At 36.7% G+C, this 64,346-nt stretch overlaps 3 protein-coding genes and 1 pseudogene across 3 annotated transcripts; all 4 read left to right on the plus strand.

The window, feature by feature from the left end:
- Positions 1-25,370: 25,370 nt before the first annotated feature.
- LOC148200185 (glucan endo-1,3-beta-D-glucosidase-like) lies at positions 25,371-27,588 on the plus strand (annotated as a pseudogene).
- Positions 27,589-40,411: 12,823 nt separating this feature from the next.
- Positions 40,412-41,851, plus strand: LOC148200186 (glucan endo-1,3-beta-D-glucosidase-like). The gene has a single exon (XM_088112862.1). It carries the CDS (start codon positions 40,412-40,414, stop codon positions 41,849-41,851), a length of 1,440 nt encoding a protein of 479 aa, XP_087968988.1.
- Positions 41,852-49,347: 7,496 nt separating this feature from the next.
- LOC148200187 (glucan endo-1,3-beta-D-glucosidase-like) lies at positions 49,348-50,097 on the plus strand. Its single transcript, XM_088112863.1, has 2 exons — positions 49,348-49,357; positions 49,505-50,097. Exons 1-2 carry the CDS (start codon positions 49,348-49,350, stop codon positions 50,095-50,097), a joined length of 603 nt encoding a protein of 200 aa, XP_087968989.1.
- A 6,960-nt stretch (positions 50,098-57,057) lies between these two features.
- Positions 57,058-58,962, plus strand: LOC148200188 (uncharacterized). The gene is made up of 4 exons (XM_088111398.1): positions 57,058-57,600; positions 57,684-57,907; positions 58,007-58,264; positions 58,359-58,962. Exons 1-4 carry the CDS (start codon positions 57,073-57,075, stop codon positions 58,960-58,962), a joined length of 1,614 nt encoding a protein of 537 aa, XP_087967524.1. The 5' UTR covers positions 57,058-57,072.
- Positions 58,963-64,346: the final 5,384 nt, after the last annotated feature.

Raw genomic sequence — 64,346 nt, forward strand, 5'->3', positions numbered from 1 at the left:
GAGTTAAACTTTTTAAAAATATTTTACTGTAATTTCATTATAGATTATGAAATCATGTTAAATTAAACGTTTTTTTCTTTTGATTATTGATTTAAATTTTTTTATTACTTATTCAAAATTTATTTTGATTAATTAATTTTTAATTTGATTAAATTAAAAGATTTAAGAATAATTATGATAAAACCCATTATAAATTAATTTTTTTTCATTTTTTTTCAATTTTAAAAAGTAATTTATTAAATATTTTCATTAAAAATTATATAAAGAGTATTTTTCAAAATACAATTTTAATTGTTTTATCTGTTTATTTGACGTAGTTCAAAAGAATTGTTGTAAAAAAAAGGGTTAAATATGTCTTTCGTCCCTTAAGTATCACACGATTTTGGGTTTAGTCCCTACTCAAAACTTTGATGGCTTTTAATCCTTATAGTTTTGAAACTATTATTATTAATCCTTAAAATTGGATGGCGTTAAATTGTCTTTGACGTGGTAAACGGCAAACCCACGTTTCATGCCACCTCCCGTGCCACGTTTAGTGCTTCTTGAGGATTCAAGGCAAGCCCAAGCTTGAACAGAAGATTCAAAAAACTGAAGCACCAAGTTCGTTTTTTTATTTGAGTGGAATGAATGTATAATATATGTATGATGTTGTTTATGGATGATTTTGGTTATGTATGATACGTTGTTTGTAAGCTGTAAAAATATGACTTGTTGGATGGCGGTGGAATGTTGTTTATGTATGATGGAGGTGGTTTGTTAATAGTATTTGTTGGATAAATTAAATGTGTGGTGATTGATACTATGGACATGAGAACATAAACATTCTTCCTTTGACGATACTGAAAATGTGTCTCCGAAGTGGGAAAAGTTATGGAATAGAGGACCTCCAAAAGTAATGTAATTTCACTTTTTCGTGGGTTGGAACACACACGAAGAAAAATGTGTGGGTGGGACTAACAACCCGGAAAACCCCTCTTTTTCGTCCACCGTACAGTCGACACTTCAGCGATGCTCCGGTGGCACTCCGGCAGTGAATGCAAAGGTCCGGCACAGGGAGGGAAGCAGGTGGGACGAATCGAGACTTAGAACGCGCCCCTAGTTCGCTGGGTCGGAGGGAAGACGATAGCGCCTTCGTTTCATTGGCCAACATCGGAGCTGCGACGGCCGTGAATCGGAACCGGCTGGAGGGGTTGAAGAGCTCCGACGACCTTCAACGTTGTCTGGCGGCACTCCGGCAAGCAATCCGTCGGACCTCTCTCTCTCGAACTCCCTTTCTCCAACTCTCTCGGCCTCTCTCTCTAGGTTAGACTCTCTCTCTCAACCTTCTCTTCTCTCTCTACAAATGTTCCAAAATGAAATTCAAATTTGAAACGCCAAACTTCAAACCCCTCATATTTCATTTCCAATTTATTTTTCCACGTGGACCACTACCATTTTGACACCTGTCCCGTGTCAAAATGTTGTCAAAAGTGGTTGATGTTATCATTTTATTTATGTGATTAAGTAGTAAAATTTAAAAGTATAAAACTATAATGATAATATTTTATAATATATTTTAAATAAATAATATGAACATGATTAATGTCTTATTATGAATGTATTATCCATTGAGTTGTAAGAAGTTTCATAATTAATTGTAAGAAGTGTTATCAAATTCTTTACAGATTTTGGGGCAGCAGGCAATGTAAAAGCAATTAAGCACTTCCAGTAAAGAATTTATGAAACAAAAGTTATAAACTAAACCCCATTGGCAATAGCCCAAAGATCTTTAAGTATTATTTTAGTGTTTAAACATGATATAAATAGCCGTGCCTCACCAATGGCCAGGCTTCCTCGCTCTCATTCACTGGCTAGTACAGATCGCCAAATTTCACTTCCACGTCTCTTCTTCTCCTAAACAGCACAACGCCATCAACCAATACACTGTGCATCCGCGGCGACGACGATGCCGTCGAGGAAGTTGACCGCAACATCCAGGAGAAGATCCAACACCAGGGTTTAGGAGAAGATCCAACTAAAAATACATGGCAGCTGAAAATACACACGGACACCCCCAAATCCTTTTATCCCCAATTTTTAATAAAATCCAATTTGAAAATGGGGAACCCTAACACCACGTAAGCACGCAAACAATTGCGTCTTGACACCTCACCAAAGACAACTGCCACATCATCAGCCCACTAACTCCGTTTCCTTCTATTTAACGGAAGAGACTCATTAGACTCAAATAATTACAAGTAAGGATCCATTGCGCTCACATTTTTATAAAGGGACTAACTTGAGATTTCCGAACCAAAGTGGGGACAAAATTGGGTATTAAACCTTATTTTTAGAAGTAAAAATTTATTTATATTTATATTTACATATTTAATAATTATTATTGGATCTTGACTAATAAAATAATTACATCAACCATAACAGTTAAATTTGCAATTTTTTTGTGAATTACTCTTAAAAATTGTGTTTCATCTTTAAATTTATATATATATATATATATATATATATATATATATATATCGCTTTGATATTTTAAATATTAAAATCTGTAAAACATTCTTTTAGCAAACGGCATTAACGTGTAAGATCTTAAAAATTCTTTTAATGAAATAGAACTTTTGTAAAATATATTTGATTATTTTATTATTAAAAGTTTTAATATAAATATAAATTAGTTAAATAGAGTTTATTTTTACAAAAGACATTGTTTTTTATAGAAAGAACCTCTTCACCCCTATTTTTTCTCTTAAATATTTAACTTTTTATCCATTTGTTTAAATATCGATTAGAAAATATTGTAGAACTCTTAAGGTTGAAATCTACCTTTTTATCCAATTGAATTATTGAACAAAATAAGTTTTTACTTCTCTTTCTAATATCAATTCGATTTTTGTATAAGTGTTCCGGTTTATTATTTTATTAATAATAATAATAACTTGATAATAATATTAATAATAAAAAAACATTGATAATAATAATAATAACTAAATAATAATAATATTAATAATACTAATAATTTAATTTTGTATTTGTATATGATTGAAAACATTCGACCTTATCATCTCTTAAGACAACTTATTGTATCAACCAAGTGTTAAATGTACTTATTAAATATTAAGTGTCACTTGTCGATGACTAAGTATTACCTACTAATTAATAAGTACATACTGAAGATTGAGAATTGCTCACCAAAGGTTAATATCTATTTGTCGAAGCATGAAAACTAACTATTGAAAGACTTGTGCTCTGTTCCAAAGATTAAGTGTTGCTTGCTGATGAGTGTGTGTCTCTTGTCGAGGGCCATGTTCTTACCCCTTAGAACTTATTGTCGCCTACCGGTACCTAACTGGCATTTTAGAAAGTCAATTATTAACATATACAATTATTTTTTCTTCGTTGCTATAATTTAATTTAATTTTTATTGTTTCTGTGCAAAGATTTAGATATTTTTTTTCATAACTTATTTTACTTATTTTTTAGGATGTTCAAAATTTTATAAATACCCATAATAAAAATATTATTCACAATAATAATTGATTTATAATAATTTTATTTTATTACAATATAATATTTAATTAAAATTATTTTCAAAAAGTCACATTAATTTTATTAACAATTTATTATAAGAATTACATTTCTAAAATTTAAAAATAATCATTAACTAAATACATTGTTTATATTATTTAATAATAAAGACAAAATTATAATTTTATATTTGAATTTATTAAAATTTTTTTTGTCACATCCATTAAATCATTCATAAACTTTTACAAATTTTACTTTCTAATTTTTCATTTTCATTTTCAAATTTCTTAAAAGAATAACAATACTTTATTTTTTATTATCTCCTAGATTTATCTAGTCACTCTTTCTCGAATTATCTTTCTAAAAAGAAAGACTATGAGAAATAAAAAAATTAAGTACACTTTTTATCTTTTTTTATTGATTTTGTTCAATATAAAACTCTTTTTTTGAGTTATTCAGTAGTTTTAATTTTGATAATTTATGTTTAATTTGATTCTTTTTCATGATATTGTCTAAATTGTTAACGATAAATTGTACACAATGGCAATTTTTGCTTGCATGCCCTATTCAACACAATGTGAGTTTGAATATGACAAATAGAAAGTCGCCATATGATATCTATCCATCACACACAAATCGGACCAATATGATGTTGTCACATCATCTTCAACTTTCCAACACATCACAAACCCTAACCACCACTATCAGTCATTGTGTCTCCAACAACTCACGCAACCTTCATCTCTTTTCACTAGAACCACCACAACATCTTGATGCTTTCAGTCACCATATTCGTCACCTGAATCACGCCTCCATCAACATCATGAGCAAGCCCTAAATCACAAATGATAAAATACTGTATGATAAACTTTCTTCGTTGTCCTTTTGTATTTCTTTTACACTTTTATTTTATACGTATTTTAGTTTTTATGGAGCATAAATTATTATAAATATCCATCTCCACCATTGTATTAATGATTTTTGAGATGAATGAAAATTAGATTTCGATAATTAATTCTCTCTTGAAAGTTAGCTAAAAAAACGTAGAGATCCGCTTGTAGAAACCTTCCAAGCAGACTCCTCCGTTCTCTCATTTTTTTCATTTTCTCCATAATGCTTCCATAGCTTTCTCTCTCCTCCAACTAAACCACTCCTCTACTGTCACATCTTCAGCTGCTCTGCGCCTCAGTAGTTGTCACATCTTCATTACCTAGCACGCGTCAGCTTTCCACGTCTTCACTTTTCACAACGCATTCTCAAACTTGTGAAGCTTCATTCACAGCTTCATGTGCTTTGTTTTCTCTCTCGCGCTTGAGAGAGCCTTCACTGCACTTGGATCCTTATCACAACTGTGTTTTCTGGTCTTGTTTTTTCTCTTTCAAGTGCTGCAATGGAGGTTGAACAACTTGCTATTAACCAAATTTCAACTTACATTGTGATGAACGGGCCACAAAAATAAAAACAAAAATCAAACTGTTGATTCAAATACTGCCAATATGTACAATGTGTCGTTAATAATTTATAAAATATTATAAAAAATAAACAAATTGAATATAAATTACTAAAATTAAGACCATATTGATATTCAAATTTAATGATTTTCACGGTGGATAAAGTCGACAAAAATAAAAACAAAAGAATTATTTAAACCTAAAAAAATATAAATGATTTGATAAATATAATATAAAAATATATATTTTAAAACTATAATAATATTATGTATAATAAATTATTTTATTTTATATTAAAATTTAAGTTAATTAATTTTTTTTATTTATTATTTTGATGTTTCTTTTAATTATTTATTTACAAAACTTAGTAGCTTTTAAAAAAATATTATTTTATACTTATATATTTAATTAATTAAGTTGTTGTATTTATTCACTATCCTCGCTTTACTTTGCAATTTAGAAGAGAAAGTTTTATCTACATACTTCATTCTTGATTTGAATGATTATTCTTTTTTATTTTTTTCAATATTTCTTTTTAAACAGTAAACCTTTTATTTTCTATCTACTAAAACAATCATAAGCTAAAAGTAAATCAATTGGTTCGTATGGGTTGACTTAATGCACACAGGACGATGTAGGGGACAATTAACTATTTTGTCTTTATTTTTAGGTTTAATACCCAACTTTGTCTTTATTTTGGTTCGGAAATCTCAAGTTAGTCCCTTTATAGAAATGTGAGTGCAATGGATCCTTACTTGTAATTATTTGAGTCTAATGAGTCCCTTCCGTTAAATAGAAGGAAACGGAGTTAGTGGGCTGATGATGTGGCAGTTGTCTTTGATGAGGTGTCAAGACGCAATTGTTTGCGTGCTTACGTGGTGTTAGGGTTCTCCATTTTTCAAATTGGGTTTTATTAAAAATTTGGGATAAAAGGATTTGGGGGTGATTTGTTGGAGATTGGGGGAGGATGAGACCTACCGCGCAACGCCAACCCAAGGACTCTTTCCTTCCTCCACCGCCACCCACTCCAGTCGACTTCCACCGCCGCTAGTACCCCTCCCGCGACTCCGACGTCAGCAGCCGCCCCTCATCCGTTGGCATCGGCGGACGCCCCACTCTCGATTTCTACAAAGACCGCAAGTTCCAGCAAACGGTAGTTTCCACCATCAACTCCTTCCTCTCCTCGCACAATTTCCCAATCACCTTCAAAACAACCTTCCCCTCTGCCAAAGACATCCTCGAAACCCTAAAATTCCTCCTCTCCCTCCTCGATTTCCCCTCCTCCAAACTAGAAGAGGATCTTCCTTTCCTCCTCAAACGCCTCAATTACCCTTTCAAAATCAACAAATCAATTCTCCGTTCCCCAGCCGCGCCTCACCAATGGCCAGGCTTCCTCGCTCTCATTCACTGGCTAGTACAGATCGCCAAATTTCACTTCCACGTCTCTTCTTCTCCCAAACAGCACAACGCCATCAACCAATACACTGTCAACAGTTACATGCACTACATCCGCGGCGACGACGATGCCGTCGAGGAAGTTGACCGCAACATCCAGGAGAAGATCCAACACCAGGGTTTAGGAGAAGATCCAACTGAAAATACATGGCAGCTGAAAATACACACGGACACCCCCAAATCCTTTTATCCCCAATTTTTAATAAAATCCAATTTGAAAATGGGGAACCCTAACACCACGTAAGCACGCAAACAATTGCGTCTTGACACCTCACCAAAGACAACTGCCACATCATCAGCCCACTAACTCCGTTTCCTTCTATTTAACGGAAGGGACTCATTAGACTCAAATAATTACAAGTAAGGATCCATTGCACTCACATTTTTATAAAGGGACTAACTTGAGATTTTCGAACCAAAATGGGGACAAAATTGGGTATTAAACCTTATTTTTAGAAGTAAAAATTTATTTATATTTATATTTACATATTTAATAATTATTATTGGATCTTGACTAATAAAATAATTACATCAACCATAACAGTTAAATTTGCAATTTTTTTTTGAATTACTCTTAAAAATTGTGTTTCATCTTTAAATTTATATATATATATATATATATATATATATATATATATAGATATATATATATATATATCGCTTTGATATTTTAAATATTAAAATCTGTAAAACATTCTTTTAGCAAACGGCATTAACGTGTAAGATCTTAAAAATTCTTTTAATGAAATAGAACTTTTGTAAAATATATTTGATTATTTTATTATTAAAAGTTTTAATATAAATATAAATTAGTTAAATAGAGTTTATTTTTACAAAAGACATTGTTTTTTTATAGAAAGAACCTCTTCACCTCTATTTTTTCTCTTAAATATTTAACTTTTTATCCATTTGTTTAAATATCGATTAGAAAATATTGTAGAACTCTTAAGGTTGAAATCTACCTTTTTATCCAATTGAATTATTGAACAAAATAAGTTTTTACTTCTCTTTCTAATATCAATTCGATTTTTGTATAAGTGTTCCGGTTTATTATTTTATTAATAATAATAATAACTTGATAATAATATTAATAATAAAAAAACATTGATAATAATAATAATAACTAAATAATAATAATATTAATAATACTAATAATTTAATTTTGTATTTGTATATGATTGAAAACATTCGACCTTATCATCTCTTAAGACAACTTATTGTATCAACCAAGTGTTAAATGTACTTATTAAATATTAAGTGTCACTTGTTGACGACTAAGTATTACCTACTAATTAATAAGTACATACTGAAGATTGAGAATTGCTCACCAAAGGTTAATATCTATTTGTCGAAGCATGAAAACTAACTATTGAAAGACTTGTGATCTGTTCCAAAGATTAAGTGTTGCTTGCTGATGAGTGTGTGTCTCTTGTCGAGGGCCATGTTCTTACCCCTTAGAACTTATTGTCGCCTACCGGTACCTAACTGGCATTTGTTAGGAGTTGCATGCTTCCTACCATTACTGTGTACCACCTGCCAAAGATAATGATGAACCACGTACATTATAACTTAGCCAAAATTGGCTACCATCACCTTAAATAAATGGGTTATTAGATCATAAGGCTCATACCCATGCCCGTTTAGACAAAGGGTCAAGTATTAAATCATAGTGCAGATGACTTTTTATGATAAGTAAAATGGACTTTTTATGACAGATGTTCTGACATCATAGTTACAAGAGTCAAACCTCTCATAATAAGTCCAACTCACTTGACATATTTTCGAATTATTTGTCATAGTAAATACAACTTACTATTAAATATTTTTTTATCATCTATCATGTGAACCAATTATGATAAATATTTAGAAATTTGTCATATTTTTACCAACAAATCAATTCATATATTACATTGTCTAACAATCTTTAAAACATTATGTTGCATATACATAAACGTACAATTTTTTCAAAAGTTACAAATACTTCCAAGATATGTAAAGTATTATAACTTAAAATATTTTTACAAGTTATCAAAATATTTTCATAGCAAATAAAACTAAAATAAAATGAGTTATTCAGAAGCAAGGAAACCATATTGATGGAATTTGCATTTTCACATTTAGGTATTAGGTTTCTGAACAATTTATAGTCTCTTTTGTTTTGGATTAGGATAGACTTGATTTTGAAGAGACTGATTTTAAAAGAATTGATTTGTGTTTGGAAATATGTTCATAGAAAAATCTGTTATCAAATTCTTTACAGTTTGGGGCAGCAGGCAATGTAAAAGCAATTAAGCACTTCCAGTAAAGAATTTATGAAACAGAAGTTATAAACTAAACCCCAATGGCAATAGCCCAAAGATCTTTAAGTATTATTTTAGTATTTAAACATGATATAAATAGCCGTTAAAACATCTCATCACATTCTTTTGGCTAGTGTAGTAAAACTCATTTTGATGGCTCTACTATCAATTATGCAAGGTTGGAAATTGGAAGGAAAAATTTTACAGGGATCACAAAATGATAAAGCATACATAAAATAAAGGAATATTAGCTAGAAATATTTATTTGGAGTTAGAAGAAAAATACAGCTTTTATATTATCTCAGTTAAGCCTTCATCTTAACAAGGTATATAAATCAATCCTTTCTAGAATGGCCTCTAAAATTTGCTTTTATATTTAAACGTCTTTCTCAATAACATGTAGAGTATTTCAATCTTATAATTGAAGATCTACTAAAGTACTTCACTAATATGTAAATTACTAACCATGGAGCACCCATTAGGCAGTTCCTGGATCAAGCATCCAGAGGGATGTTTCCAAGACTGAAAAATAGAGGGTTTTTGCTGGAAGGAATCAAATGATACATCTGCTATCACCAGGCCTTCTTCAATTTGTTGACAGAAACGAAGGAATTGAAATTCACGAGGCCCTTTGAAATGTTTGGTCCTTGGGAACATTTTTTGATAGTTTTCAAGCAGTAGACAGAGCTTGCCATCTTGAGATGAAGACTTAATCCAAAAGGGCTCATTAATCCGAAGAGGCCTAACTAGCTCATCCATTGCCGTAGCAGCAACCTTAGCCATAAGGTTTTTTCCTATGCCTTCATTTGCAAATAAGTTATGGCCACCATCCATCATATGCAAAGCAAGATTTGGATCATGACTTCAACTTCCACCAATCACTTGGTTCAGTGGATTTCCAAGTGCTGCAGCAGTTGAACTTGATCCTATGATGGGAAAAAAACCCTGTTGGAACTGATCAGGTGGTAGCATCTGGCTCTCCAAGTACCTCGAAAGAAGACGAGACACCTTCTCATGCTGAAAACCAATTCACATAAATAAATATATAAATAAATGAAAAAAAAAAATATATATATATATATATATATATGTGTGTGTCAATTAGAATTTAAAATATTAGTAATCAAAATATCACATCAAATATAAAATGAATCAATAGACGACTTCACTAACCTCTTCCTTTAGGTGGATATTTTCAAGTTTCATATTATGGATAGTTTGTTCACGATCTCCTTCAAGACACGGTGGTCCCCCACAAGATGGGCAAAGCATACTCTTCAAAGTCTCTTGCATTGTAACATTTTCATATTATTTCCATGAATTTATCTCCACAAACACACGTCACACACAAATACATTATCATAAAAATTCAACACCGAAAAATAAAACTAAAAAGGTGCGGTTTACCTTCTTCAACAATTGGTCGTCGCTCAGATGAAGACTAAAATCATCAATTGAAGTCGAAGTTGAACACGACAACACGGCAAGATCTATCTGCCACTACAGCCCTCTAAGATTCCAAAATCCTTTATTGATAGCAATTTCCTTAATTAGATTGATTGGGCCAAAGCTACAAGAGAAACTACAGTGATGATGAAATGGTTCAAAGGGTGCAAAATTTAGTGGGATGCGGGGGAAGAAGGCTCACGGTCTTTGTGTTTGGAGGGTGATGGGTGGTGTTTGATGATGTTTTTAAAGAGATTAGACCAATTTTAGAGGAATGTGGCTAAAACAAACCATATAAGATAGCCTTTGGTGTTATGAAACAAAAATGACATCATAACTTTACTCAAAATCCAAGATAAATACAAGATGGGTAGACACCTCTATTTATAGGTCAAGAATGTCTTCAATTTGTAGTAACAAAACCTAAAAACTAAAACTTAGCTAGCTTGGAGAATAATGTGAAAAATATTCTTCATAAGGAGGAGAAAATGTGGAAAAAATCTTCTCCATTAGGAGGAGGACATATGACCACTACTTATGGAAAATCCTCTCCAAATGACACATAATCACTCTTACAAAGGTTGGACGACTCACTCCCTTGCTCACCAAGCTCACCAAGCTAGGTTGAAAACTTTGACCCTTTTGCCAACCTAGCTCTTGGACATCCCACTTTGGTTAACATTGGACCTTAGCCTTTGTTGACTCAAGTTGTCTAAAAACCCTAAACTACTTGGCCTAAAATACATGGTTCAAAATAAAACCTACATTACTTGACCCATAATACAAAAACCAAATAAATTCTAGTCTACTCTGCCAAAATATAAGGCCCAAAGTTATTCATACTCTAAAAGCTCTATGGTGGTTCAAAATGGCCCAAGAGAGAGAGTCTAGATCCATCTTTCATAGATGTCTGCAACTCTTCTTGAAAGTGTTTGACCATGGCTAGGAGGTATACCATCACTGATTCTCCACTGTCAATGGCTTCAAAACAACATCTGAGGTGGCTGTAATCGTTGCCAACGAATCAGACAATGCCGATAGCATGATTGTCCAAAAAGTCCTAACAACCCCAGATAGCAAAGTGCAATGAAAACCCCTAAATACTCGAACTTTCTAGATAACAAAAACCAACCTCACCTCAGACTTAGGAAATCAAAAGAAAGACACAAAGTCAAAAAGAGAGAAAACTCAATTCATTCATAAAGAGAAGCTCATCAAATTGAGTTGGTAGAGTGAAGAAGAAGGAAAATTTAAGCACAAAAACAGTCGGGTTAGAAGGATTATGTTCAGAAAAACAAAATAACTCACAGAGTTGCATTTGTTGTGTGAATGTATTATGGATTGGTCAATTGGGAGAGAGATAGAGAGAATAATAAGTTTGTTTATGTAGAGAAAAAAGGTTGGGTTGGAGAAGGGTGTGGGAGAGGATGACGTGGAGAGGCAACAACGTTGCGACATGTGGAGGCAATTATGTTGATGGTGGAGGCAACTACTTGCGAGAGTATTCCTGAACAGAAATGAGGATGATGAATGAAACAAGAGTGAAATTAGGAATTTAGGCAAAAGTGGTGAACTAATAGCCATGGTGAAGACTTACTATGACGATTCTTCCTAAATAAGTCATAATAAGTTTTGAGTATAATTTCAATTTTTGTACTAAGCCTAATTTACTATGAAAGGTGAATTTCGTCTGTTATAATAAATTTTACTTTTTCACCTATTATGATAGGTCTCCTTTCATCATTAATAAAATGTGTTTACGCAAATGTCACGACTTAACTTATTATGACAAGTCTTCTTTTACCTGTAGTCTTCATAGAATCCATTTTCTTTACTATTGAATTATGTTATATATAATAATAATCGATTTTGGATTTACTTCTAACATTAATTACAATTTTGACTATTATCTGATTCTGACAACTTAAGGATTGGTGAATCTTTTGCAAGCACAACACACATTTACTTGTAGAAGACGAGTCGAGAAAAAGAAAAAATAATTGTTGAAGAAAAGATTGAAGTTGAAGTATCTTTATTACATATTTGATTTTGTAAATACAAATTTTAATACAATGACCAATATCAAAATAATAATCTTTCATTTTTATCAATTAAAATATTTTCTTAACCTATAAAACCCACCTTATCATTCATTATCTTTCGTAAATTTTTACCTCAATTTTTTTGTATTATTTTTTCCTTAATTCAAACAATCTTACTCTTATCTTTATTTTTTTCATTAATACATCCTCCCAAATTCATCGTTATCAAACATTCCCTAATTTCTTAAGTAAAGTAACGATGAAGTTACCAAAATATTAACTTTTCACTTTTCCATCTCCATGAGACCTACAAGAATTAATTATTTAATATAATATAATAAAAACATATAAATAATAACAATAAAATTTAAACTAATAATAATAATAATAACTTTATAAAATAATAATAGATCTATTTATGATAATACATTATTTATAGCAAAAATTATAAAATAATAATAATATTAGTAAAAATTATAAAATCTATATAAAAATAATAATAAATTTATAAAATGTAACATCCCAATAAATAGTAATTACCATTAATTAGAACTAATCACATTTACTGAATTAAACAGTGCAGTCTTAGATAAAAATCAGCTATTGAAAGCCGAACGCTAAACGGATACAAGGTTCAGTAAAAATTTTCCAAAATATACAAGATTCAGGACGAACGGTTTTACAAAATAAATAACCGAACGTCCCCAAAAAGCTATACAGATAAACCAAAGACTAAAACTTAACGAGCGCGCTAAGGCTCGGCTTTAATCTCTACTTCAACAAGGTTGGCGTCCTCCAAATTTTCTTCTTCTAGCATCTCTTCAAGTGGCGCTTCTCCATCTGCTCACATCCACACGGATGATCATTGCATTGACAAGACGGACGTACATAACCAATAGACAATACAAGGAAATTGCAAGGGTAAGCTTAGGTAATTTAATTCATACAATCAACATATTTTAACATATGCAATCAATCATACAATTCGTACAGCAATAGATATATATCCAAGCATATAATAACTCATTCAAACTCTCATAATTAACGACCGTCCGGACTGTATGAATCCATGTAACCGCAGGCGTTCGTGCACCCGGGTGGTGTAGTAACTAGAACCATCCATCAGCTGCCACCCGAGGTTAACTCTATCAGTTCAAAGTACTCAATAGGACTAGAGCCTCCTGCCATTCCCACGCATGACCTACTCCCCTCTACATGAGGACGAGCACTCACGGAATATTAGGATGAACAGCCATCAGCGATTTTACCATGGTCATACTATACAACTTATCACATTCCGATCATATAGACGTTCCTCCTTGGAACGTTCGTTCAAATTTCACTTTCAATATTTCACTTAAAATAACGTTCACACATCTTAACCATTTCTATTATTCACATTTTCATTCTTTGTTCCACTTCCATAAAATAACGAGCGCTCATCCTTTTCAAAATAAGGACGAACGTATCACAGTACATTGACTACACGTTTCTGAACAAAAGAAACGAACCCTTGTCCTATAACGGACGTTAAGAGTATTTAATAAATGAATTGATTCTAAAAGATCTGAATAATACTTAGAAAAATTTTAAGTATAAAGACTCCAGGTTGAATTTCAAGGATAAATACATTACACAATTATTTAGATAAACAACAGAGTATAATTTGATTCAAAAGACAACACTGCCAGTCAATGACCGAACGTCAATTAATAATTTGAACGAACGCTATTTACGTTCGCTCAGGAATCAATGATAAGGACGAGCGTTCAGTTTTAAAACCGAACAATGCTTAGGACGAACGCTAGGTAAATGACCGAGCACTAAAATAAAGCGAACGTTCATTTAGAACGAACGTTCGGTATCAGACCGAACGCTCATTAGGACGAACGCTCGATCTAAGACCGAGATCTCATTTGGACGAACGCTCAGTATACGACTAAGCGCTTCCTATGACGAACGCTGGAATATAAAACCGAGCGTTACTAAAATGCTTCAATTTATTTTTCAATCGTTGGACACGCTAGGCTGAGCCGAACGCTCAAACCTAACCCTTCACACTAAGGACGCTCGTTCTCAATCAGAATCCTTTCCAAATGAAAGAATTCTTATTCTAAGTCATTTTCATGGGAAACCGAACGGTATAAGACCGTTCGATGACGAGCGTATATTATCAAGTAAGAACTCTTATATTTTCCAGATTTTCCATCCACAATAACTTCAAAATTTTCATACGATCCATAACTTAGAATTTATCTCCAACATACATATCATACATTACAGAATTCATATTATCATCCCAAACCATACAGAAATTATCCATTTTTCCAAATCATACGTTTCATTCTCAACATACAATTCAAAACAAAATCACTCATATACAACCAGTGCAACAGGCTCGTTCATGCATACTCAAACTTCATACATTTCATACATCCAATAACTTCAGGCTTTCACACACATCATACGAGTATAAATTAAATTACTAAAGCTTCCCTTACCTGGTTCAGTAGTGCACTTCCAAATGCTAGGGTTTTACTCGTTCTCTCACAGCTTTCTACCCAAAGAATCACTCCACAATCTTCACTTAATCTAAGATACCAAAATCATATACAGTTAAGACCTATAACCCATGCATGCAACCAGAAATTGGTTCGCAGAAACGAAATGGGAGAATCGTTCAGGGACGAGAACTTACCGGTCACAAAATCCTAACGTGTTCGGTTCAAATGAAAGCTCACGACACCGTGAACGATCCTACGGTTTCTGAAATGGAAGCAGAGATGTTGATGGTGAGTTATCTTAGAGAGAAGATGAAGACGGTTTAGAGAGAGGGCAGAGAATTTGAAAGCAGAAATTCTGGGAAGAAGATGAAGCATGCAGAAGGGAGAGGAAGAGTTTTCCAGAAAATATTTTTCTCTTCCCACGCAGGACGAGCGTCCATTCTCCGCATGCCACTTGTCCTCCACTAACGTTTTCCAAACGTTCCAGCCGCGACACATGGCAGGCGCATGCAGAGTGGGAGGTGAGTGCTATTTGACGTGGCACGGTGCATTAAAAGAGTGATCAGAGTGTGGATTTGAGTGTGTTAATTAATCAGGTTCTCACATAAAATGATAATAATAATATTAGAAATATTAATACTAGAATAAAAGTAATAAAAAATTATAAAATAAAAAATTAAATATTTTATAATAATAATAAATTAATTTTGTAAAATAATGATAAAATTATAATTTAAATTTAATTAAAAATAATTTATAATGATGAGAGAAATTTTGTCACTTTATAATTTTTTTTAAATTATCAATTAAATCATACACAAAGTTTCGTAAACTTTCTTTTGTTTTCACTTTCAACTATATTTTTCTTAGTTCAAACAATCTCACCACTCTTTCCCTCCCCGTGTGTCGTTTTTCACTCCAAATCCATACCATAATACAAACACACCTAAAAATTAAAAAGATAACCCACGTATAAAACACACAAACCACACACTGAAGGTTATATTATAATATATCGTGGAACTCTGTTTTTTATATGTAAACACTTTAATCAACATGATTTGTTGGAAATAATAATATTTTACTTGACCTACATTCGGATGAAATAAGTATATAGTTTAGTTTAGGATGAAACTCAATACTTGAAATAATTCAAGGATGAAACATATATAGATCCAAATTTTAATATCTAATTTTCATGCCAATCTAATTCACTTTCTACTAGGGTAACATGAACAAGTTTCTCTTACCACTCTTAGGATATTTATCTTATTTTATCATCACTCTTAGGATATTTATCTTAGGCTTAATACCTGTTTTTGTCCCTCTTTTTAAGGGAAATGTTCAGTTTCGTCCTACCTTTTTCAAAAAGTTCGATGTGGTCCCATGTTGTGAAAAAAATGTCCAAGTTAATCCTTTTTGGTCACGACGTTAAATATTTAACGATCCTGCTGCCAGCTAGGACTGATGTGTGCAACGTGGCTTTTTACCTGCGTAACGTGGCAGTTGACGTGGCAGTGGCAGTGATTAAAAAATTCAGAGTTAGGGTTTGAAGAGCAGGTGATGGGAACAGAGAGTGTAATTTTGCCGTCGACGCTCTTTCTCTGCATTGCGACTAGGTTCTCCGGAAACAAGTTTCAAATCCCTGTTTTGCGATTCAATCAATGCATTAATAAATTGTACTAGCAATTGAGTGAAACCAAGAAAGAATGATCGTCTCCTGTTGTGCTCATGAATTTTTGTAATGATTCCACATATTGCTTCTTCCCATGTCTCAATCTCTTTGTTCTTTTCCACATTAGCCAATAAAGCAGACAACTCCCTCTGAATTGGGAAAGGAACATCAACCATCACATCATATGCTGTGGAGGGAATAAATGTGAAGATATTTTCTGCGAAACCATTGTAAACTTCATCTTTTCTTCTCCAGATACTTTCTGAAGAGGCTGATCACAGTGAAAGAAAGAAGGGTCATTAGGGTTTTGCAACTTCCTGGCCTTTACATCTAAAGAAATGGTTACTCTTTTGAAGAAAGCTGAAAACTTCGGATACGGAGGAGTGGACATCTGAACGCTGATCAGGGTCTACACCATCTTCCAATATCCTTCCAACTATCTTCAGCGTCCAGGTTGGAGGCTCTGCACTCGACTTCTTTGGATTCCATTCATCCAGTATGGTTATCCCCAAATCACGATTTCGAATATTTAAACCCTAACTCAGAGTCTTTTTGTGAAATTTAGTGAAAAACACTGTGTCATTGCCACATTACGAAGGTAAAAAGCCACGTTGCACACATCAGTCCACGCTGGCAACAGGATCGTTAAATTTTTAACGCCGTGACCAAAAAGGATTAACTTGGACACTTTTTTCACAAAGTGGGACCACATTGAACTTTTTGAAAAAGGTAGGACGAAATTGAACATTTCCCTTATAAAGAGGGACAAAAACAGGTATTAAGCCTTTATCTTATTTTATCATCATTATAGTGTGTCAAGGGTTACCCTATTTATCATGATTATATTGTGTCTAGGATTATCCTATTTATCATGATTATATTGTGTCTAGGGTTACCCTATTTATCATGTACTTGTGTATCAATTTATTCTTATAAATAGAAGATTGTGAGAGGGATCAATCAAGCCCTCTAGAATTATTTTACAATTTCAATCTTAAGTTGGTATCAGAGCCGGTCGATCCCGCTCTGGTTTCTGTCTCGTAATATATATCTGTCCGGCGCCACAGTTCTTTGTCGCCCGCCACTGTCCGCCGCTGCCCGCCGCCGGCCACCGTCAACCGTCGGCCACCGTCGTCCGTCGCCGGCCATTGTCGCCGCCGGCCACCGTCGCCGTTGCCGGCCACCGTCGTCCATCACTGTCACAGTTTCCTTCGTCTAAACCCTTAGGGTTTTCTTGTTCCTCGCTAGTATTATTCGTCTTCTTCAGAAATGGTGTCTGGCAATACTCTTTCCTTCTCTGGAAGTCCATCAATTACCTCCGAGAAGCTAAATGGAAAAAATTATCTATCATGGTCTGCTGCCATTGAAATGCGGTTCCTTGGCCAAGGGCATTATGACCACCTTGAGCGAGATGGAAGCCATGTGCCTACTGAAAAAGTTGATCAATGGAAACAAGCAGATTTCCAGTTGTGTGCCCTGTTATGGCAATCAGTGGAACCCAAACTTCTTGTATCTTTGAGGGCTTTCAAAAATTGTCACTCCTTTTGGAAGAAAGCCCAAAGCATTTATGCCAACGATATTCAACGTCTCTATGACACTACGAACAAGCTTGCATCTCTTAAAATGGCAGACCATGATATGGTGTCCTTCATGGCTGAAGCCCAATCTGCTGTCGAAGAACTTAGGATGTTTTTGGAAGTAGATCCATTAGAGGATATCAAAAAGAAACTAGACAAATTTTACATGGTGTTGATCCTTCGTGCCCTACATCCCGATTTTGATCATATCAGAGATCAACTTCTAACTAGTCATGAGGTCCCCTCTATGGAAACATTGACCACTCGCCTTCTGCGTGTCCCGGTATCTCAAACTCAAGAAGCGCATGAACTAGTGGAACCATCTGTCATGGTTGCCACACGAGGAAGAGGAGGACGTGGCACTAGAGGAGGAGGACGAGGAGGTCGGGGACATACTCAATGCACATATTGTAAAAGGATGGGTCATACTCAAGAGAATTTCTACTCCTTACATGGTTTCCCTTCCGAAAACGCCAATATTTCGAAGACTGAAACCTCCACTTCTATGTTTTCTAAGGATGAATATCAAGAGTATTTAAGGTTAAAGTCTAACAGCTTGGCACAACCATCTCAATCTCCCAATACATCAACAGCCTGCGTTTCTCAATCTATGGAATGTCAAAATTCATGGGTAATTGACTCAGGTGCTTCTGATCACATTTCTGGTAATACCTCTTTGTTCTCATCTATTTCCTTTCGAGAAAAACCTCATTTCATAACCCTTGCAAATGGATCTAAAACTTCTTCCAAAGGAGTCGGTCATGTTTCTTTGTCTCCCTCCCTCAATCTCAACTCAGTCCTTTTTGTCCCTAATTGTCCTTTTAATTTAATTTCCTTAAGCCAGTTGACTAAAATGTTAAATTGTTCAATAACCTTTGATCATAAATCTTTTGTTATACAGGAGCGTGGTTCGAGGAGACAGATTGGAGAAGGATATGAAGCTGGCGGATTATACCATTTTGGATCTCGTCCAAGGGTGTCTTGTGTTGCTGCTCCTAATCCTAAAGTGCTACATGATCGACTTGGCCATCCTCATTTGTAGAAATTAAAAAAGATGTGTCCTGAACTTAGTGGTCTCCAAACCTTAGAATGTGAGTCATGTCAATTAGGAAAACATGTTAGATCTTCCTTTCCTAAAAGGTCTCAATCAATATGTAATTCTAGTTTTTCCATTATCCATTCTGATATATGGGGACCTAGTCGTATCTCCTCCTTTGGTTTTAGATATTTTGTTACCTTTATTGATGAATATTCAAGATGTACTTGGGTTTATCTTATGAAAAATCGTTCTGAATTATTAGCTATCTTTACATCGTTTTTGAATGAAATCAAGAATCAATTTGGTCAAGTAATCAAAATATTAAGAAGTGATAATGCAAAAAAGTATTTCTTATCCTCCTTTTAGTATCTTACATCAGTCTACTTGTCCTCATACACCACAGCAAAATGGTATAGTGATAATGCTAAATTTTACCATATTTTAAGCATCATTTTAGTGGCAAAATCAACTCCTTTCTAGCTTGTAACTTGCTAAATCCTCTCTTTTATCTTAGTTTCTTGAATAAATGTGTTTTAGGCTACATTGATGAGATTTCATCTATAATCCCTTTATTTTGTAGTAATACAATGATTGGAAGAACCTCCACGAAAAGTATAAAGCTAAACTAACCACAGAAGCAAGCAGATCTGCACAAAATAGAAGAAAACACAATGATGCTGCAGAGACTCACGCCGGGCGCCTACTGACCTGGGCGGCGCCGGGCGTGAGGTAGCTGACCCATGGCGCGCTGGCCGCTGGTCTGTCGGGCCGTCGGGCGCGACTTAGTGCTGATGTGGCAGAAACGCTTTATTTAACCCTGGAACGCGAAGGGCTTGCTGTCTTTGGTTCTTTGGAGGGCCGATTGTTCTACTGGAGCTCATGGAGGGCGTGAGGAGCTGCTGGGTTCCTCTACTTCTCTACCTTTGGGTCTCCTTTTTCTTCCATCTTCCACTTTGTAAGCTTTAGGGTTCTCCATGGAAGTGGAGAACCAGATTCGTTTTGTTAAGGATTGTTGTAGCCTATGGATTCTTGTGTAATGGATGATTGATTTGATTATATATGCCTTTTCTATCAATTGCTAGTATTCTTATTTCCAATCTTAAAGCTTGCATGTAATAGGAATGTTCATGACTTGAATTTGGGGTTTCATGGATTATGGGGACGTAAGATGGAACCTAGAACTGAAACAAGAGTCCTTGTGGTCATTGATTCTAGGGATGGAAGATGATTCACATGTTGTCTTAAGATCCTAGCTCTTTAATGCGGGTTTTGCTTGTTAGATTGCCAAGGAATTGGGGTTTGATAAGGAAAACCTAGGCTCTTTCACCTAAGGAATTAGGGCTAGAGTGTTTTAGTGGATTGACTTTAGTAAATTGATAGAGAGGAGATGAAAGTGGTTATACACAAGAGTGCATTGGTGAAAACTAGCCTTAGCAATGTCATTTCATACCATTTCTAGTCTTTTCCATTTCCAAGTGCCTTCAATACCAAAGTCCAACCTTGTAATTATGTATCAATTTATCTTTCTGCACTTGTTTTGTAAATTGATGTTATGTTCTTGAGTCAATATGAGTTATTAATCGCACAATTCTCTAGTATTACGAGTCTCTTGGGAAAACGATACCCGGTCTTACCGGTTTATTACTTGAACGATTCGGTACACTTGCCGAACCATCAACATATAGCAGAACGAAAAAATAGACACTTGGTTGAAACTGCTCGTACCCTTTTGCTTGGTGCCCATATTCCTGTCCATCACTGGGGGATGCCATCTTAACTGCATGTTATCTTATTAATAGGATGCTCTCCTCCTCTCTTGATAATAAAGTCTCTTTCTCCCTTTTGTTTCCTAATGATCCTCTCTTTCATACATCTCCCCGAGTGTTTGACTGTGTATGTTTTGTTCATGACATGTCTCCAGGTCTAGACAAACTCTCCGCTCGCGCTCTCAAATGTGTCTTCTTAGGCTATTCTCGACTTCAAAAAGGATATCGGTGTTACTCTCCTGAAACTAAGAAGTATTACATGTCTGCCAATGTCACATTCTTTGAACAAACTCCTTACTTCTCTCCATCTGTTCAGGATGTTTCTATCCTCCAGCAGGTCCTTCCTATTCCAATTGTTGAGTCAAATAGCTCCACTATCTCTGTCATTCCAAGTCTTGATCACAATCCTTCTACACATGTTTCTCCACATACTGAGATCATCCCACACAGGGCCCCAATGGATAGTCCACCTCCCCAAGACAATGGTGAATCTCCTACTTCAGATTCTTCTCCCTCGTCACCTCCTCCCACGCCTCCTGGTGCAAATGATTCAACATGGCCTATTGCCCTCAGAAAAGGTACTCGTTCCACTCGGAACCCTCATCCCATTTATAATTTTCTAAGCTATCATCGATTGTCGCCCTCCTATTTTTCTCTTTTATCCTCAGTGTCCTCTGTTGTTATACCCAAGAATGTGAAAGAAGCACTTGATCATCCTGGATGGCGATAAGCTATGATTGCAGAAATGCAGGCTCTTGACCACAGTAATACTTGGGAGCTGGTGCCCCTTCCCTCAGGAAAAAAGGCGGTTGGTTGTCGATGGGTGTATGCAGTTAAAGTTGGCCCTGATGGTGAAATTGATCGGCTCAAAGCTCGGCTTGTTGCAAAAGGTTACACTCAGGTTTATGGTCTTGATTATTGTGACACTTTCTCTCCTGTAGCCAAGATGACTATTATTCGTCTCTTCTTTGCCATGGCAGCCATTCGTCACTGGCCACTTCATCAATTGGATATCAAGAATGTCTTCCTACATGGTGATCTTGAGGAAGAAGTTTATATGGAGCAACCTCCTGGGTTTGTTGCTCAAGGGGAGTCTGGTATGGTATGCAAATTGCATCGATCTCTATATGGCCTCAAGCAATCCCCACGTGCTTGGTTTGGAAAGTTTAGCTCCATTGTTCAAAAATTTGGGCTAAAATGCAGTGAAGCAGACCATTCAGTTTTTTATTGTCATTCTTCTCTCAGGAAATGTGTTTACTTAATAGTATATGTTGATGATATTGTCATTACAGGAAATGATGATGTTGGAATATCTCAACTAAAAGAGTACTTGTGTAGACATTTTCAAACCAAGGATCTTGAAAGTCTCAAATACTTCTTAGGCATTGAAGTAGCGCAATCAAAAGATGGAGTTGTAATCTCCCAAAGGAAGTATGCTCTTGATATATTACAAGAAACAGGCATGATTGATTGTAGACCGGTAGACAGTCCCATCAAACCAGAAATTAAGGATAGAAGAAGTTGAATTATTCTCCGATCCAAAGAGGTATAGGAGGCTGGTTGGCAAACTGATTTATCTCACTATTACAAGGCCAGATCTATCCTTTGCAGTTGGAGTGGTTAGTCAGTTCATGCAGGCTCCATGTGTTGACCATTTGAATGCTCTCATTCGCATTCTAATGTATGTAAAGAAGGCTCACGGGCAAGGATTGTTATATGAAGATAAAGGAAGCATTCATGTCTCTGGGTATTGTGATGCAGATTGGGCAAGTTCACCTATTGATAGATAGTCTACAACAGGATATTGTGTTTTTCTGGGAGGAAACATTATTTCATGGAAAAGTAAGAAACAGAATGTAGTAGCTCGATCAACCGCGGAAGCCGAGTATAGGGCAATGGCATCACTAACATGTGAACTTATATGGGTGAAACAATTCCTTCAAGAGGTTAAATTTTGTGACATCCATACTATGAAGATGTATTGCGACAATCAAGATGCTCTCCACATTGCATCAAATCCAGTGTTTCACGAGAAGACTAAACATATAGAAATTGATTGTCATTTTGTTCGTGAAAAGTTGTTGACCAAAGAAATATGTACTGAGTTTATTGGGTCAAACGATCAACTCGCAGATGTATTGACCAAGTCATTAAGGGGTCCTCGGATTGAGTTTATTTGTTCCAAGCTTGGTACATACAATTTGTATGCTCCAGCTTGATGGGGAGTGTTAGGATATTTATCCTATTTTATCATCATTATAGTGTGTCAAGGGTTACCCTATTTATCATGTACTTGTGTATCAATTTATTCTTATAAATAGAAGATTGTGAGAGGGATCAATCAAGCCCTCTAGAATTATTTTACAGTTTCAATCTTAAGTACCACCTTTACCTAACATGTGAGCTTCTTATAAACTTCACCATTCACTGAATATGTCCTGGTCCAATACCAACATGATGAAACTAGTCATTCCTCTAAAGTCTATTAATCTAGAGCCTATAATTTTGGAGCAAATGGAGGTCAATAGGTTAGAAACCTAAATTCTCGCTACATTAGGGAATTTGGAAGCTTTGACCTTATCAAAGGAAAAGTTGCAACCTTTATCAAGGGACAACAACATAGAGGAGAAGACAAGATAACCTCTTCCCAAGCTATCATGTATTTTGATGGACAAGTTGAAGCAAAAACTCAGAAAGAAGTATCAATATTGGATGTCGCAATCAAAATCATAATGGGACGACAAATCAAAAGTGAAATTATGCGTGGGAAAGATATTACCATCTTATAGTGTTCGTTTGAAGGTAATATCTTTAATTAAATATGCAAAAGAGTGTGGTTTTTCAAAATGTTTACTTTTCTAGGAAACTAATAAGAAAAAAATGTACAAATTTTCTTCTTACACCTCCAAGAATGAGTGAGGACGACCTTTTTATAAAATTTAGAAAAGAAAACGTGAAGTCGCCATGAGTCTTAGTAATTTCTTTGTAATTTTTTTGAATCAAAGTCATTATGAGTGATAACGACTTTAAATTTATATTTCAATTGAACTAAAGTCATCCTCACTCATGAAGACTTCAATTATGCACATTTTTTCGAAGGAAAGTCATGGTCAGTGATAAGATGTGCAGATAGCCCAGTCAGATGAGATGTCGAGCATAAGTAAGGGGAGAACTTGACAAGAAGATTGACTAGCATGAAGAATTCAACAAGAAGATTGAGTATCAGGGATAACTCGATACGACAGTTAAGTAACGTTGTGAGGTCGGCAAGACATTCCCACACTCTACCAAGCTTTCTAATCTATCTATGCATCTCATTGATTGCGTATTTGCATGTCTTATCATTGACCATGACTTTAGTTTAAAAAATTATGCACAACTTAAGTTGTCATGAGTGAAAATAACTTTAATTTAATTAAAATATAAATTTAAAGTCATTACCATTCCTAATGTCTTTGATTTAAAAAATTTACAAAGAAGTCCATAAGACTTATGACGACTTCACTTTTATTGAATTTTATAAAAAAGTCAATCTGTGACAACTATTTCAATTTAGAAATGGTTAGGACTCCATGTATAACTTATTCTTGAACTGAAAATTTTAAGTCAATTATCCAATTTCTAAAAATAACATATACAATTACTCCATTATTTTTAAACAATTTAGTTATACTTTCGTGAGTTAAAGCGTAGTATTTTCTACACCATTAAACATTGAATTCCTTAACATGTTTATGAAAAACTCAACTTCACAATTAATATATAATAAAAGATACGAGTAATATTACAAGAACTATTGATAATTTTAATTATTAAATAAATATCTATTTTTGAGATATTTTTATTAATAAATAATTATTTTTAAATTAATAAATCTGATTAAGATATGTTAGGTCGATACTCAATAAAATAAATAAATAGATTGGATGGGATCCAATTAAATTTAAATAAATAAAAAATGATAAGACTTTTCCAATAATAACTTATTTTGGGTTGCCAGCAAAATTTCAACATGCAATATGATTCATGTGTGTGTTCATAACATGCGTCTATCTGGTTCAAATTGTCCAACTGTGTGCACATAAATCTGCATTTATGTGAGGTAATGTTTTCTTCTCCTTTTTTTTCATCTGAATTTGGTATGTTCCCATTGAGAAACTTCTATCTTGTTTCTTGACAAGGTCACATTCACTCATCTTTCTTCCCAAGTTTCACTTCCTTTGAATCAATCATTCAATACTCTTTACTCACACCCTTCCACCATTCATCTCAAATTTAGAATCATTGATCCTCTCTAACATCATCATCAACACACCAAGATAAACATTGCACCTCAACTTGCACCAAAAGACAGTTCACAAAATCAATAAACTATGGTCAACTATCCCCAAAAATCCAAAATCCAAACCCCACTTTCCTACTCATAAGACTTTAATAATTAACCAGGTCGTTGATAGAGTAGCCGCCAATAATGAAAACACACCAACTCTAAGGAACAAGTGCATTCACCTCATGCTCTCCAAAACCCATATATAAATCACACCATTCAAGCATTCATCATCACCACAACACAACCAAACACCAGTTCCACCATCTTCAGAAGCATCAATGGTCAAGCAAAACAAAACTCATTTCATCTTCCCAGAGACACAATCCACTGTTCTTCCTGATCCCTCTCAATTCTTCTCCTCAACCCTTCTCTCAAAACCACTCCCCACAAACTCTTTCTTCCAAAACTTTGTGCTGAAAAATGGTGACCAACCTGAATACATTCATCCTTACCTCATCAAATCCTCTGGCTCTTCCCTCTCTCTCTCATACCCTTCTCGCCAAGTCAGTTCTGCTGTCATATACCAAGTCTTCAATGCTGATCTAACCATCTCATCTAAGCACGGTTCAAGTGGCAAACACCTTATCTCCTCTTACAGTGATCTCAGTGTCACTTTGGATATCCCTTCTTCCAATCTTAGCTTCCTCCTTGTTAGGGGAAGCCCCTTTTTGACTGTTTCTGTCACCCAACCAACCCCTCTTTCCATCACCACCGTCCACGCCATTCTTTCATTCTCTTCAAACAATACTCGCACCAAGTACACCTTTCAGTTCAACAATGGTCAAACATGGATCCTTTATGCTTCCTCCCCCATCAGTTTGAGCCACACTCTTTCTGAAATCACTTCTGATGCATTTTCTGGCATAGTCCGGATAGCCTTGCTGCCTGATTCTGATTCAAAACACGAGGCGGTTCTTGACAAGTTCAGTTCTTGTTACCCCGTGTCAGGTGAAGCTATATTCAGAGAACCCTTTTGCGTGGAGTATAAGTGGGAGAAGAAAGGGTCAGGGGATTTGCTACTCTTGGCTCACCCTCTCCATGTTCAGCTTCTGTCTAATGAAGACAATGATGTCACTGTTCTTGAAGATTTTAAGTATGGAAGCATTGATGGGGATGTTGTTGGTGTTGTCGGGAATTCATGGGTGTTGCAAACAGATCCCGTGTTTGTAACATGGCAATCAACCAATGGAGTCAAAGAAGAATCCCGTGATGAAGTTGTTTCATCCCTTTCTAATGATGTTGAAGGCCTAAACTCGGCATCAATAACAGAAACAAGGTCCTATTTTTATGGGAAGTTGGTTGCAAGGGCTGCAAGGTTGGCACTGATTGCTGAGGAGTTGCGCTACCCTGATGTGATTCCAAAGGTTATAAAGTTTTTGAAGGAAACCATTGAGCCATGGTTAGAGGGAACTTTCAAAGGGAATGGATTTCTACATGATAAGAAATGGGGTGGCATTATTACACAACAAGGGTCCAATGATGGGGGTGGTGATTTTGGATTTGGTATTTACAATGATCATCACTACCATTTGGGGTACTTCCTTTATGGAATTGCAGTGCTCACTAAGTTTGATCAAGCCTGGGGTAGAAAGTACAAGCCTAAAGCCTATTCCCTTGTGCAAGAATTCATGAACTTGGACACAAAACAAAACTCCAATTACACACGTTTGAGGTGTTTTGACCCTTATGTTCTTCACTCTTGGGCTGGGGGGTTAACTGAGTTCACAGATGGAAGGAACCAAGAGAGCACAAGTGAGGCTGTGTGTGCATATTACTCTGCTGCTTTGATGGGTCTGGCATATGGTGATGCTCATCTTGTTTCCCTTTGATCAACACTGACAGCATTGGAAATTCTGGGGACTAAAATGTGGTGGCATGTGGAAGAGAAAGGGACTTTGTATGAGGAAGAGTTCACACAAGAGAACAGGATCATGGGAGTTCTGTGGTCTAACAAGAGGGACACTGGACTATGGTTTGCTCCTGCAGAGTGGAAAGAGTGTAGGCTTGGCATTCAGCTCTTACCATTGGTGCCTATTTCTGAAGCCATTTTCTCCAATGCTGAGTTTGTGAAGCAGCTTGTGGAGTGGACTTTACCTGCTTTGAATAGGGATGGTGTTGGTGAAGGATGGAAGGGATTTGCGTATGCCCTTGAAGGGATTTATGACAATGAAAGTGCATTGCAGAAGATAAGAAACCTTACAGGTTTTGATGGTGGAAACTCTTTGACTAATCTCTTGTGGTGGATTCACAGCAGAGGATGAATAAGAAGGGTCGCTGAACATGAACATGAACATTGAACATGAAACACTGCTGCTTTGGCTATTGTTATCATTACTACTATTAAGTTTTAAAATACCAATAAGTCGATGATTTCTATGTCATGAAAAAGAAAACATATAATGAAGTTACGACAATATCATACTTTATCACAGGTCTGTTTCTGACAAGCCATTACTATATGAATGATAATATATTTAATTATGAGTGTTGCTTTCATTTTGGTTCAACACTTTGGCATTCATTGTTGTTGACAATAAAGGGATCTATTAAAATTTAAATTGTGTTATTGAATTTCAATGTTAATTATTGTGTTTGACATACAAAACATATAAATTATAATACATGCGATTGTATTATTATATAAATTAGGTTGATAAGTCTATCGATTGAGCTGGATTAGACTTATTTGTGTCACTTACCATATAAGTTAAACTAAAACTAATCCCACTCAATTTAGATCATAATTACTTTTATCTTAATAACATACACTTAACTTATTTTTACAACTCTAAATTTTACATAAAAGACTTTATTGAACTTATATCAAATTGCATTCTTTCACTTCTTTTTAAAAATAAAAAATAAAAAAAGTTTTTTATTATATATATATATATATATATATATATATATATGAAATAATTATTTTTTATAATAACAGATCTCACATATCTTAGACTCACTTTTTGCATCATTACTTTATAGACTGTACACCTTGAGTCTCAACTATTTTGAATCAGAATGTAAAGTCAACTAAAAACAATTATAAACAACAAATATGGAAACTTCTTCGAAGTTGATTACAATTTTTTCTCTCAAATAATAATAATAATAATAATAATAATAATAATAATAATAATAATAATAATAATAATAATAATAATAATGATGATGATGATGATAAATAAATAAAATATTAATTTATTCTCTGACCCTTTACTAGAACTAGACAATTGGAAAATAGCAATCCAATAACAGCTCTGATCTTAATGCGAGTTTCAGTCAAGGAAATTACGCTAAAATTGTATTTTATTTATACAGAAAGTATCATGAAAAAGAAAGTAAATCTATTTAAAGTTTATAAAAGTCAATATTTAACATACAAAATAGACATGTTTGTAAGATGGCTTTAGGGTGGATTTGTCTTTGTTGATGCACAAGTAAATCTAATTAATATTAAAAAATAAAGCACAAGTTAATGTTATCATTTTATTTATGTGATTAAGTAGTAAAATTTAAAAGTATAAAACTATAATGATAATATTTTATAATATATTTTAAATAAATAATATGAACATGATTAATGTCTTATTATGAATGTATTATCCATTGAGTTGTAAGAAGTTTTATAATTAATTGGAACAATAATTATATTTAATCCTTCAATACATTATTTTATTATGTTTCTCCCACAATAATTTTACTATTGTAATAAATTTATCTTTAACCATTCAATAAATTTTATTAATATTGCTTTTACTATATTGTAATCAATTTATCTTTAACCATCCAATAAATTTTATTGATATTATTTTTCGAGGATTATGGTTGGATGCTTTTTCAATATCACTCAATAAACCTAATCTACTTACGCGGATTTCGTCTTTCATGGTCTAAAACACTTACAAGTTTTTCAATCTATTTTAAAGTGTTAAATTGCTTATATTGTTGATCAAAGTCACACAAAAAATTTAAATTATTCAATTCTTTCTTAGACTTCAATTGTGAGGACCTGATTAATTAACACACTCAAATCCACACTCTGATCACTCTTTTAATGCACCGTGCCACGTCAAACAGCACTCACACCCACTCTGCATGCATCGGCCATGTGTCACTGCTAGAACGTTCTAAAAACGTTAGTGGAAGACAAGTGGCATGCGGAGAATGGACGCTCGTCCTGCGTGGGAAGAGAAAAAATAATTTTTGAAAACTCTTCCTCTCCCTTCTGCATGCTTCACCTTCTTCCCAGAAATTCTGATTTTCAAATTCTCCAGCTTCTCTCTAAAACTCCCTCATCTTCTCTCTAAGATAACTCACCACCAACATCTCTGCTTCCATTTCAGAAACCGTAGGATCATTCACGGTGTCGTAAGCTTTCATTTGAACCGAACACGTTAGAATTCTGTGGCTGGTAAGTTCTCGTCCCTGAACGTTCTTCCCTTTAGTCTCTGCGAACCAAATTCTGGTTGCATGCATGAGTTATAGGTCTGAACTGTATATGATTTTGGTGTGTTAGATTAAGTGGAAGTTGTGGAGTGATTCGTTGGGTAGAAAGCAGTGAGAGAACGAGCGAAACCCTAGCAATTGGAAGTGCACTACTGAACCAGGTAAGGGAAGCTTTAGTAATTTAATTTATACTGTATGATGTGTGTGAAAGCATGAAACTGTACTGGATATATGAACTGTATGATATTTAAATATGCATGAACGAGTGCTGTGTAATGGATGGATATGAATGATATTGTTTGAACTGTATTTTGAGAATGAAACGTATGATTTGGAAAAATGGATAATTCTGTATGGTATGGAATGATAATATGAATTCTGTAATGTATGATATGTATGTTGGAGATAAATTCTAAGTTATGGATCGTATGAAAACTGTGAAGTTATTGTGGATGAAAAATCTGGAAAATATCATAGTCCTGGTTTGATAATGTACGCTCGTCATCGAACGGTCTTATACCGTTCGGTTACCCTGGAAAATAACTTAGAATAAGAATTCTTTCATTTGGAAAGGATCCTGATTAAGAACGAGCGTCCTTTGTGTGAAGGGTTAGGATTGAGCGTTCGGCTCAGCCTAGCGTGTCCAACAATTGAAATAAATTGAAGTACATTAGTAACGCTCGGTTTTATATTCCAGCGTTCGTCATAGGTAGCGCTTAGTCTTATACTGAGCGTTCGTCCAAATGAGCTCTCGGTCTTAGATTGAGCGTTCGTCCTAATTAGCGTTCGGTCTAATACCGAACGTTCGTTCTAAATGAGCGTTCGTTCAATTTAGTGCTCGGTCTTTTACCTAGCGTTCGTCCTAAGCAGTGTTCGGTTTTATAACTGAACGCTCGTCCTTATCATTGATTTCTGAGCGAACGTAAATAGCGTTCGTCCAAATTATGAGTTAACGTTCGGTCATTGACTGGCAGTGTTGTCTTCTGAATTAATTATACTTTGGTTATTTATCTAAGTTATTTTGTAAGGTATTTATCCTTTTGATTCAACCTAAAGTCCTTGTACTCAAATTTTTCTAAGTATTATTCAGATCTTCTAAAATCAGTCCATTCAAATTATTTAAGTGTCCAACGTCCGTCAGTGGATAATGGTTCGTTTCTTTTGTTCAGAAACGAGGATGCAGTGTACTGTAATACGTTCGTCCTTATTTATTAAAGGATGAACGTTCGTTAATTTATGAAAGTGGAACACAGAATGAAAACGTGAATAATAGAAATGGTTAAGGTGTGCGAACGTTGTTTTGAGTGAAATATTGAAAGTGGATTGTGAACGAGCGTTCTAAGGAGGAACGTCTCCATGACTTGAATATGAGAAGTTATGTAGTATGACCATGGTAAAGCTGCTGATGGCTGTTCATCCTGATATTCCGTGAGTGCTCGTCCTCATGTAGAGGGGAGTAGGTCATGCGTGGGAATGGCAGGAGGCCCTAGTCCTATTGAGTACTTTGGACTGATAGGGTTAACCTCGGGTGGCAGCTGATGGATGTTTCCAGTTATTACATCACCCGGGTGCACGAACGCCTGTAGATACATGGATTCATACAGTCCGGACGGTCGTCATTTATGAGAGTTTGGATGATTTATTCTATACTTGAATATATTGTTGTATGATTGTATGATTGATTGTATATGTTAAAGTTTATGATGGTTGTATGAATTAAATTACCTAAGCTTACCCTTGCACTTTCCTTGCGTTGTCTGTATATGTGTACGTCCGTCTTGTCAATGCAATGATCATCTGTGTGGATGTGAGCAGAAGGAGAGGTGCCACTTGAAGAAATGCTGGAAGAAGAAAATTTGGAGGACGCCAATCTGGTCGAGGTTGAGGTTAAAGCCGAGCAGTAGAGCGCTCGCCCCTTAGTAGTAGTTAGTGGTTCTGTACTGTATTTTTGGGACGTTCGGTTACTTTGTTTTGGAAAGCCGTTCGTCCAGAATTGGTATTTTGTAGAAAGTTCAGAATGTTGTAATTGTTGTACGTTCGTTTTATTAGCTGTTGTAATTAAGACTGCACTATTAATTCTGTAAATGTGATTTGTTCTAATTAATGGTAATTACTATTTATTGGGATGTTACATTTATTGGTATCAGAGCAGTTTTGTTCTTTTAAGGACATGTAGGGTTATGAGTACACTGTGCTTTCGTTGTGTGCTTATTATGTGTTTGATGAGTTATTATTTTTAACTCTTGAACATAACTAACGTACGTTTTCTCTGGTCCAGAAAACGAATGGCTCCTAGACTTCCTCCCCCACCTCAGCCGAACGAGTCTGACGCTCCAAATAATGCCCGAATGTTGGAGACGGTCATTGACAGGCTGCAACAACAAAACACAACCTTAATAGAGCAGAACACCGCCTTGATGAGGCAAAACCAAGAAGCCATGCAGAGTTTGGAGGCTTCGCGTGTCAATTCTGAAGCAACGCAGAGGCAATTGATGGACATTCTGGCCGCTACCAGAGGCACACCAGGAGCCTCTTCTTCTAATGCTACACACCATGCCGAATGGAGTTTGGAAAGCTTCCTGCAACACCATCTTGCCAAATTCAATGGAAAGGGGCTTCCGGATGAAGCGGATCAGTGGCTCAGAGATATGGAAAGGATCTATGACGCGAAGAGGTGTCCAAATGACAATCGTTTGGCGTTCACGGAGTACTTGTTGACTGGTGAAGCTAGTCATTGGTGGACGAGCATGAAAGCCATCCTGACGGACGCTCAGAGTCCCATTAATTGGGAGGTTTTCAGGGCTAAATTCTATGAAGAGTATTTTCCGGATAGTGTGCGTTTTGCTAAGGAAGTGGAGTTCCTTCAATTGGTGCAAGGTAGTATGTCCGTTTCGGAGTACACTAACAAATTCAAACATCTGGTCTGTTTTAACACCATGGCTACAAGTGAAGAATGGCAATGCAGGAAGTTTGAAAACGGTTTGAGAAGTGACTTGAAGGTCTTAATATCCTGTCTATGTATTAGATCTTTCCCTGCCATGGTTGAGAGAGCTAAGGTACTGGAGAAGAACGTTGCTGAGGCCGAGCGACAGAAGAAACAGCAAGTGAGTAGGGGGCCGGTCATGTCCAGAGGTGCAACGAACGTGAGAAGGTCTCCATACGTTCGTCCAACTTAATCCCCTGGCGGATCACAAGCCTTGGTCACTGTCGGCCAATCTGGACAGCCAAGGAGCTTAACTTGTTATCAATGTGGAGGACCGCACTATCGGTGGGCTTGTCCACAATTGTCAGGAGGAAAATATTGTACTCGTTGCAGGCAAAATGGGCACTTGGAGAACGAGTGCAATATGGGAGGACGTGCGGCAATGAGGCCGCCGAACGCTGGAAGAGCCCAACAAGGGAGAGGTGGACGTGCGCAAGCAACAGGAAGAGTTTATGCAATTACTGGTGCTGAAGTTGCTCGTTCAGGTACACTCATCACCAACACTTGCTTATTGTATGGAAAGCCGTGTGGCGTGTTGTATGATTCGGGGGCAACTCATTCCTTCATCTCGAAGGCGTGCGTTGAGAAGCTGGGGCTAGTAGAGAGCGAATTACAGTTCGACTTGGTGGTGACAACCCTAGCGGCTGGTGGGATTAAGACATCTACAGTTTGTGTAAGATGTCCTATAGAAGTTGAGGGGCGTAGGTTTAAGGTCAACCTCATTTGCTTACCCCTTCAAGACTTAGAAGTAATTTTGGGGATGGATTGGTTGGCTACCAATCGGATCCTCATTGATTGTGGGAAGAAGGAGTTAGTCTTTCCGAATGAAGAAGAGGAGGAATTATCAGTCACTCTCGGTCAGCTGAAGGAGGATATCGTGGAAGGAGCGAGCTGCTTCCTAATCATGACATATGAAGATGAAGTAGTGAGGGACGCTAAAGTGGAACGTTCGTCCAATATTGAGAGCAGTGGAGGACGAACGGTAGTAGATGAATTCCCGGACGTCTTTCCGGATGAAGTCCCTGGTCTGCCTCCCGTTCGCGAGATTGAATTCACGATCGACCTGGTGACCACTGCTGCACCTATCTCGGTTCAACCTTATAGAATGGCACCAGCCAAGTTGGTCGAGCTTAAGAAACAAATTGAGGAGTTGCTGGATAAGAAGTTCATCAGGCCGAGCGCTTCACCTTGGGGAGCGCCTGTGTTATTGGTAAAGAAGAAGGATGGCAGCTCTCGGCTCTGCATTGATTATAGACAACTTAACAAGCTGACCATCAAGAACAAGTATCCACTGCCAAGGATAGACGACCTACTGGATCAGTTGCAAGGTGCGTGCGTGTTTTCAAAGATTGATCAACGTTCGGGCTATCATCAAATTAGAGTGAAGGAGGGAGATATTCATAAGACTGCATTTCGGTCTCGTTATGGTCATTACGAATATGTGGTGATGCCCTTTGGAGTGACGAACGCACCTGCAATCTTCATGGACTACATGAACCGGATTTTTAGGCCGTATCTTGACAAATTTGTAGTAGTGTTCATTGACGACATCCTCATTTATTCCAAGAGCGTTGACGAGCATGAAGACCACTTGAGGATCGTGTTGAGCGTGTTGAGGGAGAAAGAATTGTATGCCAAACGGTCAAAGTGTGAATTCTAGATGAAGGAGATCCAGTTTTTGGGACACGTTGTTTCTGCTGGTGGTATTTCAGTGGATCCAGCCAAGGTGAAAGCAGTGCTGGATTGGGATAGTCCACGTTCGGTCACAGAGGTTAGAAGCTTCGTGGGGCTCGCGGGCTACTATAGGCGGTTCATTGAGGGATTCTCTAAGATAGTAGCCCCTCTGACCTATCTCACCAGGAAGGATCAACCGTTCGCCTGGACCGATCGTTGTGAGGAAAGCTTTCAGGAATTGAAGAGGAAGTTAACGAGCGCTCCAGTGTTGGTCATTCCAGACACGGCCAAACCTTTTGAAGTGTATTGTGATGCGTCGTATCAAGGTTTGGGCTGCGTGTTGATGCAGGAAAGGAAGGTAGTGGCGTACGCTTCTAGGCAATTGAAAGTCCATGAGAAGAATTATCCCACACACGACTTGGAGCTGGCAGCAGTCGTGTTTGCATTAAAAATATGGAGGCATTACCTATATGGAGCAACGTTTCAAGTCTTTAGTGATCATAAGAGTCTCAAGTACCTCTTTGATCAAAAGGAATTAAATATGAGGCAAAGGAGGTGGCTTGAATTCTTGAAAGACTATGAGTTCGAGTTGTTGTATCATCCTGGAAAAGCTAATGTGGTGGCGGACGCTTTGAGTAGGAAGACAGTCAGGGTCTCGGCAATGATGGTGAAGGAGTTGAGTTTGGTGGAAAGCTTTAGAGATCTAAGGTTACAGTTCGACTTAGGAACGAACGTTATTAGATGCTGTAACCTTAGACTTTCCAGTGATGTGTTTGACCGGATCAGAGTGAAGCAGCGTGAGGATGAAGAATTAGCAAAGATATTGAGGACGCTCGGCACAGATCAGGCTAAGGAGTTCAGTACTGGGACGGACGGTCTACTGCGCTATATGGGTAGAACGTGCGTTCCAAACGATGGTGAGCTGAAAAGGATTATATTGGAGGAAGGGCATCATAGCCGTCTTAGCATGCATCCTGGCATGACTAAGATGTATCAAGACCTCCGTTTATCATTCTGGTGGCCTGGAATGAAGAGTGATATTGCACGTTTTGTAGCATCTTGTTTAACTTGTCAGCGTGCAAAGGCCGAACACCAAAGACCAGGTGGATTGCTGCAGCCATTAGAGATTCCAGAATGGAAGTGGGACAGCATCTCCATGGATTTCGTGACCCGCCTGCCACGTACGGTCCGAAACCATGATTCAATTTGGGTGATTGTAGATAGATTAACTAAGAGCGCCCACTTCCTGGCCGTTAACTTGAAGATGTCAATGACAAACTTGGCCAAATTATACGTTAGGGAGATCGTTCGCTTGCATGGAGTCCCTTCGAGCATCATTTCAGACCGAGACACGAGATTCACATCTCGTTTTTGGCAATCGTTGCAAGGAGAATTGGGAAGCAAGCTGCAAATGAGTTCGGCTTATCACCCTCAGACGGACGGCCAATCTGAGCGAACCATCCAGACGCTCGAGGACTTACTGAGGACGTGCGTCCTAGATCATATGGGCGTATGGGATGAAGTCCTGCAGCTCGTTGAATTCACGTATAACAATAGTTTTCAAGCAAGCATAGGGATGGCACCGTTTGAAGCTCTCTACGGAAGAAAATGTCGAACCCCATTGTGTTGGTTCCAAGAAGGAGAAAATGTATTAACAGGACCTGAATTGATTCAGCAAACAACCGAGAAGGTGAAATTGATCCAAGAACGATTGAAGACGTCTCAAAGCAGGCAGAAATCTTATGCTGATAAGAGAAGAAGACCCTTAGAGTTCGCTGCTGGAGATCACGTGTTCCTCAGGCTGAATCCAATCACTGGAGTGGGAAGAGTCCTTCGTCCAAAGAAGCTTTCACCAAAGTACGTAGGACCTTATCAGATTCTGAAGAACATTGGATCAGTGGCGTATGAGTTAGCTTTACCACCTCAACTGTCCAACCTCCATCCAGTCTTTCACGTTTCTCAGCTCCGGAAGTATGTAGTTGATCCATCACACGTACTGGAGTTGGAAGACGTCCAACTTCGCCCAGACCGAACGCTGGAGATGCAACCAGTCTGTATTGAAGACAGCCGCACCAGACTCTACAAAGGAAAGGACGTTCGTCTTGTGAAAGTGGTGTGGGACGCAAAGACTGGTGATTCAACATGGGAGGTTGAAGAGGTTGTGAAGGAATTGTACCCGCACTTATTTCCTGGTAAGCTTTAGAATTTTCGAGGACGAAAATTTTTGTAGTTAGGGGGAATGTGAGGACCTGATTAATTAACACACTCAAATCCACACTCTGATCACTCTTTTAATGCACCGTGCCACGTCAAACAGCACTCACACCCACTCTGCATGCATCGGCCATGTGTCACTGCTGGAACGTTCTAAAAACGTTAGTGGAAGACAAGTGGCATGCCGAGAATGGACGCTCGTCCTGCGTGGGAAGAGAAAAAATAATTTCTGAAAACTCTTCCTCTCCCTTCTGCATGCTTCACCTTCTTCCCAGAAATTCTGATTTTCAAATTCTCCAGCTTCTCTCTAAAACTCCCTCATCTTCTCTCTAAGATAACTCACCACCAACATCTCTGCTTCCATTTCAGAAACCGTAGGATCATTCACGGTGTCGTAAGCTTTCATTTGAACCGAACACGTTAGAATTCTGTGGCTGGTAAGTTCTCGTCCCTGAACGTTCTTCCCTTTAGTCTCTGCGAACCAAATTTTGGTTGCATGCATGAGTTATAGGTCTGAACTGTATATGATTTTGGTGTGTTAGATTAAGTGGAAGTTGTGGAGTGATTCGTTGGGTAGAAAGCAGTGAGAGAACGAGCGAAACCCTAGCAATTGGAAGTGCACTACTGAACCAGGTAAGGGAAGCTTTAGTAATTTAATTTATACTGTATGATGTGTGTGAAAGCATGAAACTGTACTGGATATATGAACTGTATGATATTTAAATATGCATGAACGAGTGCTGTGTAATGGATGGATATGAATGATATTGTTTGAACTGTATTTTGAGAATGAAACGTATGATTTGGAAAAATGGATAATTCTGTATGGTATGGAATGATAATATGAATTCTGTAATGTATGATATGTATGTTGGAGATAAATTCTAAGTTATGGATCGTATGAAAACTGTGAAGTTATTGTGGATGAAAAATCTGGAAAATATCATAGTCCTGGTTTGATAATGTACGCTCGTCATCGAACGGTCTTATACCGTTCGGTTTCCCTGGAAAATAACTTAGAATAAGAATTCTTTCATTTGGAAAGGATCCTGATTAAGAACGAGCGTCCTTTGTGTGAAGGGTTAGGATTGAGCGTTCGGCTCAGCCTAGCGTGTCCAACAATTGAAATAAATTGAAGTACATTAGTAACGCTCGGTTTTATATTCCAGCGTTCGTCATAGGTAGCGCTTAGTCTTATACTGAGCGTTCGTCCAAATGAGCTCTCGGTCTTAGATTGAGCGTTCGTCCTAATTAGCGTTCGGTCTAATACCGAACGTTCGTTCTAAATGAGCGTTCGTTCAATTTAGTGCTCGGTCATTTACCTAGCGTTCGTCCTAAGCAGTGTTCGGTTTTATAACTGAACGCTCGTCCTTATCATTGATTTCTGAGCGAACGTAAATAGCGTTCGTCCAAATTATGAGTTAACGTTCGGTCATTGACTGGCAGTGTTGTCTTCTGAATTAATTATACTTTGGTTATTTATCTAAGTTATTTTGTAAGGTATTTATCCTTTTGATTCAACCTAAAGTTCTTGTACTCAAATTTTTCTAAGTATTATTCAGATCTTCTAAAATCAGTCCATTCAAATTATTTAAGTGTCGAACGTCCGTCAGTGGATAATGGTTCGTTTCTTTTGTTCAGAAACGAGGATGCAGTGTACTGTAATACGTTCGTCCTTATTTATTAAAGGATGAACGTTCGTTAATTTATGAAAGTGGAACACAGAATGAAAACGTGAATAATAGAAATGGTTAAGGTGTGCGAACGTTGTTTTGAGTGAAATATTGAAAGTGGATTGTGAACGAGCGTTCTAAGGAGGAACGTCTCCATGACTTGAATATGAGAAGTTATGTAGTATGACCATGGTAAAGCTGCTGATGGCTGTTCATCCTGATATTCCGTGAGTGCTCGTCCTCATGTAGAGGGGAGTAGGTCATGCGTGGGAATGGCAGGAGGCCCTAGTCCTATTGAGTACTTTGGACTGATAGGGTTAACCTCGGGTGGCAGCTGATGGATGTTTCCAGTTATTACATCACCCAGGTGCACGAACGCCTGTAGATACATGGATTCATACAGTCCGGACGGTCGTCATTTATGAGAGTTTGGATGATTTATTCTGTACTTGAATATATTGTTGTATGATTGTATGATTGATTGTATATGTTAAAGTTTATGATGGTTGTATGAATTAAATTACCTAAGCTTACCCTTGCACTTTCCTTGCGTTGTTTGTATATGTGTACGTCCGTCTTGTCAATGCAATGATCATCCGTGTGGATGTGAGCAGAAGGAGAGGCGCCACTTGAAGAAATGCTGGAAGAAGAAAATTTGGAGGACGCCAATCTGGTCGAGGTTGAGGTTAAAGCCGAGCAGTAGAGCGCTCGCCCCTTAGTAGTAGTTAGTGGTTCTGTACTGTATTTTTGGGACGTTCGGTTACTTTGTTTTGGAAAGCCGTTCGTCCAGAATTGGTATTTTGTAGAAAGTTCAGAACGTTGTAATTGTTGTACGTTCGTTTTATTAGCTGTTGTAATTAAGACTGCACTGTTAATTCTGTAAATGTGATTTGTTCTAATTAATGGTACTTACTATTTATTGGGATGTTACATCAATCAACAATTGGTGCGTTTCTTTATAATAATCATATTTTTTATAATTTTTTTATATTTAGAGATGAAATTATAAACAAGATAAAAACAAATGAAGAAGAAAGTAGATGAAGAAGAGAATAAATATAAAGGTTTTGAATGTAAATTGTAATAAAGTTAATAATCAAAAAATAAAATAAGGAGTGACGAAGGAAATCAATAAAAATATTGATCCAAATTGTTACAATCAACACAGGATTTGTCATTTTTATCATATTTGCTACAAGCCAACTCTACTAGAATCTATTTTCAAAATCCACGTTATATTGTGATAGTTAATCACCATTATCTTTGTAGTGAAAATATAATTAAAAAATATTAATTATTAAATAATAATAAGATATATACATTTAAACTATAAAATTGAATGTAGTATTTTTGTATTAATAATGATGTATTTGTCTTTATTATGGAATACACAATTGGTAGGGAAGGCTTTTGATAATTTTGTTTAGCATTTCACTATTTTTACATCTAATAAACTTTTACACCTACTTTACATTCACTCATTCCTTCTTTAATATTTTTTCTTTTACAAATATAAAAGTTTCCTTTTCTAATAACTATATTATTCCTAAAAGTGATTATCAACTAATTATATTGGATGTAAAAAAATATTTTAAATTTGTTGCTCACAAGATAAGAAATTATAATATATATATATATATATATATATATATATAATCATTAGTTTTTTTTAATGATTTTCAATATGGTTTTAACGTTTTGCACTGAAAGTATTACTAATATATTTTGATGTTTTATAATAGTTTTCAACATCTCATAAAAATTTCATTAGTCAATAGTTCAATATTAATCCTTTTTAACTAAACAAGATATTAAAGTAAACTGAAAAGGTATTTTTCTGATAAATACTTGGTACATATTGGTTATGAAGCACTTAAGCAAAACGGCTAAGAAATTAACGTAAGAGAGACACTATGCTCTCATCTCTTTCCTCCTAAGATCCTCTTCCCTTGCTTAAACATCAATGATTAAATCCTCTTTACTCCCACCCTTCCATCATTCAATCTTTAATCCCATCTCTCAACAAACCAAAACAAACCCTTCTCATCAACATTTTGTTGAAATCAATAAACTAAGTTCAACCATCCCACAAGCATAACCAAAATCCCAAAACCCTAACCCCACTCTCCTACTTCTAACAATTTAATAGCAAACCAAGTTGTAGATAGAGTAACTCTAAATGCACAAAAGATTCGTATATAATGGTTACGAAACATTATAAAACCATCACCACCAACAACACAATCACACACCATTCATATATATATATATTGATCAACATAACCCTATCACAAACACAACATTTTCAAAAGCAATGGCTAGCAACCAACACAACACTCCTTACATCTTCCCACAGACAAAATCCACTGTCCTCCCTGACCCCTCCAACTTCTTCTCCTCAAACCTTGTCTCATCTCCACTTCCCACAAACTCTTTCTTCCAAAACTTTGTCCTCAAAAATGGTGACCAACCTGAATACATTCACCCCTATCTCATCAAATCCTCCAACTCTTCACTCTCTCTATCATACCCTTCTCGCACTTCCACTGCTACTAACATATACCAAGTCTTCAACCCTGATCTCACCATCTCCTCTAAGCAAAGTTCATCTGGAAAACACACAATCTCTTCCTTCAGTGATCTCAGTGTCACTTTAGAAATCCCTTCTTCAAACCTGACCTTTTTCCTCGTTAGGGGAAGCCCTTATTTGACAGTCTCAGTAACTCAACCAACCCCTCTTTCCATCACCACCATCCATTCCATTGTCTCCTTGGATTCCACAGAATCCACTTCCTTTCACAAGTTCACCATTAAGTTTAACAATGCCCAAACATGGCTCCTCTATGCTTCCTCGCCAATCAAGTTAACTCACACCACTTCTGAGATCACTTCTGAGGCCTTCTCTGGCACAATCCGCATAGCCCTTCTCCCTAACTCTGATCCACAAAGCGAGGCCATTCTTGACCTGTGCAGTTTCACTTACCCTGTGTCAGGAAATGCTGTGATTAAAGAACCCTTTTGTGTGGAATATGAATGGGAAACAAAAGGGTCTGGTGCATTGCTACTACTAGCACATCCTCTCCATCTTCAGCTTCTCTCTTCTACAGACACTGATGTTGCTGTTCTTGATGACTTTAAGTACACAAGCATAGATGGGGATCTTGTTGGTGTTTTGGGCAAGTCATGGATTCTGAAAACTGATCCAGTTTCAGTGACATGGCATTCTTCAAGGGGTATCAAAGAAGAAAACAAACAGGAAATTGTTTCTGCGCTTGTGAATGATGTTGAGGCCCTAAAAATGGAGACCACTGAATCTTACTATTATGGAAAATACATTGCTAGGGCTGCAAGGCTGGCTCTGATAGCAGAAGAGGTTTTCTTCTATGATGTGATTCCAAAAGTTAGCAAGTTTCTGAAGGACACGGTTGAGTTATGGTTGGATGGAACTTTGAAGGTGAATGGATTCTTGCATGATAACAAATGGGGTGGCATTGTTACGTATAAAGGATCTGATGATGTTTCTGCAGATTTTGGATTTGGGATTTACAATGATCACCAGTACCATCTGGGGTACTTTCTTTATGCCATTGCAGTGCTTGCAAAGATCGATCCAGCATGGGGGAGAAAGTACAAGAACAAAGCCTATTCACTCATGCAAGATATTATGAACTTGGACACACAATCAAACTCCAATTACCCAAAACTGAGGTGCTTTGACCTTTACAAGTTGCACTCTTGGGCTGCAGGTACATAAAATTTAATCAAATAAACTAAGATCAGCTTGTTTCAAACTAAGAAAAAATAAGTAACTTTTATGTGAAATAACTTACTGTTAACTGAAATATAATTACGTTTTCTTTGTTTACTTGATATCAACATTTTATATACCTCAGAGGCCTGTGCATACTATTAAAATGCTCAAGTATTTAAAGTATTTATGAACATCCAAAACAATTAATATAAAAAAAAAAATCTCTTAGATAAACCAAAGATGAACGTTGCTCATTTTATAAATAATTTTAACAAAGAGTAATAGTAGGAAATGGACAGGCCACGGCCTGTAAGGTTTCAAAAAAAAAAAAAAAATACGTGGCGACCTCCGAGCGCGCCACCTCAGCGACGCACATGGCCGACAGCAGCGTCCGACAACCACCAACGAACGTTCGCGGATGCACGTGGAGCTGAGTCAGGAACCGGAAGTGGAAACCACGTGGCGACCGCTGAATGGACGTCCAGCATGAGCTGTCGGGAATCAGGAGTGCAGAACGTGCACCTGCCAGCGTGTAACGTGCGTCCAGCATGGCTGAGTGGGATCGTGCGTTGGCTGAGTGGAGGAGTGCGCTGGACGGAGGTGAAAAGCAGATCTGAGATTCTGAACTTATTCTCCACTTCCCCCTGCGCGCACCTCTTTGCTGCATGTCTGAGAACCAATTCTCTCCACCTTCTCTCTTCTTTTTCCCACCCTCTCTCTAAGTAAATCACCGTTATCCTCCTCCGTTTAGCATTCCTGCACCATAGAAGGACGCACGGCGTCAAGGACTTCCAGAGAAAACGTTCGTCTGGAGAAAACTGAGCTGGTAAGTCATTCCCTTCATGCTGACGTTCGTTACAATGCATGCAAACCCAGTTGAGATTCGTACGTTCGTCATCTTTCTTAGAAACGAATAGATCTGATTTGGTGTCAGGGCTCGTTCATTGTGTGGTTGGATTAACGAGCGTTGACGAGTAGAATCTGTTAGTGGAGAAGTGTAATTGCGCGTCTGTGGACGTTCGTTCATTTCCAGGTAAGGGAAGCTTATTTGATTTAATTCATGTGGTGTGCCTTGTATGAACGTCCGTTAATTTATTGCATGAAATTAATGCATGATGTATGATACGTATGAATTGTATGAACGATCGTCATTTGCTGGATGAGTATAATGCATGATGTTACTGTGCTTGAGATGCATGAACGTTCGTTAATTTGGTGAAATGAAATATATGAATTTACATGATATGGGTCGTATGAAATGTGTCTGGAATTGAAAATGAACTTTCCCATGAAAAATTGTACGTTCGTTCTGGACTGTCATTGACCGTTCGTTTTTTTGGCAAACATAATAGAAATGGGATTCTGTCATTCTGGTCGAGGACGAACGTCCTCGTTCTAAAATGCTCTGTTTGAACGTTCGGTCAAACACTGTTGAATCTGGTATTTTTGGATAAACTTCTTTCTTTGGTAATTGTATATGTATATGTAACAGTACACTTTTCGTTCGTAAACACTTCTTCAAAAGTTCCTTAGTAAACCTATCAATTCTGTTACTTTAAGTTATTGAACGTTCGGTCTTACCCCTCACGTTCGTACTTAGGAGTGTTCGGTCTTAAACCGAACGCTCGTTCTAAAATAGGTTCGGCTCATAACGAGCGCTCGCTCAAAATGGTGTTCGGTCTTATACCGAACGCTCGCTCAAAATGGTATTCGCGCTCGCTCAAATTGGTGCTCGGTCTCACACTGAGTGTTCGTCCAAAATGGCGCTCGGTTTTGAATTGAGCGTTCGTCCAAATAGTACTCCGAATTGAGCGTTCGTCCAAAATGGTGCTCGGTCTCACACTGAGCGTTCGTCCTAATGATGCTCAGTTTTGAATTTAGCGTTCGTTCAATTAGTGCTCGGTTTTGAAATGAGCGTTCGTCCTAAAATGGGGCTCGGTCTTATACTGAGCGCTCGTCCTAAATGGTGTTCGGTTTTATTGAAATAGCGTACGTCCAACTTCAGATTTGCCATGTTCGGTTATTGATTTAAAATTTACGAGCGTCAGTTCATTTAACTGATTCTCAAGGTAAATAACGTTCGTCCAAATAGCCTTTCGCGTTCGTCCTATGAACAGTATATTATTCAGCCCTTCGCGAACGTCATTGAAATTCTGCCGTTCGTACTCTGATTCGAACGAGCGTCCTTTGGTCTCGCTAACAGCGTTCGTCCTCGGTCATTACAGAACGTTCGTTTTTTTGTGATTTCCCTACGAGTGATGAAAATGATTATGGAATGATGAATAATGAATGATGTACAGTATATGAAATGAAATGAAAGTATGAATATTGAACGAGCGTTCCGGGGAGGAATGACTCTCGGATGATTATGAGAATTTATAAAGTATGACCGTGGCCAGACTTAGCAGGCGATTCGATCCTGATATTCCGTGACTACTCGTCCTCACATAGAGGGAGTATGTCATGCGTGGGCATGGCAGGAGGTCCCCGTCACATAACAGTAATTTGGACGAAACCGTCACATAACAGTAATTTGGACGGAACGGACTAACCTCGGGTGGAAGCTGATGAGAGTGCCAGCTACTACACCACCCGGGTGCGCGAACGTCGTAGCTACACGGGAAATCATACAGTCCGGACAGTCAGTCGTGTATTAAATTTTATGTTAAGTGTGCGTTGAAATAAGCATGTATGTTGAATTGTGTTCATGTGTGATGAATTAATTTCATGAATTTGTATGTTGATGCATGAGTTAAATTATATAAGCTTACCCTTGCGTTTTCCTTGTGTTGTCTCGTTTTGTACGTCCGTCCTGTCATTGCAATGATCATCCGTGTGGATGTGAGCAGAGGGAGACGAGCGTTTGGAGGATGTGCTGAACAAAGAGAATTTGGTTGAAGTTGAAGTGAAGACTGAGCAGTGAGACGTTCGGCAAATCCTTTAAATTCTATTATGTATGACTGTTCGGTGTTTTCCTATGTGAACCGTTCGGTCAGGTTTTAAATTTTATGTTCGGTTGTAATTCGTGACTATTGTATGGACGTGCGGTTTTGCGCGTTCGTTATTTATTGTTGTAAGACTATATTCAAGGACGTTCGTTCTTGAGTGTTCGTTTGGTTTTATTTTAGTTGGAAAACTGTACTGTTTTATTATTAACTGTGATTTTCTAATTATATGGATTTTACTGTATTTTTGGGATGTCACACGGCCACTTGATTAATCTAAAATAAAAGATTATATTAAAACTACATTTAAAATTGAAGATATATTAATAAACTTAATAATGACTTAACATGTAAATTCTAATATGTATATATATATTTTAATAAATTATTTCTTAACATTTATTATAATAATTTTTATTTTTTATATAATTTTTATTTTATAAAACAGACTACGTGTCAATCTAAGTTAAGTTCATCAGTGGGATAAGTAAGTCAAATAAAAATTGTAAGGAGATGGGGAAAGTGGGCGGCTGCACACTTGAAGTGGTGGGGAAGGGAGGCACGTTCCTGGAAGTGGGAGGGGTGGCTGCACGTTCAGCAAAGGTGGAAGTGCCACTGTGTTGGTTTTGTCCAGCAGTGTGAGTGGTGGGTCTTCCCACTTTGTAGTGCTCCAACCACCAAGAGACATCATCATCTTCATCATCATTGGGCACAGCATTATGGAAGGAAGGGAGAAGCTGGGGAGTGCACGGTTCTACTTCTTAAAGAGAAGAGTTGGTAGATTGAAGGATTTTTGGGAGGGGCGTTACAGATTGGAGAGCTTGCTGCATCAGTGAGAGGGGGGAAGTTCGGAGCTGCTGAAGTGCAAGGAGGTCTTGGCTGCCAAATCTAGGAAAGAAGAAGAGAGGGAGAGCTGGAACGGCAGAGGAGGAACACAGTGCAAAGATTGGTTCAAGTTTTGCAAGGAGGTCTTCAAGAGGTAAGGGGAGTTGGATTTTCTGTATGTTGGTAGTTGTTGCATGATGTAGATGCTGGAAATTTGAGGTTGTGTGTATGGTTGGACTGAAAATGATATGTTGATTCATGTATGTAATCTTGTATGTTTTGGAATTGAAGGAAATTAGGATTTTGTAACTTTTTAGTTATTTGGAGAGGGAGTGAGGTAGTGATTTTGAGTATTTGGGGTATAGAGTGTTATTGAGCATTTGGAACAGTTTCACCCACTGTATTGTGACTTGTTAGAGTCATCAAATTGATCAAAATAGGTGCAAAGTAGTGGAATTGGATTTTGAGTATCAAAGTTATGAAAATTGGTGTTTTATGGTTGAATTTGAGTATGAATCCCTTAAGAATTGAATAAGGAACGGTTATAATCAATTAGGTAAGTCCAATCTAGTATAAAACATGAATTTAGGGTGTTAGAAGTTAATAAAAAGGGTTGAAAATGGTAAAACGAGGTTCTGGCCTCAATCTGCAGAATTCTGCATTCTGCAGAATTCATGCCCGGCGCCCCTGTCGCGCCAGGCGCCCGGCGCGAGTTAGCACTAGGAGCGTTCGTCCAATTTGATCCAAATTGGACGTTCGTCCGTTTTGAGCCACATTGGACGTTCGTCCAAATGGCTCGATCAAGCGTTCGGCCTTTATTCTAAGTTGAGTGTTCGGCCTTGTTCTCAGTTGAGCGTTCGGCCTGCTGTTGTGAGCGAGCGTTCGTCCTTAACTTCAGCTTGTGCGTTCGGCATTAAGTTTCAGTGAGTAAGCGTTCGTCCGCGTTCGTCCAACTGTGCGCTCGTCCGCGTTCGTCAGCGTTCGTCCAGACTACGAGCGTTTGTCCAGACTGTTCGGCAGTGAGCGTTCGTCCAGACTGTTCGTCAGTGAGCGTTCGTCCAGGAAGCGTTCGGTTCGGTGTTGTGTGTTAGCGCTCGTCCAAACAGTACCCCACCTCAGCCTTTTAAACGTTCGGTTTTGATGTAAGAGAAATGGTGAGCGTTCGGTTTCTTAATATTGACTGTATGTGCGATCGTCCCCAAACAGTGTATACATATTGAGTTTTGTTATCTATGTGCGTTCGGTCTCTTCATATTTGAGTTGTAAGCGTTCGTCCAAACAGTATTTATATATTGGGTTTCGTTGTATTTGTCTATGTGCGTTCGTTCTATAGTTTTGGCAGTATGTACGTTCGTCCAAACAGTATCTACATGTTCGGTTGTAAGTATTTGTCTATATACGTTCGGTCTCTTCGTATTTAATCTGTCAAGCGTTCGTCATCACAGTGATTGTTCGGTCTTATCATTTTGGTTTGTCTAGCTTTCGTCTAAACAGTATCCACAGTAACGTTTTAATTGGCCGTTCGTCCAAACAGTTGTCGAAAACGTTCGTTCAATAGCGTTCGGCTTATGGTGTTCGTCTAGGAGCTTAGATGAATAGTGTTAAATCTTGGTTCGTAGCGTTCGGCCTAATTCTCATAGCGTCCGTTCAGATTGTGCTCGTTAGCGTTCGGCCAAGTATTCAACTATAGCGTTCGGTTTTCGCGTCCGGCAAATGGCATTCGGCATTCAGTTAGGAGCGTTCGACCTGACCTGTGGACGTCCGTCCATATAGCGTTCGACCTGGTGTTTGAAAAGGGCGCTCGTTCAGAAACGTTCGTCCCACAAGGGTTTGATAAATAGTGTTTGGATGAATAGTGTTGGATGAATAGTGTTCGTATGAATAGTGTTGGATGAATAGTGTTCGTATGAATAGTGTTGGATGAATAGTGTTCGTATGAATAGTGTTGGATGAATAGTGTTCGTATGAATAAGTGTTCGGATGAATATAGTTTGGATGAATAGTATAAAAGATGAATCGTGTGTGTTTACCTTGCGTAGTGTTGGGGAGTGCCAGCTGAACTATGCGAGTGTAAAGATGAGTCGTGTGTATTTATCTTGCATAGTGTTGGGGAGTGCCAGCTGAACTATGCGAGTGTAAAGATGAGTCGTGTGTATTTACCTTGCATAGTGTTGGGGAGTGCCAGCTGAACTATGCGAGTGTAAAGATCAGTCGTGTGTATTTATCTTGCATAGTGTTGGGGAGTGCCAGCTGAACTATGCGAGTGTAAAGATGAGTCGTGTGTATTTACCTTGCATAGTGTTGGGGAGTGCCAGCTGAACTATGCGAGTGTAAAGATCAGTCGTGTGTATTTACCTTGCATAGTGTTGGGGAGTGCCAGCTGAACTATGCGAGTGTAAAGATGAGTCGTGTGTATTTATCTTGCATAGTGTTGGGGAGTGCCAGCTGAACTATGCGAGTGTAAAGATGAGTCGTGTGTATTTACCTTGCATAGTGTTGGGGAGTGCCAGCTGAACTATGCGAGTGTAAAGATGAGTCGTGTGTATTTACCTTGCATAGTGTTGGGGAGTGCCAGCTGAACTATGCGAGTGTAAAGATGAGTCGTGTGTATTTATCTTGCATAGTGTTGGGGAGTGCCAGCTGAACTATGCGAGTGTAAAGATGAGTCGTGTGTATTTACCTTGCATAGTGTTGGGGAGTGCCAGCTGAACTATGCGAGTGTAAAGATGAGTCGTGTGTATTTACCTTGCATAGTGTTGGAGAGTGCCAGCTGAACTATGCGAGTGTAAAGATGAGACGTGTGTATTTACCTTGCATGGTGTTGGGAAGTGCCAGCTGAACTATGCGAGCGTAAATATGAGTCGTATGTGTGGATTTACCTTGTATAGTGTTGGGAAGTGCCAGCAGAACTATGCGAGTGTAAAGATGTGTGAGTTGTGGTTCAATGAGCATGCTATAATTGTTCTTTTATATGAATCTATGTATGATACCATGAGTTAACTGTGATATTGATATAACATGCTTTTTATATCTAGCTCACCCTTGCATTGTTTGTGTTGTGTGCTGTTTGGGTATGTTTCTCTGGCGATGATCATCCACTTGGATGGGAGCAGACGTTGTTGAAGAGATCACTTTGGAGCAAGAGCTGGAGGATACTAAGGTTGCGGAGTAGTCTTCTTAGGAACTTCCCATCTGAACACGTGTAGTGTTCGAATCTTTAAGTTGTTTAAGTTTGATTTCCCGTTTCTTTTAATTCTGGATGACTGTAATTTTACATTTAATTACACGTCATGATCCGACTGTTCTCTTTATTGGAATGTTGACGTTTTTATTATGTAATAATTGTTATTATATAATCGGGATGTTACAAAAATAATAATTCAATTTGATTTATGTCAAAACTTTGCAATAATTCCATCATATTAAGTTCATTTTGTAATACTACGAAATAAAAGAAATTGATAATAATACTACTATGAAAATGTTTTGGTATATCATAAACAATACACATTACATTATTACTTAGAAGTAGAATTAAAATAATTTATATACCCTTTCTTCCGAAGACATTAATTTTAAAATAAAAATACAACTAAAGCATCCAATAACAATAAATAATTAAAAGTGATTTACATTTCTTTTAATAAAAAGGCCATGTTATAAACATCATTGTCTTGACATCTCATCTAAATTGATACTTCAGTGATCAACCATCATATATGTTCATACATGAAAAGATGTAAAAATAAAAACAAAAAAACAGATATAAAAATATATTTTTTATATTACAATATTATAACTTTCTTTTTATAAATATCATTATCATGTTACTTATAAATAATCAATTCATGATAGGTTCTTTACTAATCTAATATTTTTGTAACAGGGTTAACAGAGTTTGCTGATGGTAGGAATCATGAGAGTACCAGTCAAGCGGTGAATGCATACTATTCTGCAGCATTGATGGGTATGGCATATGGCGATGTTCAGCTTGTTGCCCTAGGATCAACCTTAACAGCACTGGAAATCCTTGCAGCTCAAACATGGTTTCAAGTGACAGCGAATGGGAGCATGTACGAGGATGTTTTTAAGAAGGAGAACAGGATTATGGGCATTCTGTGGGCCAATAAAAGAGACACCGACCTATGGTTCGCTTCTCACAAGTTGAGAGAGTATAGGCTTGGCATTCACCTCTTGCCCATAGTTCCAATCTCTGACCCACTTTTCTCAGATGTTAACTATGTCACTGAACTTGTAAACTGGGCTTCCATTGATTTGAATAGGGAAGGTGTTGAAGATGCATGGAAAGGCTTTGTTTATGCACTTCAAGCGCTTTATGATAAAGAAGAGGCTTTGAAAAACGTGAAAGGGTTAAAGTCTTTTGATAATGGAAACTCTTTGACTAATCTCTTGTGGTGGATTCATACCAGAGGTGACAAAGAGGATGATGATAATCAACAAGACAAATTTGGCTGTTAGATCATTCATCTTACTGTTATCAAAAATAAAAACTATATGATAAAATATATTATGTGTAACATCCCGATTATATAATAATAAATATTACATAATAAAGACGTCATCATTCAAATATAGAGAACAGTCAGAATACGACGTGTAATTTAAGTATGAAATTACAGTCATCCAAGATAAATGAAACTGAAAATTTAAACTTAAACAGTTTATAAGTTCGAACACTACACGTGTTCAGATAGGAATTCCTAAGAAGACTACTCCACAACCTCGGTATTCTCCAGCTTTTGCTCCAAAGGACTCTCCTCGACAGCATCTGCTCCCATCCAAGTGGATGATCATCGCCAAAGAGATATATCCAAATTGGCACACAACACAAACAATGCAAGGGTGAGCTAGATATAAAAAGCATGTTATCTCATAGCACAATTAATTCATGTCTGTCGGAACAATCGGTACCGTTATAGAGTCGCGCAGCGGAATAAAATACTTATAAAGCGGAAAGCGTGTTACGGTCACAAATCAAGTTTTGATGGTCCGTTCTAGAAAAACAATTTTCTTAGAGAAAATTTATCAAACAGTTAACATGCGTAAAAAGTAAAGAGTATAGAGAGTAGAAAAATTGATACACAGGATTTTTATCCTGGTTCGATTCAAAAGAATCTACGTCCAGTTGTTAATCACTATAAAAAGTGATTAACGTTTTCACTAAAATCAGTTTCGCAAATTTACAATAAGAGTGAATAAAAGAAAAGATAAAACCTTCCTTCGACGAACGAACTGGAAGATGATCACCTTGCCAACTCGAAGAGAACCGCTCCGACTATCGACACACGAAACGCGAGCTTCTCCTATTCACGAGACCAGGCAAAGCACTTGAACTATAGCTTCTGAGAACTTCCTCTGACAAACAGTATTCTGCAAGAGCTTCTGTTCAACAACGTTACCTTCTGATTTCTCCAAATCAAAATATATAGCCAAGTACACTGAATGCCAAAGGACAGCTCCCAACTGCCATGAATAATCGATTATTGTAAGTGATAATCGATTATTCAAGTCCGTTACAGGTTTTCAAAAATGTGATAATCGATTATATGAAGTGATAATCGATTATTCAAGTATGACTTGTGATAATCGATTATTGCTTAATCATAATCGATTATTGCAGTTAAAAATGCAAGTTTTACAAGGTTTACAAGAATTTCCTACTACATTTAATTTCTACAACTTGCTTTTAACTAATTCTAATATCTTCTTCAACTAAAACTTCTTGTAGCATCATCAAAACAAATTTCTTTAAGATTTACCAATACTCCTTATTGGTAACAATGTCATCATACATACAAGAACAATTAAAGCATACTCATAACCCACATCTCATAACCTCATACGACTCATCTTTACACCTATATAGTTCAGCTGGCACTCCCCAACACTATGCAGAGTAAATCACCAATACACAACTCATTAACCCACAGTTCACACACTCATCTTTATACTCGCATAGTCTGCTGGCACTCCCCAACACTATGCAAGGTAAATACACACGAATCATCTTTACCCTCGCATAGTCTGCTGGCACTCCCCAACACTATGCAAGGTAAATACACACGATACATCTTTACACTCGCATAGTCTGCTGGCACTCCCCAACACTATGCAAGGTAAATACCCACGATTCATCTTTACACTCGCATAGTCTGCTGGCACTCCCCAACACTATGTAAGGTAAATACACACGATACATCTTTACACTCACATAGTCTGCTGGCACTCCCCAACACTATGCAAGGTAAAATACCCACGATTCATCTTTACACTCGCATAGTCCGCTGGCACTCCCCAACACTATGCAAGGTAAATACACACGATACATCTTTACACTCGCATAGTCTGCTGGCACTCCCCAACACTATGCAAGGTAACCACACCCAATTCATCTTTACACTCGCATAGTCTGCTGGCACTCCCCAACACTATGCAAGGTAACCATGCACAATTCATAAAATACTATTCGGGCGAGCACTATTCACCGAACACCCTGGACGAACGTTAACACCATATTTACCACACACTCTTAGGACGAGCACTGTGAGATCAAATGCCTAAAACCGAGCACCATCCAAATTATTAGACCGAACGTTAAATCATCGAACCATACACTGACCATTACTAGGCCGAACGCTAAAACCGAGCACCAATAATATTCCGTCGAACGCTAAAACCGAACGCTCACAAGCGAGAATACCTTATCAAAACCGAACGCTCAACATAACAAGAACGAACGCTCAAGATTCCAAACTTAAGACTACCAAACCAATACCGAACGCTCACAATCAGAATCTATCCAAGACCGAACGCTCAACACCATGACCGAACGCTCACAAGTAAAATCAAGCCAAGACGGAACACTCACAACCATGACCGAACGCTCACAATTAAAATCAAGCCAAGACCGAACGCTCACAACCATGACCGAACGCTCACAATTAAAATCAAGCCAAGACCGAACGCTCACAAGCAAACCGAGGACGAACGTTCACCATCAGAATCAAACAAAGATCGAACGTTCATAATTAGAATCGAACAAAGGCCGAACGCTCGCAATTATAATATCTCATCAAAACCGAACGTTCAATATAGAAATGACATCAAACGCTACAATTGCTAATCAGCCCTAGCGAACGTCCAAGATTCAAGCCTGATACTACTAAGTTATGTCGAACGCTATAGTCACTATTTTAATACCGAACGCTAAAGATTGAAACCATGCATACCCATTTAACAACGAACGCTCAAAGTCCATTATACACTCAGACGAACGCTCTAAATCACCTTTAGATATTACTCAATTAAAACCGAACGTTAAATCATCAAGACCGAACGCTACACTCACATGGATATACGAACGCGAACGCTCGTCTAACTCAAAGCCGAACGCTACACTTAGAACAAACGCGAATTCTCACATGGGAGGACGAACGCGAACGCTCGTCAAGTTGAAGACCGAACGCGACAGGACGAACGCGAACGCTCGTACTGAAAAACCGAACGCTCAGCATAATATTGGTGTGGACGAACGTCCCAAAATTGGCTGATTTGAACGAACGTTCAGAGAAATACCGAACGTTCAAAAATTGGTCGACCAAATGGTCGAACCCCGTTTTGGACGAGCGCGCTTCTGCAGAATTCTGCAGAATCGCGTGCAGGTTTTCCAGAACCCAGAAAACCCCATTTTTCTTCCCCAAAAACTCCCAGATTAGCATCAATTACAGCATAATTCAACAATCAAAGAAATAAATCTAGCTCCCCTTACCTCTTGAAGACTTCCTTGGTGAATCTTGAATCTAGAAATGCAAGTATCTGGATCTCCTTCCAACTTCAAAAGCTCTTCACTTCTCCTCTCCCAGCAGGCCTTTCACTCCTCTAGATGCAGTACCGAAGATCTTTCAATCTCCTCCAAGACTTGTAATCCAAAGCCTCGTTGCAATTCCAGCACCTCTGAAATTCACCTCCCTCACTAAAATTGCAGCAAGAGTTTTCCTCCCCCATTGTAGAACCCATTACTCCCTTATATCCCATACGTACAAAGCTTGTTGAATGGTGCCAAAATGGGAGAAAAATCCGGACGCTGCTCCCCCTTTGCTGCTGTTTTTCAACACCTATGCTCCCCATTTTTCCAAATAAAACAAAACCTACCTCTCTCTATGTCAGCTAGTGCTCTCTCCAGCATTAAATGCTTCCCCACCCTTTTTAGAAAAACAGGGCCTTACATTATGCATTGTAAAATATTTATACACATATCTGTATGCCTAATATAATACTTATGGGTGAATATATATATATATATATATATATATATATATATATATATATATATATATATATATATGCTTTCAATTTATAAATAAAATGTTTAATAACTTTTAGCGTGACATGCATACTTTTCATTGAAGATGTGGATGCTAATGTCCGGATATGTATTTTCAAGCTTCTTCGAATGAGTGACTTGTTAATTATAGGTGACTAAATTTGGATAAATAGTTTAAGTGTAAAAGTTTCTTATAATTGCATAAGGATTAATTAGCAAGGATAGTGAGAGAAGCTGTTAGATAGGAAAAGTATGTTAAAAAGAGTGGGAGTGGGTAAAAAATAAGTAGTTTAAACATGCTGATAAGCTCTAAGCTTTTGTTCCTTTTTCTTCATGGCTTCTTTTTTGTGTTTAATACACTCCAATTATTTGTTTTTAGGTTTAATAGCCAATTTAGTCCCCACTTTGGTTGAAAAATCTCAATTTAGTCCCTCGTTATAAAAGTGTTTTACATTAGTCCTAACTTTTAAAATAGTGGGTCAGATTGGTCCCTTTCGTTAAATATAAGTTAACGAAATTAATGGATGATGATGTGACACAGCTTAAAGCTGATGTGTTAGATTGGTCCCTCGTTAGCTTTAAGTTGTGTCACATCATCATCCATTAATTTTGTTAACTTATATTTAACAGAAAGGACCGATCTGACCCACTATTTTAAAAGTTAAGACTAATTCAAAACACTTTTATAACGAGGGACTAAATTGAGATTTTTCAACCAAAGTGAGGACTAAATTGGCTATTAAACCTTGTTTTTATGTTTTTATATAGGTTTAAACCCTTCGTTGGTCCTCAAGTTTGTATGAAAATCTCAGTTGGGTCCTCAAGTTTTTTTCTGTCTTAATTGGGTCATATTTTTTGTAAAAGTGAGCACATTTTGCCATAACCGTTAAGTGTTGTGAAACGGCGTTAAATTGGTGTGAGCTGGAGCACAGAGAATGTGGTGATGTGTTTAGGGTTTCTTACGTGGACTGTTTTGTTTAAAATAATAGTGCTGATGTGGCATAACCCTTTATTCATATTAGGTATATCAGAATTAGGGATTTGAAAATTGGAATTGGAGATTTAATTTCGTTGTTGCGAGACGAAGCGGAGGACGAACAAGAACTCGAATCTTGAACAAGACGAAGAGGCCAGCTAATAGTTGACGCGACTAAGGTAAGATACCTCGTTTCGTCTTTGGTTTTCTGTTTCAGTGCATAAGTGTGATTTGTGGTCTTCGACAATTGGGTTTTTGTCTTGGTCTGTATGAATTTTTATAATGCTTTGTGGTCCCCATTTTGCATGTTCAATTGTTACATTGTTTATCAGTTGTAGTGGTCCCGAATTTTGTTTCTTGAATTGTTTATCAGTTGTAGTGGTCCCCTGTCTATGAGTGTTTCGTTAGTGGGGATGTTACTTTGTTCCCTGTCCCCCTGTCTTTGTCGGTGTGAGTGTTTAGTTAGTGAGTGAGTGTTTAGTTAGTGAGTGAGTGGTCCACCATTCTGGAATATTCGAAACAGTTGTTAACCCCCATAATGTACAGGTTATAAAAGGAAGTTGTTGATATGGATGAGGAACGTATTAAGGTGGTGGTCCACCATTCTGGAAATTTTGTGAGTGATGATAATGGGAACTTAAGCTTTGAAGGAGAGAGAGCAGAATGGTCTTGTGATCCAGACTTGTTTAGCTATTTTGGCATAGTAGCGTCAGTCAAAGAATTAGGTCATATGGACATCAAAGAGTTATGGTACGGTTTAGGAGGTCAGTCTGTGCACCCAGATAGGTTAGAATTATTAACTGATAATAGGGGTGCCATGCACATGTTGAACATTGCTAGGTTAAATGATGAAGTTCATCTGTATGTGGTTCATAATATGATGGAACCAGAAATAATAGAAATGATTGATTGGGTTGGTGGTCAAGTTAATGATGAAGGTGATGTTGCAAGACAAGTGGAGGAGGTTGAGGTTGTTCGTGATGTTCAACTTGGAACAGAAATGGTGGAGGGTGAGGGGGATACCCATGAGGGTGAGGTCCATACTGAAGTTGAAACAGAAATGGTGGAGGGTGAGGGGGATACCCATGTGGGTGATGTTGAGGTCCATACTGAAGTTGGAAGAGAAATAGTGGAGGGTGAGGGGGATACCCATGTGGGTGATGTTGAGGTCCATACTGAAGTTGGAAGAGAAATGGTGGAGGGTGAGGGGGATGCCCAGGATGGTGATGGTCTGGATCATACTGCAGTAGGAAGAAAAATGGTTGAGGGTGAGGATGATGCCCATGAGGGTGAAGGTGATGGGTATGAGGGTGATGGTGAGGATCATAGTGATGTTGGTAAAAAAATGGTTGAGGGTGATGGTGAGGATCATAGTGATGCCCATGAGGGTGAAGGTGATGGATATGAGGGTGAAGGTGAGGATCATAGTGATGCCTATGAGGGTGATGGTGAGGATGTTGAGATCCATCATGAGGAGGAAGCTGAGGTACATGATGTAGATGATTTTGAGCTAGAGGATTATGAAGAGGATGATGATGTAGAAGACAGTGAGGGTGATGCACATCAGGCAGAGTCTGAGGACGAAGATGTAGATAGAAGTGAAGGAAGTCTAATTGATGTCAGCGTGCATTGTGACATTGGGACTTCTAAAGGAAATGTGGGAGAACAAGCTTCCAGTGCCTTACTTGAGTCTGAACGGTCAACAGATAATGAATTTATTCATGATATGTGTGGGTTGTCTGACAATGAGTGGTTATCAGAGGAGTTGTTGAGTGGATCAGATAGTGAGGACAATCATGTGAGGACTAAGATAAGGTTTCCCACTTTTAGTATGCCTAAAACTTTGGTGGATTATAAATGGGAAGTAGGAACCTATTTTGCTGAGAAAAATGAATTCACAGATGCCATAAGGACTTATAAACTAAGTAATGGGAGAAGTTTAAAATTTATTAAGAATGACAAGAAAAGGATTTCTGTCAAGTGCTTGGGTGGAAGAGGAAATTGTAAATGGTATGCGTATTGTTCCTTTAGGACTGATATCAGTGCATGGCAACTGAGAAAAGTGTTTGATAACCACAACTGTAGTAGAGATTTCAATGTTAAGTTGATGACTTCAAAGTGGTTGAGTGAAAGGATGGAGAAAACTGTGAGAGAAAATCCTACAATGAAGGTCATGGACATTAGGGACAAAGTTACTAGGAAATGGAATGTAGGAATTTCAAGAAATATGGCGTTTAGGGCAAGAGCAATGGCAAGAGATAAGGTTGAAGGATCATTCAAAGATCAATATAGAAGACTTCGCGATTATGGTCATGAGCTGCTGAAAACAAATCCAGGAACAACAGTAAAAATCAAAGTTGATAACAGTAATGGAGACCTCATATTCCAAAGATTTTATGCATGCTTGAAGGCATGCAAGGATAGCTTCATTTGTTGTAGACCTATTATTGGCTTGGATGGATGCTTTCTGAAAACCAAGTATGGAGGGGAGTTACTAACAGCAGTGGGAAGAGATGGAAACGACCAAATGATGCCCATAGCATATGCTATTGTTGAGGTAGAAGACAAAGACTCCTGGACTTGGTTCTTGGAGCTCCTTATTGAGGACCTTGGTGGGGCAGCTGTATGTGCAGGATGCACATTTATTTCAGACCAACAAAAGGTCAGTGAATGTTCAATATGTTTTACATATAACTGAATATCTTCATTAAACAAATGTTAATTACAATATGTTGAATATGTCAGGGTCTTTTGCCAGCAATCCAGGATCTTCTACCTGGTGTAGAACAAAGATTTTGTGTTAGGCATTTATATTCAAACTTCAGAAAAAAATTTCCTGGAAAAAACCTTAAACGTCTGATGTGGCGGGCAGCAACAGCAACACACCCACAACAATGGGAGACTGAAATGAGGAATATTAGAGACATAAATTTAGACGCATTTAAATATCTGATTGCCATCCCACCTAGGTATGCATTAAGTCTTTTAGTTATTAACTCTTAACCATATTTCAATATTTGCTTGCTTGCCATGACACATACTTGACTACTTATATTCACTTATCCCAGGTTTTGGTCAAGATCTAGATTCACCTCTAGATCACAATGTGACACTCTTGTCAACAACATGAGTGAGGCCTTTAATAGTGTGCTAGTTGATAGTAGGTCTAAGCCTATTATTAGCATGTTAGAAGACATAAGGGTTTACATAATGAAGAGATGGGCTGCCAACAGGACAAAGATCACATCATATCAAGGTTCAATCTGTCCCAAGGTTTTTAGCAGATTTCAGAAGGAGTCCTGGTTAACTAGACATTGGTTACCAAGGTAACTTTTATGATGTGTGTTTCCATTCATGTTAACTTTCTTTCCATTTATAGTGATCCATCTAATTGTGTTTTCAATTGTGTATTACATATAGGTGGTCAAGAGAAAAATTATTTGAAGTGAAACATCTTTCAGAATTTGGTGAGCAATTTGTTGTGAATATTGACACCATGGACTGCACATGTAGAAAATGGGCAATTACTGGCATTCTGTGTACTCATGCCATCACTGCAATGAAGTTTTTGAATATAAATGCAGAAGAATACATTGGCAACTGGTTTAGGAAGTCTACTTATGAAGAGACTTACAACACAATAATTAACCCTATCAATGGACAACATGTCTGGGATGTTACACCCTATGCAGATATATTACCACCAAAGAAGAGGACAATGCCTGGAAGGCCCAAGAAGAAACGAAGGCTAGAGGAGTGGGAGTTGAAGAAGAATAACAGTGAATTAAGAAAGGGTGGCCAGAGGAAAACATGTGGCATCTGCAAACAACTTGGACACAACAGAAAAGGCTGTCCACAAAGACCTCCAACAGTAGAGGTTCCTACAGCCCAATCTTCTCAAGTCACCCAACCTCCAGCAACACATGTTCCTATTGGTGACCAATCTTCTCAAGTCACCCAACCTCCAGCCCAATCTTCTCAAGTCACCCAACCTCCAGCAACTATGCCTTTATCTGATGAATGATGTACTGATCAATGATCTAATGTACTGATCCTAAATTTATATTTTGTAGCAAATGTTTGCTCTATCATTTTGAACACAGTCTGTGCAAATGTATTGTTATGATGTATTTTGGATATGTAAGACAATGTTGTTATCATTTTGAACAGCTTCTGTTATCATCTAAGACAATTGAACAGCTTCTGTTATCATCTAATACAATGTTTGTGGTTATCAGAAAGTGATTACTGCCCAATTTTGTTATCACTCATCAACTTTATTTCTCATTACTTTATTGCTCATTGCTTTATCATTATTCCACTTAAAGTAACAATAGAATTAAATGAAATTAAATGACACACATTATCACTGTAATAACTCACCAACATTAATAAAACACACATTACATATAAGCCAAGTTTCAAGTCTGATAACATTAATAAAAAACACATTACATATAACCCAAGTTTGAAATCTGATCACAGATGACACAGCATCAACCAACTTTCACCAACATTGCTAATACAATTACATTCAAAACAAATATGACAAAGATCATCCCCACTAACAATTTAAACCACTTATCTAACTTAACTAAACTTTTCTCTATACAACCCAGTCTGATCTTTGGACAATATGTTTCTTCCATTTGCAACACACTGTCTTCCACATCACACCCACTTCTTCAGTTCTTTCACTATCAGTCCTTTCTTCTACATTCAGCCATTTTCCTTCATTTCCTTCGTCAATGCACCACTTGAAGAAGTTGCAACCAACCAATTCTCCACTCCCACCCTGTTCAACACCAACACACACACCTTCGTCAAAACCCAAATAAATAGACATAGATTTATTGTGATATCAAACTGACCTTGAAGTTAGGGCAACCCCAGAATTTTTTCCCCTTGTTCTTAGGGGTTCTCGCAGTACGAAACACTGCACTGTGACCACAGAGGCATCTTGGGTTTCCATCGAAGCTCCTAACACTGCCACTACTGCGTTGCATGGCCGAACCCAAACATTTGCAAGAGGAAGATGAACGAGACATCCTTACCACCACCTCAACAGTGCTTGCCCAAGACGTAAGACACCAGCTCTGGTTCACCAAGACGAAACACGATCCTCTCCAACAGGAGAATATACTTTGGATGAGATGGGATGCCCTTAAATGTTAGGGCTTCGTAGCCTACGTGGATAAAACACAACAAACAGTCAATTTTAATGCACAATGCCACGTCCGTAAATGGAAAAATCCAGCTCACACCATTTTAACGCCGTTTCACAACACTTAACGGTTATGGCAAAATGTGCTCACTTTTACAAAAAATATGACCCAATTGAGACAGAAAAAAACTTGAGGACCCAACTGAGATTTTCATACAAACTTGAGGACCAACGAAGGGTTTAAACCTTTTATATATGGCTTTTTCTCTTCTTGTTTTTACTTATGGTTTCTATTTTTTGTAGAATTTATCCGTTTTCATATATATATATATATATATATATATATATATATATATATATATATAATTAATTTTTGTTAATTTGTTTAATTTAGTTTCTAACATCATTTAAATAATTAATGATAATAAATAATATATTCAAATAATTAACGAATAATAAATAATATATGTCAAGTATTACTTTATGATTTTATTTTTTTTAAATTTTATTTTACTTTTTTATTTTTTAAATTTAAAAAAATTGTACTATGAATCCAAGGTCATGTCACATGACATTAATAGTATCATTTATCAGTATTACGTATCAGTATCGTATTTTTAATTTAATTCTTATATTTGTTAATTTTATTTAATTTAATCTAAACTTTTTTAAAATAGAATAAATTAAAACTAAATTTAATTTTTATATAAATGTTATGACGATGTTTTTATTAAAATTTTAATTTCTATTAAATAATTATAATTTAGAGTTAGAGTTGATTTAATATTCGAATAAAAGTTTTAAAGGTGGAAACTAACATTGGTTTAAAATTAAGTGGTTCAATTTAAAAAAACTGTCATCCAAGACTATATTAATCTATCATAAAATAAAATTGTAAATTTTTTTTGTAAAATTAACTATTTTTAGATTATTTTTTCTTTGTTTTTTATTATAATAATAATTACAACAATTTCTTTTAATATTATAAAATGTGTTAATTTTAATTTTAATTTTTATGTAATATTTTATGTGATTTCTTATCTTTTCTGAAATTTTAAATCAATGGTGTTAATTATCACTCTTAAGAATTTCATTCTAAATTTAAACCAAATGTAAGTGTAAATAAAAAATATTTAATATAAATATAAATTTTAATAAATATAATATTTATATAAATATGGTACAATTATATAATTAGGTAGTTCAATATTTTATTCATAAAAATATGGTACAATTATAATTATTTCTTTATCGAGAATATTAATTATATTGGCTCACAAAATATGTATATATTCATTACTTAACATTGACAATGTTCAGCAAATATTAGATAGTTTCAAGTTTAGCCTATAAATATATTAGTTGAGGGTGTTATTTTGAACTATCTAGATATTTATATACTTGGTAAAAACTTTCTTAGGTCATACCACGATCCCTACCTTACATATAAATTGTGACTTCCCAAAAGAGACATTCTTATATGGGTTTGATCTTTAAGTTAAACCTAAGACTCCTTTTTAATCGAGAAACCCTTCAACATTTTCATAAAATTTGATGATTATCATAATAATCATCTAGATAAATTAGTGGAGATAAAATTAAATAAAATAATTAAACAGATGAGTGTATAATTGGAGATAAATTAAATTAAATAAATAAATATTTAAGTAGAAATAAAATAAATAAATAAAACTAAAGTGTAATGTACAACTAAATAAGATAAATATAAGATAAATTAAATAATAATAATTGGAAATATTTTAAAAGGAAGTAAATATATATATATATATATATATATATATATATATATATATATATAAAAATCAAAATAACTAAAATCTCAATAATCAAAATAACTAAAATCTCAATAGACGTAAATTTGTTAAGGTTAACCTAGAAATAACTTAACCTCATTGCCTAATTAATTGAAGGGACACATAAACAATATTTCTAGGAGGTTAAATTTTCTTCTAATCTCTTACTTCAACTTCTATCCCTTCCTTTCTCTTTCTCTCTCTCTTTCTTTCTTTCTCTCTTCCTCCCGTGACTCTTCCTCCCTTTTTCTCTCTTAGTTAAACCAAAATAATAAAAAAATTACATAAATTATCATAAGGTAACTTTTATTTCGATTCAACTTTATGTTTTTAGTTAAATTCCTATAATTGTCTCTATTTTTTTTGTGTTTTTTCTAGTTTGATCCTTATTTTATTAGAATTCTCAATTTAATCCTAAAAATGCTAATTTGAGACAATTAGGCCTCTACCGTTAAATTGGCTTAACGGGCTTAAGTTTTTTATGACCTGACACCTTGACGTGGTAAGTTTTTAGTACGTTGCATTCGTAGAAATTTACACGTGAAATTTCATAACATTAAACATTTTAAAATTAGGGTTTATTGGTGGAATTTCTTGGTTTTGTTGTGTGCAGGTTTCATGGCGACGCATGGAAGTGGTTCTTGAGGAAGATGATTCGAACAATGGTGAATTGTTATGGCTGCTGATGGCGATGATTTGCGACGAAGAAGTCGCTATTAGAGGTTTGTTGAGTTAAGACCCTCTTTATCAAAGGTGAAAACTTGATCCCAGTCCTTTCTCTCTGTCTCGCTTTTAGTCTTCACGCTTCGCGTCCCACTCAAAAGATTCGCGTAAATGGTCGAACCAGTTTCCAGTCTTGCTCGCTTGGTCTTGACGACTCGAACATATAAAAATGGCATGGGATCAACAAGGTCGTAAGCGTTGCGGCTTCTATCGCTACTCAGAGAACGCAGTTCACCATTGCTCACATTCAGATCCGCACACTTTAAAACTTTGTGGTGCCTTTCATTCCCTTGTTTCCGCTTCTCTGTCTGCACAATCGAAGGATTTGACACCTCCTGTTTTGGAGACTCCATTTCCTCTGGAATCTCCTCCTTTGGCTTTTCAACTGTTGGTTCTTCTTTTGGCGTATTCTCATCTGGCTTATCTTTTTCTAGTTCATCTTCCTTTGTCTCTCCTTCTAAATTCCCGGGCGGCTTCTCCTCTGGCAATGGTGCAGACTTTGCTTTCTGCTCACCTGTGTTTTCTGCTTCCGGTGGGTCATCGACGTACCAAATTTTGAGACTGAGTTCTCCTTTGATATGAGAGAATACGCTCCTCTTCTCTAACGGATAGTACGCAACCGTTTCAGAACCAGACTTCACAAACTTCTACCCTTCTTTCACTTTCTGCTAGGGAATCAAACACCCAGATCACTGAAAACGGAAAAAAGTTTTAATCTTTTCAAGTACAATTCATTGATCATTCATGTTCAATGCCCTCTCCAGCATGGGTGGCGGTGGCCAAGTCAACTTCACCGCTCTGGTTCTTGTTCAGATTTTAGAAACCCTATTTTTAAAATGTTTCTTTTATGAAATGCCACGTATAAAGGTCTCATCATGTCATGTTTAAAATACTTGCCACGTCAACTTCCCACATCATAAAAAACTTAACCCCGTTAAGCCAATTTAACGACAGGAGCCTAATTGAGTCAAATTAGCATTTTTTAGGACTAAATTGAGGATTCTAATAAAACGAGGATTGAACTGGGAAAAATCCACAAAAATAGAGACAACTAAAGAAGTTTAACCTTTTTTTACTTTGTCCTATACACGCTTATCTTGATGTTATCTTTCATGATATATTGATTGATGAACTCTTTATTATCATTTATTCACTTAAATAACCCTTTTTCAATTCTCTTTTCATTCTCTTATGTTTCGATATATTCTTCTCTTAATTAAATAACATTAACTTCTTATCTGGATCCTTTCTTTCGACATCTTAATTTTTAACAATTGAAAAATTAATGTGGTTACTAATGAATACATTAACAAATTAATTACAAAAATTACATTAATTAATTTAAAATTTAAGACAAAAATCAATTAAATAATAATTCTTAGAAACCACTTATGAATCTTATTTAAAAAAAATGTGAAATCCACCATTTTATTTTGTTGTTTAAATTCTTTTTATTTATTTTTAATTTTTTTCTTTATTTTGTTTAATTTAATTTAAATTTTCTATCTTTCTATATTGATATATAGCAGCAAATAATGTACCATCCCATTTTAGTAGAATAAAACTACAAAAATAAAACATTATATCGATGATAACTTACTAGAAACTACAAATTACCGATGAAAAAGATTTACACTTGGAGAACAAAACACTATCTATGTTGTTGTTTCACTCTCTCAATCACGTTGAAACAACTGAAAAGACGTC

This window comes from Vigna umbellata, chromosome 4, assembly GCF_029865625.1.
Source record: "Vigna umbellata cultivar VRB3 chromosome 4, Vumbellata_1.0, whole genome shotgun sequence".
Classification (NCBI taxonomy): Eukaryota; Viridiplantae; Streptophyta; class Magnoliopsida; order Fabales; family Fabaceae; genus Vigna; species Vigna umbellata.

Excerpts from the sequence above, each read along its gene's own strand:
- LOC148200186 (XM_088112862.1), top strand. The coding sequence starts at position 40,412 with ATGGCTAGCAACCAACACAACACTCCTTACATCTTCCCACAGACAAAA.
- LOC148200188 (XM_088111398.1), top strand. The coding sequence starts at position 57,073 with ATGGAGAAAACTGTGAGAGAAAATCCTACAATGAAGGTCATGGACATT. Across the intron at positions 57,908-58,006 it reads CTGATTGCCATCCCACCTAG|GTTTTGGTCAAGATCTAGAT; the intron begins GTATGCATTAAG and ends CACTTATCCCAG. Across the intron at positions 58,265-58,358 it reads ACTAGACATTGGTTACCAAG|GTGGTCAAGAGAAAAATTAT; the intron begins GTAACTTTTATG and ends TATTACATATAG.